Source organism: Acanthopagrus latus, chromosome 24 (assembly GCF_904848185.1).
Source record: "Acanthopagrus latus isolate v.2019 chromosome 24, fAcaLat1.1, whole genome shotgun sequence".
Lineage (NCBI taxonomy): Eukaryota > Metazoa > Chordata > Actinopteri > Spariformes > Sparidae > Acanthopagrus > Acanthopagrus latus.
In genome coordinates, this window is record NC_051062.1 from 1759359 (window position 1) to 1819663 (window position 60305).

A 60305-nucleotide genomic window follows, 5' to 3' on the forward strand; every position below is an offset into this window, starting at 1 on the left:
ACCGCGGTAGTTAATGTGTCATTATGGAGCACACAGCCGACCCATATGCTGCAGACTGTGACCTTGTTGGCCAGTCAGGCAGTATATGAGGTTAGCGTGGAGTTAATTGAATAAGGTTAATGGGTAATGTATATTCAGGCACTTGAGCAGAGCTTGGAGACGTTTCATTCCTGACGACTGCCATGACGTCTGGCCTCTGTCGCAGACATGTAGTGCAGGGAGGAAGGGAGGAATTCCATTTTTCTCCAAAAACTGGATCAAACATTGAAATGAGTTGAAGCAGTTGCCCAGTTTCCGTTAATATTCTTGACCGAATAATCTGTACGGATCCGGTTTTCATAAAGACAATCACAGCTAACCCTGTCCGACAGACATTGTGTTTGTAGGAAATGTGGTGCCTTGATGATCAGAATCTGGTTTGTCGCCATGAGGGTTATTTCAAATAGAAAGGAATTTGCCTTGTTTTTTTAGTGCACAACAAAAAAAAAAAAACATTGAAATAACAAGAACTAAAATAGTAAAGATTCATAACTACGAAATAGGAAAACAATGAGAAAGTTCAAACTTTACTTAAGTGTATCTGGTTCAGTAAGGTTTAGGTTCAAAGTCGTGGGAGGTGTTTCAGAAAAGTGTATGCAGAGGTGGAAGGAGTCAGCTACAGTCTTTCCCGTTGCTCCAGGCTCCTGACGCCAAACAGCTCCTGGAGGATTGATGAAGCAGTTGAGGATGACTCCTTGCCGGCTGTGCAGAGGCGCGCCATCATTGACTTCTGTCGGCTGAACTTACGCTGTCGCAGAATGCGCATCCTCTGCTGTGACATCTTGGGGAGTTGATGTTCATTTCTCAGGAAGCGCAGGAACTCCGCGATGTCGAACGTAACCCGGCGAATGTTCACATCATGGGTTTGATCACGGGGTTATTCGTTTTTAATCGCTTGGATTCATGCTAGCAACAAGATTGAAAATAATTGCGAACGCACGGCACCCAGCCCGGTGAAGTTCAGCGTCTGGATGACTGCAGCTTCCAGCACTACCTGAGGCTGACCGCCCGTCCATCCCTGAGTGGCATTTTCTTAATTGGTGTGTTAAAATCAATGAATAGTATGTGTGACCGGCAAGCAGACGTAGACTGAATGAATCTGTTTGAGTATGAACCCAAAACAAAGAGATTTCGCTGTGATATGATGCAGTAAATGGATCGAAGGGACGCAAATCGCCGTTGCCTTTGCGTGTCATCTAGTCATGGAAATAACTTGCGACGTGTTTGGTCTGAACTTGACATTACTGCTTGGTGTAAATGAGTGTGAAATGGCTGGTAAGAAGAATACGTATCAAGTCATCCATGTGCATGTGCTTTCTAATTCAGACATTGCTTCATACCAGTACAAGTGGTCCAAAACACCTCAGGGTACCTTTAAAGAAAATATCCAGCATCAACTATCTAACTGGGCACTTGACCCCTACAGAAGACAGTCCACTTTAGTGAGCCATCTTTATTTCAATGTAAATCGGAGCTGTTGGATCAAGGCTTCTCATGATCAGCACTGTCTGCAGAGATGATCTAACTTCATCAGAAATGATAAGAGACTCTCCCCACACACACACACACACACACACACCTCGCAAAAGCCTGGGGCTTTTGCCACAGATCGGCAGCTCAGCACTTCAACCGGACCGTCTCAAAGAGATAAGAATCTCAAATTCTCCTCTGCTGTCTGCTTTATCTGCAGTCGCTGTTAATGTGGCTCATTATGCCCGTAGACTGGCTTTTAGCCGGAGGAAGAAAGATGGAGGCCACCTCCACTCTCTCAACAGCTCGCACAAGGATGCAGCTCATACCTCTGCGTTCTCGCTCCAAGAGCGTCAACAGCGGTGTGTGTTTTCAGAGCCAGGTTGATCCAGAGAGAGCTGCTGTTTTCCAGCTATATCCTGCTCTCACCCTGTCCTGTGCATCAACACCTGGGTGCTGGCTCTAAAAGCATCGCTCAGGAGCTCGGGGATGGGAGCCGCTGACAGAAGCAGTAGTATTACTCATCACCTCCTCCACCCACGGTTCTCCAGCCCGCTGCTGTGATGCACAACATCTCCTGTTTCTAATTGGTCCTGTGGTTGGCCTGCATGAAAATACAGGTTAAGAGTGCCGCTGCTCGATAATTAACTGAGTGTACTTCTGCAACTACAAGGTATATTTTAATAATCAAGGTATCATAATAAAGAGAACACTTGAAATATTTGCTCAGATGTGTAAGTATAAGTATATTCTAGGTCACTAGGTCCAAGTAAATTAAGGTAGCACACGGCATAAATGATTGTTGCTTTTTAGAATTAGAATTTTAGAATTGTAAAGTGGAGTATGATGTGGTTGCGGCTCCCAATCTTAAACACCATAGCAAAACATCTGAGCATTACCTCTGCCAACTTTTATGCTAATAAAGTGAATCAGGACAAAATTACAGAGTACAGAGTACTCGGGCAGAACCTCCAAATGTGTCCAAATTTTGGAACACTTTTCCGCACATTTTGGCACCATCTGTGCCATTTAAATCTTCTCCTGTACCAAAGCATATATTTAACTGAGCTTAACAAATAATAGCTCAATTGGGCTCCACTCAGCTATAACAGGTTGATATAAGTTAACAACACGGCTTGCAGACAACAAAGTTTTTATTCACTGATTGTCCACAAATTCCATACAATAGAACATTACATGAAAATGAAATATAAATCAGTTTACAGAGTAGAATATCCATGATGAAAATCTCCTTTTGTCCGCCAGTTGGCAGTTAGAGGATTCTGGGGTGTTATGCTAGCAGAGGGTAATGCTCAATTTGGGTGTAAGGCCATAGGCCAACAAAGAACCCACTGAAGTTCGGAGCAGATCTGAATGAATGGGAGGATACACAACTTTCACTAACCATGCAAGATAGGGCTTTTTCGACTTGGTGGCTTAAATGCCTACATCATAAATAGTGCCAAGACAGCAGGCCATAACCTGAATGCCGTATACTAATTATGATATGAGCGAAAAAGAAAGTTTTGACCTTAAATTGACATAGAAGTAACACAGAAAACAAGTTCCTCTATCATTTCCATCATTGACAAGTTTAATCACATGGTTATTATTGTAACCACGACATTGGAGGTCCCCCAACCTTAGGAACTTAATGTTAACCTTAACTACAAACTCGCCATAGATTATTTAAATCAGTCAAAGTTCACTAAGATTATTCACAGCAACCACTCAGTTTTCAGCATTCTTCATCCCCTCCTTCTCTTTCCAGTTGTTCCCCTCTTTCTGTGGAGTATTACCATGCCGAAAAAGTCTATTTACAACTACGAAAAGCTAGCAGGCCAACCAAGTGACATCTTACCTGTCTATCAACCCATCCCCTGCGCCTCCTCTATTTCTATTGTAAATGTTTCCAAGCATGCAGTTATCTCACTGCAGCATATATTGTGGCACGGTGAAACAGCAAAAGTTAAAGCTGTACTCATAGACTTGACAGGACAGAGGAAACTCTCCAGAGAAGTAAGAGCTCAATTTCTCAAATAAATACTTTTACGCACTGTAGCTCTGATGGTGCTCAGGAATCATTAGGCTGACTACTTCATGAACCTGAACCTTTCTGATGTGCCAAAGAGCAATAATTAATTCTGACCATTTCTGCCAGCTTGTGGATAGGTTTAAATAATCAATGGAGTTACGTTGCTGTGCCTCATGCTGAAATGCACATAGAAGACGCATTTAATGATTCTGCCGCAGGGGGATCGTTACCGGTAATGTCATCAATATTTGTCTCTGCATTTCTAGGTGCTGTATCAAAGTAGTACTATACCACGGTTACTACTGTATTATTATTGCATTGTATTATTATTTCATCAACCTGCACCCCATCCATCATTCATCAGAATGTTGATTTTTTTTTTTTTTTTTTTTTTATGACCTGGCGTCAGATTATCCTGCGGAAAACTGCGATGAACAGTCAAATAAACCAATAGCAGCAATGATTACCATCAATTAATTAGACCCTCCCTGCCCATGTTGATAAGACTCTTAACCTCCAGCTGGTTACGCAGTTACACACCAAGACCAAGGTAGAAGGAGTAATGTGTCTTTCAATAAATATGCATTCAAAGCCACTGCAGCACCAGGACAAATCAGCCTTATCTGATAAGAAAAACATTTTAGAGGGTCAAAGCGAGTGTCCTGAGATTCCTCCTTTCCCTAATAAAATTCCTGGGGGACATTTCAGATGGAGAAGGGCATCACTGCTGAAGGTGTAAAAGCTTGTTTCACACCACAGTGCACAACAAATAGGCACTCTGGCAGTGGTGAGAAGTGCGCCTGAACTGATTGCTAACCAGAATGCTCGCCACTCCAGCCCAGCGGCGAGCGACTGGAATTCACACTATATCATGACATGCAGAACTCCCACCTTTCCACTTTACAGTACATTATGGTTCATAAGTCATAATGGAGACCCCTGGGAATATAAACACCCTAATAAGAGGAAGTGGTTGCTTTGCCCTGGGAGGAAGTGTTATTACTTTTGCTGAGTCATGAATAATGGATCAAGTTGCTGTATAATCTCTGGGTGATAACTACCATGATCGGCATGGAGGGAAAGGCTGAAAATAGAGGCAGAACACACACACACACACACACACAAAAAAAAAAAAAAAAGACAGATGACCTGTTTTTGCAGGATCATGAGAACGATGCAGCAGCAGCCTTCCCCCCGAATAACCTCCAACCTTCCCTCCACCAGCTGTGACACACTCGCCCTTTTACGTTCACATCATCCGTTTTGTTGTTTGCAAATCTATCCACCTTGATAAAGTGTGCTCTGCGAGCGTGCAGGGGTCCGAGTCGAGTTGTCGAGGATCACTATAGCAACAGCGACTATGGGATGTTTTATGTTGGCTGCAAAATCAGCCCCCTATCCACTGCAGAGATGGATATCGGTAACATCTCTTAGGTAAGTGATTGTATTACAGCGGTTGACGGGACTAAAGCACATCTATTTCAGAGCAAGGTTCTTTGGATTGTGTTAGAGAGCTGAATAACAAGCAGATCCAGGAGCAGCACATCCAGCAGTTGTAGAGCAACTGCTCCCCCAAATGACTGCAGGTGGTACTACAAGTCTCCTCCCTTCAAGGCCCCCCCACCCCCCCGGAGAACTGCTCGCTGTCTCAGAGGACACACCTACGCATCAGATGTAATTCAGCATGCTCACACACACTCTGCACCTAGTACCCCCACAGACACACACTGAGAGAAACAGCTAACCTGCACAAACACAAACACTCACCCACACAGGCAAGTGTGTGCACCTTACTCATGTCCACAGCTAATATTAAAAAAAAAAAAAAGAAAGAAAGAAAAAAGAAATAGTCTTTCTCCTTCCCATTCTCAAATTTCAATGGCTGCCTCGTCTGGCCCTTTTTTTAAGGATGAAGTACGAGCCATTGTCAGCAAACTGGCTGGCTCAATAGATGTTGCTGCCATTGCCTGTGTTCAAAAAGCTTCTCCGAATCAGCCGATGTCAGGGAGAGATCTTGCAGAATCAAGTCATTTCCTGGACCAATGACAAATCAAAGTCCTTTTCATTGTACTTCTTAAAATCTCCCTAAACATAAAAAAACATATATAGCTCTGACACACAACATGTTTGCAGTACAGGGTTGATTCATGTACAATTTTATAACACAAGGTCTTATAATGAATGCTACTTATAATCCCCAGAGAGCCATGTTGAAATGGGATTACACTGATAATGAGCATGAGTTATTAAGTAGGCCTAAACATCCTTGCATGGTAAACCTTTAACCTATGTTGGTACTGACATTGGATGTGCTATGCTGGAATGTTCGATACACATTAAACTTGGTAAGCCCGCACTTCACCTATTTCACCAAACTCCGTCCTCTACTGTCAGCCGTTCCATTGCACCATACACACACTACCTGACACGCAGGTTTGTGCGATCCCATCTGTGGTGCACAGTGCACAACGGCCTGCGGAATGTGACGCTGCGACTTCTGTTTGCAGTTCAGTTCAAGGGAAACGTTCTGTCTTTTGGTTCCAGCTGGGAACCGGCCTCTCAGCTTCCTCTCGGCTCGACTTCTGAATCAATTTACTTTAGGGTGAAATGCCCAGGAAAAGCACCCGCGCGCTCACTGTCCACTTCACTTGCAATTAAATTTAATGACAACACCGTTTCGGGACGTCTGTCTGCAGTGTGGTCTGATTGCGTCCACTTGAGTCAACAACCATACTTAAGACAGCCTCTACCCATTGTATTGTAAGATAACCTGATGAAGGTCTAAGTAAGATGTTGTCATTCAACTTAATTGCAAGTGGAGTGGACAGAGCGCGGGAGTCTTTTTGCATATTTTGCTGGCCTTTGGTCTATTCCCACACAGCTGTCAATCTTAAGGTGTGCAAAAGCTGAATTGAAAGGCAGACGCAGGTGTTTTTCTTATGTAAACTAAAAGGGGAGGGTTAGGGTTAGGTGAGGGCTAGGGTTAGGGTTAGGGCAGCTTTCAGTTAGCTGCACTTCTGCTGCGAATATCACCGCAAAAACATCTTCCAAGCCTAAAACATCACAACTACATATGCTTTGTTGGCGAGATTCTTCCATATATATAACATATGACATTTTACTATAATTTCAGAGGAATAAGTTACCTACTGATATGAAGGTCTGCAGAAAAATGCATTGCTAATTACACTACTTTTGTACTACTTTCACCAAATTTACAGCAGAGGTATGACTCGGCACTACAAAATGAGAATAATACATGCACACATATCCATATATAAGTTTCAACTTTTGTCAATATGGATATTCTGTTTATGGTCAGATCGGTTAGATACTTCTCAATTCCTTCGTTCAGTTAATTTGAAGGAGACCTCAAGAACTGAAGAATAATCCCTTCAGATTTGCAGGCATGAGTAAGCAAAAGAGAATCAAAAAGGGTTTTTTCCATCAAATGAATCACAAGTTATGAATATTGTCCTGTGAAGTCCATCGCTCGCTGCCAACTTCATTTATCAGAAACACAATTTCTTTTTGACGGAAGACCCATTTTTCTATTATTCATGCTAAATGTTGTTGGGTGCGCTTGTTTTCATCATGTCGCTGCCTACAACATGAAAGTGGCCCCGTTGTTCTTTATTTAATTTCACAACAGGACAGCCACTGGAGTAGAGCAAGACCTCCCATTTTGGATGGCCAACTGGCTCCGTCATGTATCTTCACTGCCATGACAGATGCAGCTGTTAATGGCTATCAGCATATCAGTCATGACTGTTAGCAGATTATTTTCTCTTTGCCAGAGTGTGTATTGATGTTTTTGGGTTGCAGGGTGGGGGGAGCAAGCTATTTCCGTGGGTTGTGGTGCAAAGTCCCACCATGCAGACGGTTTTGGGCCCAGTCAGACTGAGTACAGTTCTGGAAGTGATGCAGGAGAACAATTTTGATGAATTTTGAATAATAGAAGGTTTTATAGTCAAAAGAGATTAGATTCATCCTATATTGTCCTTCTCCATTTAGATTATAGGTGCATACTGTAGATCCATAGATGAGCTTTTTTAATGCGTGGTTGCACTTCTAATTTTCTAAAGTAACATAAAGGTAGTGTCATTAATAACACATTATTCTACAGAGATTGTGATATTGTAAAGTAACATAACATTCTAGTGATAGTCATCAGGACCATATAATACATTTCCATTTCAAGACCTGTGGCCACCAAATAGGCCCTTTCACCTGCAGGCGTTTTGGCATGTGACAGTACAAGTTTAATTAATAGAGTGAATGAGGGCTGAATTCCTTTTTGCTGCTTCAACTTCAAGGCTCTGGTAACTGTCACACCGTCAGATCTTACTAGGACAATAGAATAGAGCAGAGCCATTGTCGATGTCATTGATAACACCCAGGCTTTCTTTCAAGAGTCAAAATGTCTGCCGCTGCTGCTGCCGCTGCTGCTGCTGCTCTCACAGTAGAGGTCAATGGGATTGTGTTTGTGCTGCAGCATTGAAAAATTCACAACATTTCCAACCAGTATGATGAAATAGATTTTTGTTTCCTTCACCGTCACAAAAAGAAGTCTGAATTTTCACTCATCCTACACAGATAAGGAAGAATCCAACCCAGTGCCAGGAATTTAGAATATACATACTACTGTATGGTACTATATTCTACTGTATATAGAAAAAGTCAGTCTCACTGATAATCTTGTTAGCTTAAGCTCAAATGGGCACCAGTATTAAATGTAGACCTTAACTGGTTTGAATAACCAGTTGAAAGCCACTTTCGGTGTGTTTTAAATCATTTCACTTTGCCGTCTGATTTTGACACTCAATTAAAAATGGGGATTGTCCGTGGAAAACGGAGACATCTGGTCACCCTATTCTGATGACAGTCATCAGAAACTTTAATTAACTTCCCTCACATCGTTCCTCCCTCACATCATCTCGGTTTAAAAAAGCAGAGTCATCAAGCCTCAGCGTAACTGTGGATCTTTGTTCAGATTTAAACAACAGTATTAGGACTAATTAGCATGTATTTGCGCCCACTTGTGTCTCAAGTTTACTTAGTCACTTCTAAGATTTGCTTTGCATTCCTATAATTTGTGTATCATTTTAAAAGCCTTTGGCCATCTTTGAGCCGAGCGCTCACTTTGCTGAGTGCAACGTTCAGAACTGACAGATCTAATAACAGCCCAAGTTGTATCAAACATTAGTTTGCCTTGAATACAGAACTGTTGTTAACAGTTTTCATCTGAAGTACTTTAAATAGAGCAATTAATCCTGGATAAGGCCCTCAAAAAAACAAACACAAATACATCATAACTTTTCACCTTCAGTAAACAGACAATAGTGAAACTAATTATACCTAACTCTGTGGTCTTTTTTTTTGTTTTTCCGCTATGAGTTATTATACGCCATGCAGTCCTTATTACACTAAACAGTTGCTGCTGTTATAACTTGGCTTTAAACACAATGATGTGACAGCTAATTAAAGAGAAAATCTCCCACACACACAAACTGTTCTGCGGTCAACAACAACAAGGTTTCCCGGTTTTTCAGAGTGAAGAGAAAAAAAAGTCAGTTTTACATTTGTATCAACGCCACTGACACGCAGACATAGTGTAGAAAGGCCAGTACTGTATATAAACAGCGAGAGTAAAAAAAAAAAAAAAAAAACTTGTCAAGCCAAATGTCATTTTTTTAAAGAAAACTACAACGCTGAGCGGCGGCTTGACTTTTACGGAATAGTGGCCTAACCTTTTCAGGTCAGATTCACAGGGGAATCGAAATAAGTGAGAGAAAGGGCATCTGCATTCTGCTCAGTGTGCCAGAGAGAGGCTGTTCTGCTCTGACAGAGCAATGTCAAAGCTGTGTGATGACTCTTGAACCACATCTAAAAATATGCTCATTAGATTAGACTTTAGCTGACGAATAAATGCAAGAGACGTGTACCCGAATTTGACTTTTGGTACAAACATCGTCATTGTGAGACGACCAAGCCTTGCTGACTTTCTCACCTCTCTTAATAACACTAGGCTAGGGCAAAAAGTACGGTAAATTCAGGTTTCTACGTGCTGTATGCTCGGCAACTGGATGTGTTTCAGTTTCTTGAAGGCGTTTCACCTCTCATCCAAAAGGCTTCTTCAGTTCTAACTAACTGGAGGGGAGTTGCAGGCTTTCAAACTCTGTGTGGGAGTGTCCTTAAAGAGGCATTAAGGACACCTATGACTGGATTCTATGGCAAACTGGAGCTCAATACTTGGCTATTTTCATTCAAAATGAGCAGTCACAGAAAATGTGAATATTGTCCTACTCTTACCTATCTCATATATCATTGCTGTCTTTGAAGACCTCTGTTTTTAATGGTGGACAGTAAAGGAGAGGAAAAAACACACACTCTTCCTCACCCGTAGGTGTGAATAAGAGTAGTAATGCTTCTCTTATCAATTGGTTAGCATCTGGGGGGAACTTACCCTATTAGTACAAAGTCATTGCATAGCATCTTTCCAATAGAATGGTATGCCCGTACATTGTCCAAAACACTTTTTGTCAATTTTCTGATGAGGCTCTTTATATAACCGGGATGTTGCATACCCTGTAACATAACAGTGGAAAGCTGCCATTAATTATATTTGACCAGACGTCAGCTTAACATCAGAAAGATGTTGGACGGGCATTACATTTTAGTCGTAAATAAATATCTGGTTCATGTCAAAACCAAACGTCGGCTTTACATCAAGACTAACATCGGAAACATGTTGAATTATGCTTTGATGTCAGAGCGCATCACCTGCTTTATATCAGCCGCCAACGTTGAAAACAGGTTGAAATTCTGGTGGGAAATGAAAATGATGTTGATGTGAAATTCCAATGTCCACTTGATGTCAGCCTCCAACACAAATATGTTGCATTTTTAAATTGGGGTTGACATCAAAAACAGAGAATAGAAGAGCAGAAGTGAAAGCATAGAATGCAACCAACCCAACTAAAGGCAACAGGCACCAACCAATCAGAGGCAGAGTAGGGAGGGCAGCTGTGGTGGACGACTTGTTAAAGAGTGTAAAAATTGAAATCTCCATAGGAAAAAAACAAAAATATAAGAATTGGTTGCATGTACAGGGCAACAGGGTCTGGTATTGAAACTTTCAGGGACTGGAGAGAGGAAATGTTTTCAAAAATAAGTCGGAAGGTACTTTTTTCATTTGTGGGGATTTCAATATTGATCTGCTGAATCCAAACAAACAAAAAAAAAAATGACTGCGGAATTCATCAACACATTGTTCAGAGGAATCAATGTACGCGCTAAAACATGATTTAGTGGCACAACATTGGGAAATATTCTCTGAGGAAAAGGATACTGGGCATTCTTCAGAATATTCAGATCATTATATGATTCAGATTGTCCCGTAAAACAATAGAGAAGAAAACATGAATACAGGGATCATCCGTGGATCAACAGGGGATTACCAAACGCCTGCAAGAGGAAAAATACAGCATATAAAGATTTCAAAGGACTTGAAAGGACAGAAAATAAATACAAAAAAATGTACTAATATTATAAAGCGATGTAGGAAGGACTAGTACTGTGACTGATGGACTGTTGGACTGATCTCATAGACACCAGTGAGGAAGGCACAAATACCTGCATTGATTCTGATCCATCATGAACAACATGTAAAAATGCAGGAAACTTTCTGGTCCCTTTTTCACTGACAGTATTTCTTGCATGTTCTCTGGTACAGTCAGAGTAACGACAGAGAGGCCAGCAGGGCAGGGAGAGCAGCTGGCACGGGGGTGATTGAGAAACCGAGCAAATGTCGCTAATGACATCGCGACCTTTCGGTGAAGCTTGGCAGCCCTGCCTTTGTGTTGCATGGCTTTCATGCATTTCAAGCTTAAGCAGATGGGCATGCAGCACAAATGTTATTAGTTATGGGAACAAGGAGCAGATAAAATTAAAAAAAATAATACTTCCCCTAATGGTCCAACGGTGTAAATGTACCTCAACCTTTCATGGCCGCTACTAGCGACCGGGAGGGTGACATGAGAAAGTGGCCAGAAACAACTGACATGTATATCCAATTATTTTGTGCTGTCCCTTGGAGTACATGGTGCCACTATAAAAAATTACAAGAGCACTGAAGCGTACCAGTACCTTCAAAGTGCTAAAGGGGGCTGTAAGTTACTCCACCGAGTGAAAGATACGGCATTTTGGAAGGCTGATGTTCAGCTCCGTCAACCCGGCCTCAGCCGATAATAAGGACAGAGATAAGAAATTCTCAGTTCTGTCCTCATGTGTCATGTCTGGCTTTACATTTTCATTACCTCCCTTTGTCTTCTCACCCTTTTTTCTGTGTCCCATCAGTTAATCACCCCCTGTGTCTTTAAGTCCGCCTTCTCCTTCCATCATGGTTGCTGGCTTTGTGCTTGGATTTTATGGACTTTGGTTTCAATCTTTATTTAACACAGCTCATTTTCATTTATCTTTTTTTTTTATTTTATTTTTTTGTATTTTGTTCCTGTACCTGCCTGCCTGTGTGTCTTGCGTTTGGCTCCCTTTGTGTTTAACCTCGACACTTATTTGTCTTGTCAGCCAGAAAATAGAATATTGCAGGGCGATCATCAACCCATGCGATGCGCTTCTTCACGCCGGATAGCCTCTCACAAAGCTGAAACAATTTACACCATTTGCCTGTTAGAAAAAAAATAAATAAATGAAAAGAAGTTCTTTTTCACCCAGCAGATTTGAAGACATTTTCGGAAGACCTACTAGAAATGAGTTATCGAATCAAACTTCATGAATGATTTTGTGACAAAGCAGTTCCACTCATTCCATCACAGAACAGTGAGAGCTGTCGAAATTAATGGACGCCAAGATTGCCATGATGTTCTTCATGTATGTGTGTGTAAACATTTGACGACTGTATAATTAACAAAAAAAAAACTCAGATCAATATCTACTTATTAGCCGTATCCAGGCCATTCAAAGATGCCATTAGTGTCAACTCTGTGGTTATATGACCACTCTTAATTATGTTCTTCTGTCCGATGTTTAACACCGAGGATAACTGGAATGTGTACATGCTATAACTAAATCCCGAGTGACTTAATGAAATCATTCTGAACTACCTCAGTACTTGAGCAGATTAAAATGTAAACATGATTGGCATAGAGGCATAGGGTTTGTCTAATCTAATCCGGTCGGAGTAACCGTCCACTGCATGCATCTGAATACGTTCTACGAGCTCAAAGGTCAGTAATATGCTCTTCTTTTGTTTAAGGCCACTTCGCCGTTGTTGCTTATTATACAGGCAGCCCTGCTCAGCATTTTCCGGCCGACTGCAATCAATAAAAATATCAGGAGAACGGCCCACTTTGACTACGGGCCTAAACAAAACAGTGGAATGGCTAATGTCAGTCTGTGGATGTCTTTCTTGGTATTGATCATTCTTTGTGCTCTGAGGGGACTTGCTACGTGCTCTCCCGCTGTGATTGAGCATGGAAATTGAAAACAGAGAGAGAGAGAGAGAGGGAATGCCTTGCGGCCGACTGTTTATAATCAGTTTGTATGTTGTTCAAATTAGTCAGGACATGACATCTGTCTCCTTAGAGACTTGCCTGCCCTGCAGCATACAAGCATGAAATGTTGTTCCCTGTGTTATGCGTGAAAAGGATCCCCAATGAACATTCCACGCAACCGGAGGAAAATGTGACAGCCGCAGATTGGAAACAAAGCATTTCTCAATCCCCTGCTTTGTTTTGAGTAAGATTTAGCTCACCCAGGCAGCGGCTTTTTACCGACGGAGAACAAACGACGCCGCCGCAATTGTTGGGAAATCCCACCTGTAGCGAGGCAATCTTCCAAATGACAAGTCTGCGAGTTTTTAAAGATAAACCTCTCACCCCTGAAATGACTATTGGATTTCAGGGATCAACTTGTTTGTTTGAATCAGCGTAGGAGCATATTTGCAGGGCGCATTCTGAATCAGGTAAACATGATATATGGATGCAAAAACAATATTGCGGCTGTTTGTGGCTGAAGCAAAAAATCCCTTTTCAAGTAAAAAAAAAAAACATAAAAAAATCTGCTATCTTCTCTAGGTGTAGCTTCATGATCACACTAAATGTACATGCTGTAAAGTCACCGGGCAGCGTGACATTTTCTTTCTGTTAAAAAAGGTCAATTTGCTCTAGCCAAGCAGAAGCAAATCTAACTGTCCCCTCCGTTTTAACTTTCAGTCGAAACAGAAGCCAACGTAGCCCGAAAAGGAGCAGTCTGTAGAAGAAATGCAGTGATGAGCTCATTTCTGTAAATCAAAGAAAGCTTCAATTATGCTTTTCTTCAAGTTATGTATGCGACATTACAGTACACTTAACTACACTACATGGTATGTTAGAAGAACTGACTTTTGGTCTCATACTGAACACAAACAGTGGTCTCCAGGATAAAAAACCCGACCCTCCACTCCATTCTACTCCTTTTGCTGACAGTCTTCAAACTACTTCACCTGACTTCCTCCTTTGCTGCTGTCATAAATATTACGGCCACTAGAGGTGGCCACCTAACAACGAACATCAATATGGACATCTGGTGTGAACATACAAAGCCCTTTATGGATCTTTTTGGTTATACCAAGGTCTAGGTCCCCAACCACTCCTTCTCTAGGCTACCAACACTTTCCCATCTATGTATTCAGGACATAATAACACTGATCATTTAAATCTACATTTCTATTTTTTTCTGGGCACAACAGGATTCATTCATGGAAGTCCGCACAGCTCATCTGCAAATTCATCTCAACTGTGATTTCGGCCAGGTTAAATGAGCCCCCGTCTCGCACATCACACCAGCCACCTTCATGGTGGGAAAAAAAAAAAAAACTCTTTTAGAGTTGGACTAATTCTCAAGATACTGCTCCCTGTGCTGTTGAAGCTGAGGAAGACTGGAAGGAACGGAGGAAGCGGCAAAAATATGGTCAACATTTTTTTGCGCTGCCGTAGTTCGAAACACTCGACTGAGGTAAGACTATCAGAAGAAGTTCTCTGGTACCATGTTGAGTCTGAGTGAGTGTTTTGCACTGAGAGTTCTGAGAATTGACGAGCCGGCTGCTCGGCTTCAGCTCAGCTAATTTCAGTCAGTGAACTTGATCTCCTGTGGCTCAGCCAATCGGAGGGTCGAAGGGGTTCGATTCCCCTGCATGTCGAAGTGTACTTGGGCAAGTTTCTGAACCCCAAACGGCTCCTGATGTGCTGCTCAGCAGATTGCAAGGCAGTCACTGCCGTCAGTGTATGTATTACTGTAAGTCACTTTGGACAAAAGCTTCTGCTAAATGCAAATCTCGTGGCTTTATTCAACTAGCATGTCAGAATTTTTTTGTATCTTCCGGTGTAGTTTAAAATCTCCTACGACTTGTTCCTTGTTGTTGACCAATAGGGTGACGGAGTGATGTGTAGAAGCAGAGGAATGGTTCATTGAACTGTGGCAGCAATACCCCTGCCTTTCTGATGTTTCCTCGAGGGACGACCATGAGTCAAAAAAGAAACGATGCCGACGACATCGATGACCTGTGAACTCGGTTACCGGTCAGGGTCATACTTGTGGTGTTGCTAGTTGTCCGACCAAGACGCGGCAACAATCCATGCCACCGTGATTGCTTAATCTGACATGGCGACCATCGTGAACTACATAAATAGCAAGTAGTCTGATTCCAGCATAATAGAGAGAGGGCCAGGCAGGTGTTTTGCCAGCAAGCTCTGGAGAAGACAAATGTGGGCAGAGCCCGGAGCTGCTCCAGAATCTCGAGGAAAACACCGGGAGCTGAGGAGAGGATTTATGTATAGTAACTCTCTTAATTGACTGCTTAATGGTGAGGAAATGTTTTATTACGTTAGCTGCTTAATGACAGTAGAGAAGAGATGGGGAGAGGGAAATATTCTTCAGCCATGATTCTATCACAATCGCTGCACATCACCACCGCAGTTAAAAAAAAAGGCACAGAAAAGGAAGGAAACTTAAGAAGGCTCAATTCCAGAGTCAAAACTATTACAGAGGACTGGAAACGTCACAAACTGGCATGGTTCGTGCATGGCCCAGGACAGGAAGGCTCTTAACATCACTGGTAACCACCTGAAAGCATCAGTGATATTAGTGCAAGAAGACGTCTGCATTTGTTTTCATTTTTTCCCGTTGTGTAGCATAAAAGACTAAACTCAGCTTCATTTTACAGCCCTAGTGTTGTAAAAAAAAAAATTTAAAAAAAAAGCCTATAAATTAGCTTTTACATTTTCTCCCTCGAGTCGCCGCAACTTTATGGAAGTGCTCCACTAAAGTGCAGCTCATATGACAGCTCCATGACTAACTGCGGGCACACAGCAACCCAGCTGCACATAATGCAGTAGAGAGAGTCAGCATGTTAATTTTCAAGTTTCAAGAAGGCTTTTCTCACTGAACGCAGGATCTGGGGTTGATTCGATGGGGGCTACGAGGGCGGATCTTAAACAGACGGACTTTACACTGAAAAAGGCGGTTGTAGATCTTGACGTCCACGTGTGAAAGCGAAAAACAGACGCAGCTCATGTGACGTCAGTATCCAACCTTGAACATACTTATTGACGAGAGCTGTAAGGCAAGCCTGGAGACTGTGTTCGAGTGGGAATGTAATGTCGTACGGACATGAAACAAAGGCAAGATGAGAGAGCGTTTCGGAGCTAATAACGATACAAAAGCCCTGGTGTCTGTTCCTCCCGGTTCCGAGATGGATTTTCAGCTTTATTTTTGGAACAAAAGATAAATATTTAATCAGTCTGGAAAAAAAAAAAACCCCACAGTGTGAGGACACAGTGTTGTAACTAGCTTCAAGGTTTTGGCAAGTAGCAATAATTCATAACCGCTGCTATGTGATGTCTGTAATTTTATCGGGGAAAAAAAAAAAAAAAAAAAAAGATGGGGTATTCTGTGCCTGGTAATGTGATGAATATCGGAATTAAACATAAGTGGATCCCTGATGAAAGGAGATCCAAAAAGTCTGGACTCTCAAAGAAACTGTTATTTAATTGAATGGCCTTTATTGTTTGAGCTACCGTCAGAGACCTACTGTCGAGGGAGACTCCTTTTTCTTTGTGGTAATAACATGTGGTCTGGTTCAGTTAAACAGTGCCACTGTGTCGTATCGAGGCGCCAGATCCTAGCGCTCCTCGCTCTTAAAGGGAAAACGGGACGGTCTAAACACACCGTGCGCCAATTAATACTGAGATCCTATCGCAGTGTGGGCAGCATAGGGTCTAATCGATGCCCAGATAACGTGTCGAGATACAGATCGCTGCTTATACTAGGCGGAGATGGGGGCATGGTTTTTAAACAGAGGTTTCTCTCAGGGATGATAACCTTACGGTGAACAGAAGAAGGGATGTGGCTCGCAAACAGACCGCGGGCCTGTGCGCTGGTCATTTGTTGCGACACGTCCAAATGGAAGCGAGGATTCGGGATGCTGCAGTCTTGTTGTCGGTGGTGAAGTTGTCCAATTACACCGAGAGCCCAAAAGTTTCAGCTCTTTTCTTTCAAGCACTTGTCCCGCTGTAGAAAGCGATTGAGTTTCGACTGGGGCCTAAATGCGATACTGTTGGGCTTTTTTTTTTTTTCTTCTTCTTCTTCTTCTTCTTCTTCTTCTTCTTCTTCCTCCCCCGTCTGTGTATCCGTTCGAAGAATCACAATTACTGTTTTTCCTCCTTCCTCCTCCTGAAGGATATCCAATTTTCCCTTTCCCTTACAGTTTGTCCTCCATCTTCCAGAGGAGACACAGGGAGGATTTCAGAAATTGCCAGAGACGAGACGGGGGGGGAGTGCTGCTCGATCCCGCGATCGATGCGTTCGTCCGTCTTTTGCACATGTGCCTCAGAATATTAACATCTCAACACGGGACAAAAGTGTGCTGCCACTTCAGCCTGAACTCAGCCTCTGCTCAGATTTAATTCAATCAAGGCCGCTTGTTGTGTGTTTGTGCAGCACTCTTTGTTGTGCGTCAGTAGCTAATCTTTAATTAGCCTCAAAGGGGCCGGGGCTTTGCAAACACAAATTCTCCTAATACTGCGCCGACATTCTGATGAATCATGTTCCAGTGGTGAGTAATCTCTCTCCTCTCCTCAGCGATATGACAGGTACATGTTTGCGCCGCGTTGATGTGATTGTCCTAATGGCCTTTCAGCGAGCCGTCACCTCTCCCCTCTCATCTGTCACATCCAGTCTGTTTCTGTTTTTCTTTTTCTTTTTTTTTTCTTTTCCTGTCCTCACACCCACATGCTATCCTTCCATCGCTCCCTCAGCCTCTCAGCTCTGCTTTCAATTTCGCTTTGATTTCTCCCCGCTATTGCTTTCGGCTCCGCGTTTCTTTTTTTTTTCCTTTTTTTTTTCGATCTACAGGAACTATTTGATCTTTTAACAGATTTATTTTATCTGTGCGACCTTGTGATGTCTTTCCAGCACCACTTGTGTGGGTATATAGAGGGGAAAGGTGGAAGGGATGGGGGGAGGAGGTTTGCCTTTTCCTCAATCTGCCCATAAAAAAAGCCTTTAAGACTTTATCAGCCGGCCCGAGCCCTGAGAAGTATAATTACCCCCACTGTTTCCAGCTAAACACAGAAACACACAGCCCACTCCTCACTGTGGATGTGACTCTGATAATGTTCCCTCCAGCAAGTGCCTCTTAATTATAACTTTGCTCTGGATAATGAGAATGATATCTGAAATTGGACTTCTTCATTTTCTTTTATCCTTGAATTTCATGGATTCTGGGCTTGCAGTGTGTCCCACACATGCGCTTTCATTGCCACAGGCTTTTCCACTGACTAACCACCAGCTCCTTTATAGAGGGGGAATAATTAAATCACAGCTAAATACTAAAGCACCGCGAGTTTTGACCTCTGCTGGTAGTTGGACAATGTTGAAAGAGTCAGAGTAAAGTTGCTGTGTGTCATCTATTGGCTTGTGATTGAAAAAGGAGGCTCTGAATAACATTTTATTTCAAGTGTGCTTTTGAAAAGCTGCCCTACTCTTGAATTTGTTTCATTTAACTCAAATGTATTACCACGGGTTGCTTCCCTTTAATGACTTAGCGAGTATGGGTGTTCGGTTGATTGGGGATTTGAATGATACTGCAGCAGCACATTCACTCACGGAAAAAAAAAAATAATAAAATCTGCTCTTTCTTCAATTAATTTGAGTATAACTGCGGCTTGGCACACTGACCTCACCTCAGATTCAACTGCTAATGTGAGAAATTAAGTAGAACTTTGCTTCTGGCAGACCACTCAAGTCAAGCCCAGCTCACAATTTCAGCTGATATCAGCTGATGGCTCAGCTGATTCCCCCTATATGCATCCAGGACACATTATTTAAGCTGCTTTAGGCCCCAATCACACAGGGACTCGTTTTTAAAGGTGCAGTCACTTCAAAAGTGATTTGGGAAAAGCCCGCCGGCCAGGTGAGAAGCCGCATACCCATGGGAAAGAATGGTATTGCTTTGTTCATTCCGTTTCCAGCGATGCGTCTCAGCGCGATCGGCCTTTTCTGCCCATTTTTGCTGCTCCCTCTGCTGCTTCCTTCGCAGCCCCCCCCTCCACCACAGGGCCTCCTCTCCACGCTGTGCCCGACTTAAGGCCGGCTACATTTTCTTTTTGTCTGAAATTTCCACATTTTGTGTCAGTCACGTTTACACGCTGACAATGAAACTTTTGTCCATCATTCAATTCTTGTGGGACTGGTGGCTATCAGCGTGTCAAATAAAGGCGCAGTATTTCTTTTTGTGAGAGGACCACAAAAATCATCTTCACTACTCGATGACGCTGTTTTGTCTTGTTTTGTGAACGGCTGATGATGTGAGAACTGACCCTTTAAATATCTGTTTTAGTAAATGTAGCTACTCTAAGCTTTATTTCTCTGCATGCACTTCCTGGATTATGACGTGTATATATTCTAATAGATATTATTTGATATCCAGTTGCCCAGAAGTGATGATCAGAGAGGATCACTCTGAGAACAAGAAAAATAAATGTCTTCAGAACATCATCAACACCTCGTCATCGTGAGAGCTCGTCACGCCGTGACTCATCCCAGGCGGCGAACCGCTTCTGCCGCATCGAAACCATCAGCGGCGTCTTTGTTGACTCGTCACCAAACAAAATGCATTATCCTCCCTCCATTATTTCAGCAGCCCACAAACACCATTACCTCCTCTGATGGAGTTCAGCTCTCTGCTCCTTCTCCACAGTGTGTATCCCACCTAAGCCACTTCGGGCGCTGCATAATCATAAGCAACACTAAAGGAGCAGGAAATTTGTGCTGACGTGCCAGGAAAGCAAGGGAGAGCGAAACGCAGAGAATCCATGGGAAATAAGTGCTGACTGAAGGGTTAGCAGAGGAAGAAGTGCACTCCAGGGACACTGCTTTAGGTGGAAAAACGACTCGGTAGCTAATAATAAAAGTGCACTCTGCTTTATTATTTGGGTTGTTATATGTTATCCTGTGGGAGGAGTTTCATTACAGCTTTTTGGGTTGGGTTAAGTATTTAAGATGGTCAGGATCTTCATGCTGGAGAATGTCTGGCTTATTCCACACAGAGTGGTGTGATTTTTTTTTTTCTTGTGTTTTTCGAAGCGGCTGTGGATGAGCGGCGTGTTTTTGTGTCAGACAGACCTCGAGTCTTACCTGACACATAAGCTGCCACAGCGGCAGACTTTTAATTGGGCTCCCTTGTTTCTGTGAGTCGATCGGGCACTCAGAGCGTATGTGCTGGACAAGTTGTACGATTAAAACTCGTTGGTATGTCGAAGGAGACAGGAGTCAGTCCTCACATGCACAAAATGACACAGAAACATGTCTCTGCTGCAATTGGGCCAATGAAACTGTGACCAAATCTGACACTTATCCATATAACTAAAGTTAAAACCAGAGATTGCTGAGTAAAATATACCGTCATCTTGAAAAGTATGTACATTACGGAAATGTCATGTACATACGTTATGCTAATGTTGAGAATGCAGTGTTGCAAAGTTTCTTAATAGAATGGAAACAGGCTATTCAGGACTCAGAAACTGGTCCATCACAAAATAGATATCAGCAGCATTACGGAGATATAAATAATCTGTAAACATCACATTAACAAAAAAAATAGTCAGCATTGTAATTCTTAGCATGCCATAGAGGGAGATATGGATATGGATGGTTTAAAGGGCCAAAATTTAATACACAAATAATGTCATTATAACCATATGTAATTAAATTGTTATTAGAACATATACAGTTATATAAAAACACGCTTATTTATTAAGGTAAATTTATTGATTGAAGTTAATTATGTATCAATGTATTTAAGATAATTTTCATATAAGTATATGTTATTTGAGCATTCAATTATGCAAACACTTGTGCGTTATATATTTGCCTTTGGCCCTTAAAAGCCTCCATATTCATTACACTGGACAGGCTCAACTAACACAGTGGCTCATTTTCCTGTTTGGCCACTTAACCCTGGAAAAACTCGCCCCACATAACTAAGAGTATGACACTAAACAAATGTGTCGCACAAATTCTGAGACCTGCAGGAACACTGAGTCGGTGTTCCTTCCTATGCGGAAACAATGAACTGAAATAAGGAGTGAAGTAAAGCAGCTCAGGTATTCGGGGGGGGGGGCTTTTATTTTGAAAATCGTGAGCGGAAGCAGTATTGTTTACAGTCTAGCCTCTGTGCCGAGCCCTGAGCGGAGCAGCAGGGAAGCGGGCCGGTTTAGTAACAACCCCTGGCCCATATTTCCTTTTCCTCGACACCAGCTGCCTTACCTCTGTAGCTAACCGCAGACTAAACTCTCCAGAATGAGCTGACGCCGGAGGTTTTCTCTGTTGAGACTGCAAACACGGTATGTCCCTTCTTCTCCTCAGCTTGACCAAAGGTTAAATCAGCCACGGTTGCTAGTCTCTGCTGCCCTCCTTGGTTAAATGCTACCGGCTGCTATAACTGAATAACTACTATCGACCAATGTAATATACACTAGTGCCATAAAAGTCAAGAGAAACGACAGTGGCTTCAGCATTATTGTCAGTACACACACTTTCAGCCACCTGTGAATGTGAGCTGTATGTGCAGAAGGACATACATACAGTGTCTCTGTATGCTTCAGCTGACCTCATATAGAACAGAAATACTCAGTGGTGCAGAGGTAAGATATTTTTCATAGGCTGCTATGAGACACAACCTGAGCAAACCATACAAAGTGACATTTCACATAAACGATATGAAAGTAAAATGATTAATTGTTATCCGGACTTTTCACGATCTGCGTCGTGTCTCGTGTGCCTGTGCAGGTGTTGAGGATGACGGTTGTGAACCTGTCCTTCGCCGCCTGTGGCTTTTTGGGGATCTACCACCTGGGTGCCGTGGAGGCCTTCCTCCGCAATGGGGACAAGCTGCTGGGCTCCCTCAGGGCCTGTGCGGGGGCCTCAGCCGGGGCCCTGGTTGCTGCTGTAATGATCACAGCTCCTGACAAGTTAGAGGTAGGGTGTTCACCTTCTCAGTCAGTCTGCAGAGAGAAAAGAAAAGAGTTTATACAGCAGTGCCGTGGTTAACAAAGTGGGGTCGGGCGAACCTTTAGGGTACTCTGAGGCATTTTACAGAACGAAATAGGGATGAATCCTTTATATAATTTGGGGAAAAAATTCAGAACGCAACAATTGTAGTTGTATTTTTCACTGGTACCATTATTATCTCCTCTTCTGCAGTGCTGACGTTTTTTTGTTTTTTTTTGTGAGAGTGGAATTAAAGAATTTGCCAGGCTGAAGTGCCATTCTCAGATATTCAGCATGAAGGATTTGACATCCCAGCTGGAGGACTGACTATCCTCTTACTGTAAGATTTAACACCCACTAGCATAAAAAAATGTATGAAGCAAGATCATAATATTTGGAGAAGACAGGGATAACTTCAACTGAAGTTAAATTTAAATAGAGATAGAGGATAGAAGAAGATTCTCACCCGTCTTGGTCAAGGATGTCCGTCCAGCTGATACTAGAACATTTTAATTAAAATTGCTCTGGGACCTACTGTTGAATCGCGCTTTTTTCATGTCATATCTCAGCGACTGCGGCGAAAAAGATTTGGAAAACAGGCACATGGGAGAAATAAGTCTTTCAAAGGGTCCTTCAAACCCAAACCATGTTTTCCTAACCCTAACCAAGTATTTCTGTTGCCTGAACTCAAACCAACTGTGACACAAAACTTTAGGAAACTGAAAAGGATTAGTGGCGTTAGTAATGAATAAATATTGAGTCAATAGTGTAAAAATAATAGTGTTCTAAACAGGATGCGTGAACGTCATATATTTAACCCATTTAACTGCATTGTCCTACTGTTAACCAGACTGTCCTGTGCACATCCATCACTGTTGGGCACCAAACAGGACCGAAACAAACTACAGTACACAAACACAGTGCCTAGAATACATGAGGGCGATTTATGTTTCTAAAAAACACAGAAATGTCGAAGTTTCCTTTTATTTCAGTTCAATTAAAAATTTTATGTTATGAAATCAATGCGTTCATAGAGTTGTTAGGGTCGGACACCAAAAGCGCTCCGTTTGAGTCAGGAAAAGATCATGTTTTGGCTTAAATTGGCTTGGAATTGTCTCGACATAGTATTATTATTATGCTATTATTAATATTTATGTAGTCTTATTAACATAATTTCAATAAGCATCTTATAAGGACTTATGACCTCATGCTCCTTGTTTCTCTCAAAAGCTAAAACCGATTTCTGTTGTGACCGCGCTACCAGTCATCCGACAAACGGAACGTAAAACTGTTGTATTCGTGTGATGTGAGAATGTGGGTGTAACTGAGGGAGGTTTGATGTCATCGCAGTGTTTTGCTTTTTGTTTTACCTTCTCTCGCAGCACTGCAAAGAGTTCACCTACGGGTTCGCAAGCAGCGTGAGGCGACAGACGTTTGGAGCCGTCACGCCAGGATACAACTTCATGCTCGCGCTGCGGTAATGACTGAGCAGATATCAGCTAAAACTCTTGTGTGGGTCCGAGCAGTCACGCGTGATGTATCGCAACTGTAGTGAAATACAAGATTTGTATAAGGGGTGTCGAATACTACGGCGCGAGATCGCGTGATGCAAAAACGTGCAACTGCTCACAAATGAAGTGCAATACGAACCAAATATCATGTGGTGAGCTGTGTTTGTTGAGGAAAGTGTGAGGAGCTTCTTCTCTACACATCAGAGCATCAGTCTCATTCCAAGATGATCAGCAGGTTGCATATCTTAACAGTCACTGGATGCACTGCCATCAAATAAAGCACAGACGTCCATGTTGCCCTCAAGATGAATTGCAATAACTTTGGCGGACCTCTGACATTTCAGCAGGTCAGAATCCTCCAGGTGTACAGAGAACACAATGGACTTGGGTGTGCGTCACCTTTCAGTCTTACCCAGTTCGTATATTTGTTTTTTGTCTCCGTCAAGGCATTCTGATGTGGGTGTTGTACAAACCACATTAGTTTCATGGAGATTAGGACTTTGCACTAAAGTCTACAAAAACACTGGTAACACTTGTTGGAAACCATTGTCAGTGTGCAGATTTGCCACGCCTTCATAACAAAACCACATGAAAGCAAATTGCACTTTTGTTTTTTTTAAAGTTTAATCATCTAGACAAGACTAGGACAAAACTATAAAAACAAAATATAACACTGAGCTTCATTAGTATTTTGGTGGTCCGGTCTGTGTTCAACAGATTGAGTAATATAATTATTACATGTTGCTGTGCGAGGCACTGTGTTTATGATGCCTTGTGGAGTTGTTGTTATTAAAATGAGCATCTGTGTGTGGATACTCTCCAGAGAGGGGATTGAAGAGATTCTGCCTAGCGAGGCGCACAGTCTGGCTACTGACCGCCTCTACGTCTCAATAACGCACTCCAAAAGTGGCAAGAACCACATCGTATCCAGGTATACCTCCAGGGAGGAGCTCATAAAGGTACGCACATAGCACATCGCACGTCCTTATTGTCCTTCATTCTGCAAAAACAGTGCATGTTCGGTGTCCAACTGAATCCTGCTGAAGGGTCGAGTGTATTTACTGTTAAGTGATTGATTGTCCCTGTTTGTAACATCTCCAGGCTCTGCTGGCGAGCAGCTATGTGCCCGTCTATGCTGGACTGAAACCAGTGGAATTCAAAGGACAGGTGATGTGATGTGCTTACTCACTGTGTTGGAGATAATGTGCTGTCTAAATCTTTTGTCTGAAGTCAGACAACACGCATGATACAATCTGACATGATACAGTTTAAACTTTATTGTAAGTTTCCACTGGAATTCATCCAGCGTCTTGAGGCAGTTCTGTTCAAGACGTTTACACACACGACCATGAAGAGATACTAGGCAAGTCTAGTATCTTTATTATATATCTGTATCCATGTTTTCTTTTAAGGTCCTCTATGTAAGATTTATGTGGACTTGGTGGCAGAAAGTAATTATGAAATTGGCCAAAAGAGAATATATTATCCAAATGCTCACAGGTTGCCGTATATGTTTCTACAGGAATCCAAGATGGAACCACACACTGGCACTAGAGAGGGCCTTTCAAATGTTTGTGTGTGTGTGTGTGTGTGTGTGTGTGTGTTTTTTTTGTTTTTTTAGTGGCAGTCATAGGGAAGGCTGAGATGAGTGGTAATGTTAGTCTGTCTGTAGTGATGTCTCTTTGGAATCACTCTGTCAAAGGAAATGAAAGAAGCTGATTTCACATCCTCAGCGTTAAACTTTTCACGTCAATGATGAGAACACACTGCTCCCAAGCTCAAACAGAAAAAAAACTTCCACGAAAGTCTAAAACAGCAAATCATTTTCCAGACATTGTAGTAGTGTCACAGCTTGATTTTTTTCTTGTAGTAGTAATCATAGCTTGATTTTGTCTTATTAGAAATGGATTGATGGAGGGTTCACTGACAGCCTGCCCATACTGCCCGTGGGACAAACCATCACCGTGTCTCCCTTTGCTGGAATGCAGGATGTTTGTCCTGTCCACAGAGGGTCCTTCAACACTCAACTCCAACTGGCCAACATGAAAGTAATGGTGGGTTTTGGCACATGATGAATTCTTCCTCCTTCTAAAAGTGCACTGTGTAGTTTTTGGAAAGTCATTTTCATCAGATGAGAAAAAAATCTTGGATCTTGTAACTGGTGAATCTATATTTTTCTTCAACAAATCCCATTTGCAGACCCAAACCAACAGTGAAGGCATCCCACTAACAAGTATTGTGTGTATCAAAGCCTGATAAAGCCTCAATACTCTGCGCAACAGCGCTCCATTGTTGTCCAAAAACTATTCAGAACACATCAGTGAGTCACAGTGTTTACTGCTGTGAACACACACTGAAGTTTATTTGACACATTCACTGTCCTGCTGCTGCAAATACTGTCAATCCACAATACACTTGTAATAATTAGTTCCAAGAAAAACTGTTGTGACAGTGTGTTCTGTGGATTACCCAGAGGAACATGGGAAACTGTTTCTCGAAAAAACAAGTTGCTGTTGAAAAGAGCCCTGCCAGTGTGACTGGTATTGTTTTCACCTTTACCGTGTGTGTGTGTGTGTGTGTGTGTGTGTGTGTCATCACGGTAGAACGAATAGAATACCTATGGGGCTTTTCCACTTGAGTCAAACCACGCAGCAACGATTTGCATTTCGATTACCAGTTCGACCGCGCCAAGTTGAGTTGAGCCAAGCCGCGATGGACCTTTTCCAGAGTAGGTCCACAGTGCACCCGCCCAACATCCAAAGCGGGCCACTGCGGCACCGTGCAAACGCTGGCGTCCCATGACGACTACCTTCCTGCCCTCAAATGAGCCTTTGTTGCTAGTTGTTGTTTTTCTCTCCAGTATCCCTGTCGGCTCTTTCTGATATCCGCTGTATTTTACTGTCTCATCGTGCTTGTTTTTAGATGAATCAGAAGTCATGTCAAGTTACTGCTGGTGAAAACCCAGCGTTTCCTGACTGTGCTGCCTCTACTTACGCTTCTAAATGACTAAATAACTACCTGAAAGAGGGAAGCGTATTGACTACCTGCTTAAAGACCAAATAGCGCCAGGCCGGCAGATGAAATCGGCGGCCACAGAATGAGTGTTGAGTACTTTGCCGTGTGTTTAAATGTCTGTATGTCTGTCTGATTATTGTCAGGTGTGTAGTAAGATCAAAAGGTGAAAACAATACCAGCTGACTGTTGAGGCGACCTCATGAGATACTCTTTGTTTTTTGTTTTCCATGTCTGCTACTCATTTCTTTCGGAGATTAAATACTTTATGTTCCTCTCTGTTGTTGTCACAGTTCATCACAGACTTTCATGAAGTCTTGACTCAAATGTCATATTTCCTTGTGTTTCCTCAGTTCTCCTTGGAGAACATCAAGCGTCTGAACCAGGCTCTGTTCCCTCCATCCACCAGCAGCATGCAGTCTTTATGTGACGAAGGTTTCAATGACGCCATGAGGTTCCTGAAGAGAGAGGCGTGGATGAGCTGACAGTCAGGCTCCCTCATGGAAAAGAACTTTTAAGAACAAGCATGAAGTGCCATTTACAGAAAGCATTTTATTAGTTTTAATGTATTTATTTTCCAGTGTGATTTTAGTTTTTCTTCAATAAATACAAAAAAAAACAATCAAGACCAAGGAGTTATGTTATTGAGAAACCTGGATGGAGCAGCTCTGTGCGCACTGACTTGTCTGTGAACATCACCTGAGTTGGTTTGTGAAGCAAAAAGATGCTTTTTTAAAAAAAATTTTTTCCCAGGATCAGTGTGTATTCATACAGCAGAGCATGGAGGAGAGTGTGTGTATCATTGTGAGCCTCCATCAGATAAGCGTTATCACACACATTCTGGACCTTTTCCCGTGCTCTATGTGACAGCAGCTGGACATGATGAAAAGCCCTCATGTGAACGTGGACCCTTCATCAATTTTCCAGGGAGGCATTTAATTTCCCCCCCTCCCCCCCACTTGAAGCAGTGGGGAAAAAAATATTGGATATCGCAGCACTTCACAGGAAGTCCATGCTGCTGTCACGGATGTTGGAAGCTCCCCCAGGACACGAGGGTAGAGAATCGTCTTTGAAGTGCTGGACGGGTTTCGCTGCTGCTGGGTTACTGTTTGATTTCCTCCAGCGTCAGGAGATGTGAGCAGGTTTTCCATCAGTTTTCAGCCAGTTGAACTGCTATGTGAGAGCTGCTCCTCCCGCAGGACAGACTCATGTGTTCCAGGGAAACATACAGCCTGCTGCCTCAACTGAAAAGAGGCAAATTGATTCAGTAGTACTATCTACACGCAGCCAGGATGTTAATACTTAAAAGGCACCAACTGGAACATTAAATAAGACCTTAGTTTAACAGACAGATTGCAGGTGTTTTGGATTAATGAGAGACTCTGAGCATTAACCCGCAGATTGCTGCTGGAGCTGGTGAGCTCCGAAGGAGATAGAAGTGGGCAGATCCGGGACTTCTGGAGGAATAAACACCCGGAGTCGGGGAGAGCGCAGCATTTGAATGTGTGAAATTACCTTTTCTTAATCCACTAGCTTGGTAGCATCCAGCTAAGTGGGTGTGTTTCAACAACCGCGGTTCATTTGGCTGCAGTCTTCCCCCATTACAGTGTTAAAAAATGACCATGTCACGCGATATTGGGTTCATAGTATTTTAAATCATGCATTTTCACAGTCTTAACAGTTTTATGTCAAACTTTTGAGTTGCAAAATCATCTTTTTAATTGACAAACACTGGGAACTACATCATGATTAGCCTGTTGATCCAAATAATCAAGCAGCACTGTTAATAACCACGTATACCAGGAAAACAAATATCAGCCAGGTTTCTCTAAATTAACTGACAACAAAATGGGACTGTAGTCCAAGTGCAAGAATTAACAGTGTATTTATTAGAAATAAATCATGGTTAATAAATGATAGTGGATGGAATTTTTAAAAAAAGATTTTATTTGCATTATGACTCCATAAATGCATTTTGTGTGTTTTTTACTGTTTGTGCTTTAAAGCCAACACAGCTGGAGAAGTCTTGCATGGAGCTTGCATGGTACAATATTTACTGCCATAACAATTAAGCAGTCCAAGCTTAGTTCAAGTCTAAGTGCAACCACCGAGGTAGACCACAGGGTATGGTTGGGGTATCAAAGTAAAAGTAGCAGGAGTTTGGACCCTATATTTGTTTAAGGTCTTGTACAGTTGCTTGTGTAGACATTTAACAGCTTTGCTTCAGATGTGTTACCAGCACTAAGATCAGAGCATTTCAATAGATACCCAGCCCGTTTTTGCCTCACAACAAATTGTTACAAAGCATTACACTGTAAAAAAAAAAAAAAAAAAAAACATCATTTACAAAGATATATTAACATTTTAACATCCAAAATAGTTCTTTGTATGTAAACCAAATAAACACAGACACACAAACAGATGTACCAAATTGTGATTCCCCTCTGGTATTACATAAACCCACCTGCTGGGTCTGGTAATGACACCCAATTAAGGCACCCCTTAAATTACAGTTTCCACCCACGGTGAAAGATTCTCCAGCTTGTGTTTTTTTTTGTTTTTTTTTTTTGTTTCAGCTCATCTCGTTGGAAAATCCGCCCTCGGTCATGAAACGCTGAAACACTGGCCTGCTGTCTGGAAACAGGCCAGCTAAAAAAAGAGCCCATTTATTAGTGGAATTATGCACGCACCTGCAATGTGTTACTACTGTGATAAGCGTGTTGAACTCCTCCGAATAGCAGAGTGTCAGCTCGTTGACGCAGGAAGACGGTCCAAAGTGTCACCGTGTAAAACGCCGGATTCACGGTTTGAACGCTCCTCTTGAGTACACGCAGTAAAAGGTGGGTCCGTTGTGGTCCACCGAGGAAGTAAAATCCCCTCGGGCCTGTTCTGTGTAAGAGTCAAACGTGGATGAGCACTGCAAAAAAGCAAACCTCCAGGGTTCGGCGAAATTATGTTCAACCCGACAGAATCACAGCTACGTTTTTAATTATTTTCAACACTGTTTTATGTACGTGCTGTGTGGAGCGATGTTCACTGTCCATTAATCTTTAGAGGAAGTTGAAGAGAAAGACGTACTTTCCGTGCTGACTTCATTCAGTCAGGATTTTCCTCTCCTCTTGCCACTTCCAACTGAGACAGCTGTGTAAAACCGGGGAAACCCTTATTCATAATCAGATTTCAGCACATCCTCTGAGCTAATTGTCACGTCGCTATTAAAACTTCATTCCACTGATCTGACTCCGACTCCACCTGCAGTTTTCCTAAGAACCGGCTGTCTAATGGGCCTCATCGGGAATCCCGGGAAGCCTCATTTATAAAAGCAGTGTGCAGGATCCATGTTAAAAGTGAGCGGGGCACGGAAAAAAATCGGATCTATAAAACCTCGAAAGCACGCGCCTGCAGGCAGTGTTGCCTTTATAAAGCACAGTCCACGTGGAAATGTGTGCACATGGACTGAGGGTCATATCCCGTCCATTCAACACCCACGTTTCACATTCAATTGCATTGAGATCAACATTCTCACTCTTACGAGAGAGACCTGGCCAAGGTAGCAGCCATACAAAAAGACAACATGGTGCACTAGGTATTTTCATCAGAAGAGGAAGATCTTCACTGATTCTGCCTTTACAAACTACATTAACAAACTCTCTTAATATTCATGACTGAATAAACAGGCTGCACCCATTTGCCGGTTGTATGAATTTGAAGTCCTACACATTGCATCTTTCACACTGACACATAACATTAAGATCACCGTTGACATGATAGTGAAATCACATGAATTTGTTGCTTGTTCATCAGTCATCACTGTGACCCCTCAAATAACGCCAGAATAATTAAATATAATCATTAAAAATAAAAATAAAAACTTAATTATCTTCCACGTCTGCATCACGAAGCAGCCTGCAATCGAGAAATCTCCACACCCCGGGACACGGGATCATCTTTGATTAATTTAAACACGTTCTTACGCAATAATTACTCAAAGTCCTGGTACAAATGACCTCGCAGGCAGGACCTGGCCCCAGGACATCCAATTAAATAGTCATGTCTTACACTATAAAGACTTGCTGAAAGTCTGAAGGGGATGAAAGCCCCTTTGGGAAGGTCAATGACGATCAAACCGTCGGCCGCGCTTTCAGCAGCGATCCCCTTCGTCTCCACTGCTACATTTCCTGCCTCTGGTGGAATCGACTGCTTTTGCTTTATGACCGCCCCCTCGCCAATAATGACCAGCTGTTAAAGGATTGCCAAAATGCCTCGGAAGATCCAACCTACTATTGAATAACAGCTCAAACTAACATTTTCCCCCTAGGATTGTTAACCGCTGAAACTACCTTGTGTCGTAGCCTAATGGCGCCCTATCCATCCCGCTGCTACTGACAGAGCTGAGTGAGTGTGGAGCGGCAGGGCTGCAGCCAGGGCTTCCACATCACGTTCCACGCAGATAGCTGGCTCTCCACAGGCTTCACCGACCTCTGATGGGTCTCCGCGGCCTCCTCCATCACAGCCAGGATGGCGTTAAAGTCCGGCTCGGTGTCAGGAGTCAGCGGCGTGGTCTCCGATGGGTCCCTCGAGAGATCGAAGAGCAGTGGAGGATGGTGGAAGGTCACATAGTCCGGCGTGCAGAAGCAGACGTGTGTGTGGAAACAGGCCGTCTCGTTCTCTGGGTAGAAGTCTGGCGTGAAGTAAAAGGCTTTCCACACAGAGCTACCTGAAGAAAAACGCATGAATGTCAAGCTGCAGCTTTTGTTTCTACAATTAAAAAACAAATACTGTTCAAAATGTTTTGTAGAAAGATTATCTACAATCTGCTGTTTCTATTTCGGTGCACGGCAGTTTCACCACCAGAACACAAATAACTGCTGTTGCGATGAACCCGGCAGAATCACAATCGCTTTATAAAGTGACTGTTAATATCATTTCTGAAAAAATGATTGGCCCAGTAACATTTTCATTGTTATCTATTAGGCTGATTGTGAGGGCGAAGAGGCGAGGGGTCAGAGTGACAGCGAGCACAGATTCAGAGGAAGACGGCGCGATTACAATTTGTGACGTGTTCCGAGAGCAAGGAGGAAAAAAGTCTGTCTGACACAACAAATCCTGGCAGTGTATTAACGGAAATCAAAGCATCTTCTGTACATAACACACAATGGACTTACTGTTTTGGGGATGCCATCTGACCGCATTCAGGTAGCTGTTGCAGTAGTGGAACAGAAACTCATGGCTCGACCTTTGAACTTTCCCCTGGAGCAAATCCATGAGGTCGCGGCCGTCTATTTCCCTTCGGACAAGAGAGCAGGAATCAACAGTGAATCGCCTCTCTGACACACACAACTGCTCATTACTGTGTCTGATGAAACCCTCGTATTAACTCTGATACCTCCCTCTACGTTAGCACGTGTCCTCTGATCAGATCCTGCATCTTGCTCACCGTGAGCCCAGAGAAACACTCAGGCTTCCCCTGCCTCTCTCTGTGTTTTTAGAATGCGACCTAGATTTCAGGCTCTACTTGTTTTGACTGACGTGTGGAAGGAGCACTGCGTCACTGCTGCGCGGCCTCACCTGTCCACCGGGACGGAGGCGCCGCTCAGGTGGACCACAGTAGGAAACAGGTCCATGTTGCTGGTGGGCTCGTCTACCTCCCTGCCACCGGGGATGTTGCCGGGCCATCGGAGAATTCCTGGGACCCGGATCCCTCCCTCCCAATTTGTGGACTTCCCCGCTGCTCGTGGGGGTGAGACAAAAACACAAGAGTCGAGACATTTTTTCTCATCCAGCAACCGAACCTTGGCACACGTCCGCTCTCGAAGCAGTGCTGCGTCGGTAGCCAAGGGAACAGCTCGCTTCTTAGGACTGGTATCTTGCAGACATGAAAGAGCATAGAACACAGTGGCTGCTTTGCAAAACTCTCGCTGCTCTTTGAGTCCAAACAGAAAGATTACATCAAATCTGAATCCACGCCGCAAGCCTTTGTCTCAAAGAGTCTGCTGCAGACTCTCCGAGGACAAACCTGTTCGCCACTACTCCGAGGTGAACGAGACAAAATAGTCTTATTTCGGTTATTTAATAATTCATTTATTTCACTTCACATTATATTTTACTGGTATGCCATTCCTTATAATTATCCCACTGGGAGCTATGCAATTTGGTAGCAGGCTGAATTTGGTGCAGTTATTTGATTTCCAGAATAATGTCCTTGACAAAAAAGAAAACCTGAATAAACACTCATTCATTTTTCAGTCGATAATTGGAAACTCTGCCTGCAAATAATTTTCAGTTTTTAATTATCAACTGACCTGCCGTGCTCCGACTGAAATTCTCCCAGGGCCCCATTTAAACTTATCTATCATGCATCTAGCTCTAAAGTGCATGACGCAGGAGCACTCAAAGTGTGTCCAACTCTATCCTGCAAGTTAAACGCTGCATAATCTGGACGCAATACGGGAACACTGAGCGAACGGGTTGCATTTACACTTGTAATAAGTCATTGGTGTGTTTTGGCCATAACATACCATAATAAACCAATCCAAGCCTCATCAGTCTTTAGCTTGATCAGTCCTTGTACTGTACCAAACCCTGCAGCAACAGCACTGACCTGTGTCTTTTTCACTGGTTGTTTGGTTAAAGGGGCATCCTGTAGTTTTTGGAGAAGAAATTCAATCTCGGAAATGTATTTTATTCATGATATTTAAGAGCTAATACAAATATGTTTGTGCATCTAGTTTGTTTAGGAATAAAAAGTCAGTCACTGAGCATCCTCCTCTTCTGATGATCTTTATCATCTCCAAGAACTACAGAAGGCGCCTTTAAGATTGATTTTCTTAGAAATATATTTACCCCACTGCAATTCTATTGAGTTGCTCTAGAAAAATACAGCCTCCCACCACTAAATCTATAATGTGGGAAAGTAGCCAAGAGCATCTTTTTAATGAAGGGGGGTGACAGTCAGATCCATATCGAGGCTACTGGCTAAAACATGATAATACAAGTCAATTTGTATGACTTACTAATTCCTTGTTTTAATTCAATAGACAGGTCACACTGCAGACACTCTCAGGCTAAGGGACAATTCAGAGTCTCCTTTTCACCCACTCGTCCTGTGGAACTGTGTGCTTCGGTCACCTGGCTACTGAAACATGCGACAGGACTCCACACAGACGGAACCCAGCCAGCGATCTTGCCGCGAGTTGATAGTGCTAAACCAGTTGCGAGATGACACCGCGAGATTCCCTGACATCTTCATCAAAGCTTGGCTGGACGCCAACCGCTTCCCGGGTGCTCGAAGGAGCCGAGGCTCCACTAATTGGCGCGTGTGAACTACGTCGTGTTGGCTGATGGAGGGCCGCGGCGTGGGCGTCGAGGGTGAAGCGTGGGAGCGGCTGACTGCGTTTCTGCTGCGTAGACGCGGGTTTGCAAGCTCTAGGGACGAAGCTGTTCAGATGTACTGGTTGCTTTATCGTACATGTTTATTTATGTTTCGCGGAGGAGCTGGAGCAGAGTGTCTGTTGGAACCTGAAGACCCGCGTCGCTGCGTTCACGGGCGTGTCTATTGACTTGTAAACTGACTCGCTGTGAAAGATGTAGCGCATGCACTTTAAAATGTGGTGTGAAAACACTCTAGGGCGTTCACATTTGTTGGGCACTACTGACTCTGCACATGTGGATACATATGCAAATACACCTACACCTATACATATAGGAGGATGCTTCAATGTACTAATGTACTTTTCAGCTGTCTTTTAAATCTATTCAGAGAACGGGCAGATTTAATGTTGTCTGGGATTTCATACATACAACAGCACTGAGAGTTTACTGCTACCTCCACTTACTTGTATTTGAATGCTCTTTAAATGTGTTAAATATGTATTGTTGCAATAAATGACACTTGACATACAGTCCTGAAGAATAAATCCGCATTAAATCTCACGCGCTGTACCTTTAAATATTCCATTCCATCCTCTGTGCACCTCCCCACTGGCGGAGATTTCCTCCAGGTGAGCTCCCTGGTCTGAGGTCAGATAAACCAGAGTGTTTTCGCTCAGCTGGAGTCTGTCCAGGGTCGCCAAGATCTGACCTGAGAACAGACGAAAATGCGCAACTCAGTCTGTGAGTTTAAAGGAGCGGTTCACAGGCTTTTTGCATTACATCAGCACTCATCCTCATCCAACTGTGACTCATCCTCCTGATAACACTGTCTGTGAAAAGAGCTTGTTTTGTGTAGAAAATGCATTCTATAATTTCAATACATCCAGCCAATAATTATCTCCACCAAGGAGATTATGTTTTCACATTTGTCAGCTTGTTGGTTGCATGCCAGAGCACTTTTTTTTTTCACACATTATGAACATCATGCTGTCAGAGTGAAGTTGACTTTTTGATTATAAAATGTCATCATCACTTCATCCTGTCGTGTGTTTTGTGAGGTCACAGTGACCGCCACAGTCTCGTCAGTTCACTCTCAGGTTGACATTTTTGCCTAATGTTAAGAATTTTTTAAAAAACACGTTCACACGAATTGGACGTCCGGAAGACCAGACGAATGCCTCGGGCCACGGCTGTGTCTATGAGTGAGTATGAGCAGATTCACATATCTTTTTCATATATATTGGATTAGACTTGATTGTTCCTGAGAGGTGAAACTCCAGGCAGAAAAAAAAATAAAAAAGTCCTCACTGGCCGCCGCTGCTAAAGCATAATTGCTGTGAGCAGGAGGAAGCGGAGGAGACTCGGATGAGCATATTAACATTTTGATCATCTCAAAGCTTCTTACCTCACAGTAGGGGGACACTTACAAGGATTCAGCAGACTAATAAAGCGGTTTTTCGCAATTTAGACTTCAGTCCTGCAATGTCCGCAGAACTAAACATCTCAGCAGGAGTGACTCTGACTCTCACCCTTCAAACTCGGGCCCAGTATCAAGTTTGCATTAAAGAGGAGATTGCAGAAGGGGATCAGCTCTTCTACAGAGCACTTCTACGGAGCCTTGCGGCCAGCTGGAAATAAGAAGCCACACATCCACATTCTATTCTCATTTTCGTCTATATCCAAACCAACAGCGCTGCACTGTGAAGGACAAAATAAATAAAAAACAGCTGTATAAACATATATTTCAAAGGAGTAGTTCTACCTCATTATCAAGGCATGATGGGTTTAGTTGTTTTCCCTGCGGGTTTAAATTTGCACCTCATGAATTAATAAAGGAATGTGATTAAATTCCGACACTTGGGCTCGATTGAATTAAAGGGGATTGTTATTTATTGTGTTGGAAACACAACACCTGGGTGGACCAGCTGATTTGGTCAGGCATGACACTGTTGAAGCTGAAGGCCGCTGAATCTGGCCTCCAAGCAACGGATAAGGAGTCAATTGCTTATTTCTAGTGGGCCTGACACGGCAGCTATCTGGCACTTCAGCTGAAATGCTCAGCCAGTGAGTTCTCTGACCTTAACTACACAGTAAAGTCGCATACCATACAGCCAAAACAATGTGCTAAAGGAAGCTAAAATACCAAGAGAGTTGATAGTAATTCTCTTTGGGTTCATCAATAGAAGCAGCTCCTGCCACAGTGCACGCAGTCATTTCACCCACTGCTAACGTGAAAGTATGCAGCTTTAAAGAGTGACTCCACATTGAGTTTGGGCCGTATCACATAATGTGCATGCAGCATACAGCAACTGCTATCAAACTTAACTATTAGTGCAGCTCAGGATGATGCATCCGGACTGAAAGCTGCTAGGTTAAAAAAAAAAAAAGCCAGGAGGAAAAAGGAATTAACGATTCTTCTCCCATTCAGCGAGAAAACAAAGCAGTTATTGCCCTCTCCCTTTGTGCTGACAACATCCTCCTCAAGCTAAAATAATTGGGGTAATTACACATTCATTAGGAAAACAGCCGCCCACATTCAGACCATTGTGGGTTCTTGTTGCGGGGAAGCCGTCCTTGAGACTGAGCAGCGATTAGACCGGAGAGAAAGTGGCATCTTTCAAACGATTTCCACAAAAAGTGGATAATACTGACGGACGAGCTGCTGCGTTATGTTATTACAGCACAGACCAGGAAACGGTTCACCAACATTACACCTACACAACTACCCGAAACGCCGCTGCGCTCGATCCGTACGGCTGTGTATTATTAGAATCCTCTGGCCAGTCTTCTGCTGTCAATGTTGTTGCATTATGAACACGTATTAATCAGAGCATTCACAATAATCACTCAGAAAACAGCTGTTCATGTTTTGCAGCGCGCTCTCTTTCCCTCTGTCTAGCTGAATGTCCCTTCACCGTCCTGTCATTTCCCTTCTGTCTGTGGATTGCTACAACAGTGGGGCAAACGAGAATTCAGGCTGAAAGCGGAGGAAACGGAAACAGCAATTTCATCTGATTTCAATCACGCATGTACAAAAAAAAAGGATGTGTCAAATATCTCTTTGAAACAGATGGTTTACCTGTTCAGGATAGGATAGGAAGTTCAGTCTCCTCAGCATGATGGTTTGTTTTAAAAATGTATTCATTATCTAAAGCTGCTGTGGAAAAAAGTCCCCCCCCTCTACTCTGCTTTTACCAAACACCAATGTCTTGTTTTAAGATTTCCTCTTTAGTTGAAACGAGCAGGCTTGGAGCTGAAAAAATAAGGAGCAGGGCGACACTTCCAACAGCCCTGGCTCTGCTGACCTACCGACACTCCAGTCCACTTCGTGCACCGCGTCTCCGTAGATGCCGTGGCCGCTCGTGCCTCTGAACGCCGCCGAGGCAAACATGGCTGTGTGCACTTGGAGGAAAGAGAAAAACAGCAGGAAAGGTCTTGCCGAGTTCCTGGAGAAAACAGCAAAAACAATTTTTTTTTTTTTTTTCAGGGCACTGAAATAAATATAGTGGAATAAATGATGTGACATTTCATATCAAAGCCTGACCTTCACTGCAGCTTCATGTTATTATTTAAAGAAGCAACCTTTTTTCTCGTCTCTAAAAGTGCTACGTGTAGGATGGCACAAGAAAAGTCTCAGCATTAAACAAGAACCCTCAACAAGATGAAGAGTTTTCAGATGTAACATGTACCTCTCTATGAAGTCTACAGCCTCATGAGTCATCCTCTGTGTCAGGTTTTCGGATGCGTAAGGCTGCTCCACAACCATGTGGTCCCTCATGAGAACACAGTTGAAGTACGGGACGATCTGGACGAATCCTGCAATCAGACCAGCGACCACGACCGCCAGAGACAGCAGGCTCACAACCCACCCCCTGCGGATGGTGATGATGCCGCTGCGGTGGAGTAAGGCCGCGGTGACCAGGACGACACCAAATGTCCTGTATGGTAAGTATTTGTGGATCCTGAACACAGTGCCGTGTCCGGGCTGGCAGTCTCGAAGGTTGGTCAAGGGGATACCGAAGAAATAGTCAAAGCCGTGGCTGCTGGGGTGGTGACAGTGGTCGTCACTGCTCTCACAGTTTAGTCCGAGGTGCCATTTTCCTGGGAATGACAGGGAGTACACAACAAAGTACTGTACTGAAACTGCTTCACCGAAAAAGAGCTACTCTTATGACAACAGTACACCCCTTGCAGGACACACAATCGCTTCTTGTTTTCCGTTGTTCCGGTAGTTAGCTAGATAGCACGTTAGTGTTACATGGTTGGCACTGATGGCATATGATGCCTGAAATTTAAGTCCGGCAGTGAAGATGCTGCAGAAGGTACCACTTGCCAATGTCAGCCACTAAGCGCCGAAAATGTTACCAGTCAGGTAGTGAAGCAGCTTTTTTTTCTTTTTTCTTTTAAAGTTTCATTGATGGTGTGAAGTTTTGAATGAACTGCGAGTGCCCATGCTTTTCTATCTCCATCAGATAAATGGCAAATGACACGTCCGATTTCACTCACCACCACTTGTATCTCTGCTCTGAGGGGCAAGGTGTTCACTTGATAACGAGTGGTAGGGGTACAACTTTGAAATGGGATTGGGCCCTAATCTATCTTTTTAAACCCTGCTTCTTTACATCACATCAGAATGAAGGATTCTAACAGAGTAATAACTTTGCTCTTGACTTGATTTTACTCATTCGGTTAATAAATGTAGTTAAAAAACCTTAAGGATATATCAGAAACATAAAGAACCCTATAAGGTTGTTATCTGCAATAAGAGTCGCACTCCATAGCTCCATAACTCCACATTAAAGTGTGTTTTTAGTTGCATTATGGGTAATGCTGATGCGAGGTTTTGAAATGGAGGATCAATTTGAGGAGTACAACTAGTGGAGTTAACCTTTAACTTGAGAAATTAGGGATAATTGCAGTGTACCGATGAGAGCTGTCTCGTAGCCCTGTTGTTTGGCAATCTTGGCAAAGGTAACCTCTTGGCTGGGAAGACCTCCAGATGCTGCGTTAAATAGAAAAACGCCGGGCCTGTTTCTGCCAGCTACACCTGTTATAGAGAGAAAGAAGGAAAAGGAAAAAAAAAAAAAATCTTTTAAACCACATGAAACTTTACGACTGTGACATGTGAGCGTGGATGTGTCAGCCCCGCTGTAACTCTTCCATCAGTCTGCACGTCTCCTCTGACTTCCAGGAGCACCAGTGTAAAAGAGGCCAGTCAGAATTGATTGGCTGGCCCCTCCAGAGAGGGCGTGGCCAGGGGATAAATAAAAAGGCCCGCTATCCCTGACATGTTCTCACTGATGCTGAGCAACCTGCCTTCACCTTAGATACTCTGCTTTTGTGTTAGTTTGTTTGCTTCGACCACACACACACACACACACACACACACACAAACACATTATTTATCCAACCACTGGTGCCTAACATTCCCATTAATCACTGTGCCATTGTTATGCTTAGTTTAATAAACTCTTTTCGTCTTTCATTAGGGAAAAAAAAAGAAAAAGATCCATCATAAACATGTGTCCGAATGCAAAACGACATGAATGTCCGCGCCTTAAATCATTAGGTGTGTGAATACAGTGTACTGTGTGTGGACCGGCCCCATCCAAATCCATCCTGTTAAATAATTCAGTCCCTAAATAAATGGGCCTTCTGCCAGAGGTGGAGTAAAAGTCTGTTTAATGTCACAGTGTTTAACTGCTCTATTGGCTGTGGATGTCGCCTGCGGGCCAACATAAAGCATCGCGTCAGTCACTAAAGATTTTTTTTTTTTTTTTTTAAGTGTAGATGTCTTGAACTGGCCTGATCGTATCGGGTACCGTCCCGTGAGGAACGCCGCCCTGCTGGGAGTGCAGAGGCTCGCTGCGGCGATGTGGTGGGTCAGCTTCACCCCCTCCTGAGCCAGCCGGTCAATACTGGGGGTCCTGCAAAACACATTCATCAGCTGTAAACAGGCAGGTGCAACATCCAGAGAGACACATGTGAGACTTTTAATTGCAGCAAATGCAATCATTTGACAGGAATGACATTTGCAAGATCCAATATAAAGACAGTACATATTCCACGTGAATTCACTGTTTTCCTCACCCTGGTGGCCTGACTGATCTTCTAAAAGCTTGTCAAGAATGTAACTTAGTCATGATTGAACATGTGAGTTAATCATCACTGTTAATGATAACACAACAAGGTGGTGATGCCAATTAATTTTAGAAGAAAAGAAGAGTCGAGAATGAATAATTGGAAGGATGAATGACAGCTAGCCACCCTTTAGCTAACACCCAGTCGAAGTAAACACATACACTAATGGCTTGTTTGTCAGTTAAAATGGGCGGAAATCCCAGGGGGCCAGTGGGGGCACGACACGCCCATACTGAGAAAAATATAATCTACCTCCCCAGTATATCACTGGTGTGGCAGAAAAAGCCAGGTTTTATTCATTAGCTGTGACGATCAGATGTGTTTTTGCCCGGAGGGCTGGTCCAGCTGGAGTCAGGACGCCTGCCTGGAGGCAAGAGTATCAGATATGACTGCCTGAACCCTGCCTCAATGATGAGGGTGTATTAAGTGGTGACAACAACCACAGTCAAACCACAGTTGTTACTCCATATTGGAGAGGAAAGGGGGGGGGGGGGGAAGAGTTCAGGTATTCAGCTCGGGAAGCAGCGGCCAGCAGGATTGCAGGTTGCTCTGTGTGAACGGCTGTTCCGTGCGAATCCTCCTCCTAACTCCCCGGCAGTGAAACTCGCCTGCAAGCAATCCAGACTCAGAGAGCGCTTCACTCTTACCTCAGCGTTGTATTGCCGTAGCAGCCCAGGTCTCCAATTCCGAGGTCATCCACCATCATCAGGACAAAATTGGGCTTGCTGCTTTCCCGAGGAGACGCGCAGCACACCTCCAAGAGCAGCAGCAGAGAGGGTGGCAGCCACGTGGACTTCATGTTGTCAGAACAAAAGCACTAGAAGAGAAACCACAGCAAATATCTGTGGAGTGTACAGACGCCGCAGGTTCTCCTATAGCAGCCAAACAGCATCCACACATCCTCTCGTTTCCTCCCACTCACTGTTACTGCTTTAAAGGGTGGATAAGGTTATTGGACGTGCAGGAGAGATACAAATTTTTTTTTATATATTTATAGTATTAACGAGGCAATAATACTAATTCAGAGTGCATTTATTTTTTCCATAAGTGAATAAACAAGCTGCCAGAACATTGTTTGAAGCTGGAAAAGTGGCAGGGTCCGCCACATATGAACTAAGTGAAACCGCATGAATTAGTATTCAGTTTATTTAGTGACAAAAAATGAAAACTGTCAATCAAAATCACGTAAAATCTCTCCGAAATACAGTCTGGATCTTATTCATGTGCTGAATGGCTATTTAGGCTGGAAATGGCTGATTTTTAATATCAACTTTCCTCAGGTTTACTGAGTTCCATTTTCATGAGCCATCACTCCTGTGGTCCAATAGCACACTGTGTTAGCTAATCCAAGCTGGCCGTGTTAAAAGGTTAATTGATCATTAGAAGCCCTTGTAGAACCATGTCAGCGCGGCTGAAAATTGATGTGCTGCTTAAAGAAACAATAAAATTGAACCTCCTCAGGCTGGTGGAGCGTCTGGAGCATCAGCATGTGTGGGCTCGGCTTCAGCATTCTGAAACCCATCAGTTTATTTTCTATCTCTGTGGAACACAGACAGAAGTAGGCAGCTCTGGACTTAATGTCTGCAGTCAAGACAAAAATCCAGGATGCTGCATGAAATGCCCATAATATTTAATGGACTAGCACAAGTACCACATTTTTTTTTTAAATTGCTTTTTCTGATTGTCTGCAGCCTGTGCATTTGAGCGGGTTTATCTGCAAAGCAACTGAGTTCAATCAATGTGCATGTCCTTCTCATACTAATGGTGTGATCACAAGCGGAGATCTGTTTCCTGCTTTCACAGCTCCGCAGCACAGTGTCGACGCACCTGACCCGTTCTGAAAGCAGAAAGTCACGGTCGAAAGGAAATAATGAGACTGAGAACTTGACGCGAGTTTTGCTTCAGTGACGTTTACACTCAATCAGACTAAAAAAAAAATGATCAGTAAGGTCATCTGATAATTGGCCATGTCAATAATCAGTCAATCCATTGTATAAAGTACCTATGTGTGAATGCATGGAAAACTTACTCGCACTTGTCCTGATGACACTGAAGTACATCTGTTGGTGGAAAATGTCTTTTGAAACTTAAGTTCATTTAATATCAGTTCAGTTAACTGAAGTATGACGTTATTGTACTTTTTGCAATAGTGCAGTATAGCATGTTGTTATGTTTCTATTATTATTAGTCACCTATAAATAGAATAATGTGCAGTATGAGCAGGCTTTTTTAACAATAATACAAATAATAAGCATAAACATTTTTTTTTTTAAAAAAAGCATATAGTAAACATTATAATCACCTATCATCAGCCTATAGAACAGGTCTGTCCTGATAGGCTGACAGCTCCAGTTGGACTTTGACTTACAGCAGTCACCTGGTTAACATATATAATATATAAAAGCACGGACACCAGGAAGTCATTGCGCTTCATTAGTCCGCAACAATGTCGTGAGTCGTGTCACCACACTGGTTTGACATGTACCGTCACTTATCTGAATGCAGACGACGCTCAGGTGTCTTCGCTCTTACCTGCACTCCTTCTCATGGCCGGCGCAGGCGACGACACATTCAAACTTTCCGGAACGTCGAGCTCGAGCGCGTGCCACTTGAAAATCTCGCGAGATCCCGTTTGGCGCGTCAGGTTCGCCAGATAGAAAAGGGCACTTCCGGTTAGGAGTTTCAAAACAAAATTTGAGGGAAATCAAATATATGAGTTGACTGAAATGATTATGAGGAATTTGACCACAGGATCCATAAATCAAAATAATATAATGATATGTAATATATATAAAATATAAAATGAAAAATATATTATATAGCAGTTATAAAAAATATGGCCACATCACTGTTGTGAGGTTTACTGGTTGCCTACTATGTTTACTTTTTAAAATTTTGATTTGATATTTCTATGATCTGTCATCATCCCTTCGCAATGATGATCATCATGAACATCTTCATGTTTTTAATCCCTCGAGGCAGTTCCGCAGCATCGCAGATCTATGGATCGTGTACGTGAGACTCTGGGTCTTATGAAATTCACAGTGGAAGAAGCCTCATGCCTCCAGGAATTAAAGGGAAATCTATACACCTGTATAGATTGAAATAAGCCCGCAGATCTAAGACTGCTGCTCTTCTTTTGAAGATGCAGTGTGTTACGGTTGCAAAAGAAAAGTGCTCCAAGCTGAGACACAGAGAGAAATCTAGTCTTGTTTGTAGATAGACTGATAGATAGATCTGTGACGAGTGTGGGCCTGAAGCCCCGAGGTCGAAATGAGAGACACTCCTAAAGGTGGTGGAGAATGACCAAGAGAAGATCCCGTTGGACTTCCAGATACAGACTGACAGATTGGTGATGGCTAACCAGCCAGACGTAGCTGTGGTGGACTAACATCAGGAGAAGACAGTTACACTTCTCACCTGTTGTCTGTGGTCTGCTGTTTAATTCTCCCCTTGGAATTAAAGTTATGCAATCTTTTCCTCTTGTCTTTAAATGTGTTTTTTTTTTTTTTTTTATTTAATTTAATTTCTTTTAAGCACTCAATGTTTCACACACATCAAGAACTTTTAAGTGCTGTAGCTCTTTAATTTCTAATTCATGGTCGTGTCATGCTCAGCCTCACTGTGTTTTCCGTCCACACAAATGTTAGATGTCCTTGCTATTCAATAAGCTTTCTAAAACCATTTGCTTTGGGTTTTTTTGTTGGTTTTTTTTTTTCCCTGCACCTGATATTCTGAAGTGTGGGCAAATACTGGCATCTGTTGTTCGGGTCAAACATTGCAGGAAGATTGAATATCAAACACAAAGCCCCTTTAAGGCACGAGCGTGGTATTTACTGACTTATTTTATAACGTAGAACTAAAAGTGAACATCTCTGCAGCTCGAGTATACAACAGACCCTGTTTTAGGCATCTAACGGAAACCGATTTTAAAAACCAAACCAAAAACAAACACTGTGTGTGTGTGTGTGTGTGTGTGTGTGTGTGTGTGTGTGTGTGTGTGTGTGTGTGTGTGTGTGTGTGTAAAAGCCATAGACCGCGCTGTTGCACTGGCTGACATGCATCTTGTCACTTAAATGTTAATTTTTTTTTTTTAATAATGCAATAACATAAGACACGCACACACATAATGAATCAAACAACGAATAAAACATTTTCACAACCGACATCCGCGCGCTGACCAGTGAGATCACAGCTCCAGCGGCTGGCGCTCAGCTGTTCCTCCTGGGGCCGGGGAGAGGAAGAATTTTTGTAAGACAGCATGAATGATGTGCGGGTGTGTATCCAGATCATATTATGGACTGCTGCCTGTGTGTGTGTGTGTGTGTGTGTGTGTGTGTGTGTGTGTGTGTGTGTGTGTGTGTGTGTGTGTGTGTGCATCTGTTTCTTGAATGAGTGCACTGCGACAAGGCTGACCACTTGATAGCTTGCAGCGCACATAATAGACCATCCGCACTTGACTACACTGCTCTCCATCTGCCATGAATCTAACAGTGGGAAGCGTGTTGAGCGGCCAAGTCACATCCCTGCAGGTTTCTGCGGCTCCTGTTGGGCATGGCTCTTAAAAACACTGCTCTCCTGTCTGTGCTATCTGATGCATTAAAGCCTTTTTCTTCTTTCAAGGCCTCTTCAAAGACCGCTTGGTTGTCAAGCCCTCTCTAACACAAAGACTGGAGGACAGAGCCTCCTGCAGGTTGAGTTGTAAGAACGCCTACCTGAGAGAAGACGGCATGCCGATAAGAGCCATTTGTTGCGAGCCACTTTGAATTAAAACAGCACCGTGGGCAACAGGGCATGGCAAATGGCAACACATCAGTCCGGTCACTGGCTTTACGCTTCAAAGTTTGACCCTGTAGGTACCCATCAAGCATCACTTCTTCAAGCACCTCTCTAGTGCAGGAGAATAAAGATGGAGAAAAGACCAGATCCGGTCCAACCATGGGGTGGCCGGTCCATGCGCTGGATTTTTCTTCTAAAGAGTGTGATTAGCATCCTGTTTGTGACCAACAATCAGTTTGTAAATGTGACATGCTTACATCACTTTCATTACACGACGCGACGTAGTTATGAGAACCAAACATACAGTAGTTATTTTTACCCAAAGTAGGATCTTTTCCTAAACCTAACCAAGTAGTTTATGCATCTGAACCAAACCAAGAACTGTTGCTACCTGGAATTCTCCATCTTACCAACAACCAACAGAGCGGTGTAGCGATGACGTGTTTTTGAAGGCTTACCTGGAAGTTAGCATCGCACTGGATCGCGGCAAAAAGCCTGTTGGATGTTGGATTATCGCTTAAAATCTCTGTGGCCAACACAACATTATCATACTTACAGATAATCCTCTCAGATGAACGCCACTTTTGTGATTTTTGAAGAGAAAATGAAATGGCGAGAAATTAAAAGCTAATTCAAGGCTAGAAACGGAATACATTAGGGTCGCGTCTCTTAAAAGTGAACCCTGTAAGCACCTTAATACACAATTACTATACAGGTTTTTTCTGTAAATTAACCATCTAAAAGTTGTAAAGTCAGTGTTAGAATAATTTGCAACTGAGTTCAAATTGTGAAGTTTATTAGCCTACATCCAATGTCATTACATTTACTGATATATGATGGACAAAGCTGCAAAAATAAGACCACACTGGATCCAGATTCAGAATTTGACGGAAATAGATTATAATAGTTTTCACTGAAGGCATGAGATGAAATAAAAGGGGTAAAGTAGACAGTTATTTGACAGTTTGAGGATATTACGACATGTATAAATGTGCTTCAGCTGCACAGCAGTAATAGGTACTGTACGTGTAGAGGTGAAGTCTGGGAGTTCAGAAAAATGCCTTTTCCTTTCTTTAAGTCAAGAGCGGCTCCCGCAGAAAATCCTGCACCGTTTAGGGCTTCAGCAGTCCACATCTAAGTGAGGTCAGTGTGTTTGGAGGTCAAAGTTCAAGTGTACTTGGTGGATGAGCTGTATAGCAGGTCAAAGCAGAGCATCCCACACAACCCTTCGCGTTTAGGATTCACCTTCACGTCTTCCCCCAGTGTCTCGGTCTCTCTACGCCACGAAACAGAAGCCGAACAGGTGCCCGGATCCCGGCAAATAAGCCGGTACAGAGGGGCAGAAGCTCAACACTGAGCTCTGCAGATTCTCCTTGTCTCTGCTCAGCGACCGTGACAAACTCGCGGTCACAGGTGAGGATTGGAAGAAAATCAGCCGGTAAATGGAGGGCTTCGCCTCGTGTCGCCCGGCTCTGTTTTCACCAGCGCAGACCGCCAAAAGAGTTAAAGATGTAATGCGGGTGAGTCCAGATTTCACTGGATGGGGACCTCGCTGAATGTAGTGTATAGAGACTGCACTTTGTCCCCAGCACCTGTAGGCCATTGCAGTAAAGTGAGCATGAATCAGGAAGCTTCCCTCCCTTCGTTTGTGCAAATGAACTTACATACTGTTCATATTTTACACCTTCACAGTGAGAAGAATTCCTGTATGACACTGAGCCTTGCTGCCATGATGTTAGTCACTGAAATGGCAGCTCTGGTACCTTCAAAATTCAAAATTGTTACTTTTATTGTGTTACCAACAGAACATATGCAAACAGAGACAGAGCTTTTTTTTTTTTCTTTTTTTTTTTACAGTCGCTTATCATTTGTGCTATTTACAGTTCAGCAGTTTTTGAGGAAAATTGTCCTGAGAGGTAAACGTGAGGGTGCTGCAGTGCCGCCAGCAGGGTGCAGTGTTGTTAAGCACTCCCAAAGGGGATTTGGAGCGTCAGTCACAGGGGTCAGCAGGCAGTAATCTGATGCTGAGCAGCACTGCAGGAGTAACAGGCAGCTTTTTATTGTATTCATAGTTTTGGATTAAAACATTTACAATAAGCAAGGTGGCAGGGTCCGCCACATATAAACAAAGTCAGACAGCACAAATTGTGTTAAGAGTTTGTTGATTTAGTGTGATTAATCTATCAATAAAGACTTTTATTTATGACCAAAACTACAAAGTGCGTCTTTTTTTTAGCTATGTGTCAGACAGATTTCAGGTTTTTACATTTGACATTTTAGAGCGTTCAGCAGACACGTTTGTCCAAAGTGACTTAAATAAATTCGTGCAAACATTCATTCATGGCGGTGGCTGTCGTGCAAGGTGCCAACCGGCACATCAGGCGCAGTTTAGCGGTTCGGTATCTTGCCCAAGGAAGCTTCAACATGCAGACCAGGGGAATCGAACCAGCGACCTTTGGATAACAAGAGACAATATGAGCTATTAGAATAAAATGAGCTCTTGGATACAGTGAATATTGAAGTATGTATCCGAGTGAGACTAAATAAGCTGCTGATGTCAGTGACACCAGCCACAGTGTTCACTCTTCTACAGCTGTGTCACATTTGTATTAAAGGGTAACGCCACTCATTTCCTACACGTGCATTGACAGCTCTTGGGGAGTACCACTGCATGTGCATGTGAAAAAATGTAGTATATAGACTTTGAACGGCTCCAGAAGAAGCTGCCTTAAATCTGATCAGCATCTAGGTTGCATTGTGGGTAACGTAGCAGTCCGCTGGTCTAACACTGCACTCCCATACCACTGCAGAAACGGGGTATCACCTGTTGTATTTCCATGCACTCTTATTCCTTTTCGAAACCTGGTGCCAAAAATACCCTTTTTTTCATTCACGCCCAATTCAACCCTTAAGTGCATGTGAAAGAATAATGACACGAAAGCAGGAGACGCTGATGGCTTTGAGGTGGAGAGAGGAGAGAGAGCGCGCATCCTGGAGAGTGAACAGCCTGTTAGATGAAGAGCGTGCTGGCGACTCCGTGCGACTCCTATAATGTTCCGATCTCTTTGAGAGAACAGTGTGTGTCCGGTACACCAGCGGCTTTCCTGCTGTACTTCAGAACATCACTGGCACCCATCAACCGGGCACCAGCGACACCCACCACCGCCACAGTCTGTTTGCCCCGTTGCCATCTGGCAAAATATTCAGAAGTACACACTGCCAGACCACTGCCACTACCTTTAACAATGCACTCAGTTTGGTTCTGCATCCCCTGCGGAGTAAAAAGACTGAAAAATGAACCTTTAAACTTTAACCGCGCAGTAAATATCTGTCTGATATGTAAAACTAATATCCAGGGCGATCATGCACAGACCTAAATCGCGAAAATATTTTGTTCTCAAAGTTTCATCCACCTGAATAGTCAAACACCCACTCAGTAAGAACATCTAACCCCTGCTGGCAGCATTAAATCAGCAGCGGTGCAGAGGGCATTTCGCAGGCGTTAAGATGCAAATTTGAGTCGAATAACACTGAGAACATCTATTCTTCGCGCGCAGCGTTTTATAGCTATCCAACACAGTAGGATCATAAAGATCATAACAGCAGGTTGTCACTTAAAGGAATCAGTACTTTTCAAATGTTCCTGACGCTTCTGGAGCCGACAAACACAAGGCGGAACAGGATAGGAACGTAGCAGACATACACGGAATACTCAAGTTAATGGCTGCAAACACGATGCACGTTGTGTTCTGGTTTTTTTTTTTTTGCTTTGTTGAACCACAGCAGATGGCTGATGGCTTTGATTTCCCTCAGAGCTAAATCAAACACTCTATTAAACCTTAACGGAGTTATGAGACAGCATTCCTGCGTGTATATACATTATAGAGTGTGCGCATGTGTGTGTGTGCTGTATACACACACACACACACACACACACACACACACACACACACACTCCAGGTCAGAGCCATGAAAGGCATCTGCACCCTGAGGCAGTTTGGAAGATCTGTACCCGGCTCTGACGGCAGAATTGGGGCAGAGCGAGCATGTGACAGCGGGGCGATGCAGATGAACGCGCACGTGAGTCAATACAGCACTGCAGTAACATAAAAACGACACACACTAAAACACAAATAAAAGAGACTTAATCAAGACTCCTGAGCCCCGGGTTTTCTGTCGTGCAGAGAGACGCAGTTTGAACGCTGCCGTACAAACAAACTCCACTGAAGAGAACAGATCTAATAGGACTGAAGATGCATTTTCCTTTGACTCGGAAATTAAAGACAGTAAATCTGCACAATGATTGGTTTCCTCTGATCGCGGCGATAGCGTGCTTATTCGAATTTCATTCAGTTTCGTATCTGCGTGTATTTGCTGATTGCAGAGATCACAGGAGGCAGCTGAAATCAAAGTAATTAGCTGGATGTTCTGTACTGGCATTCTGACAGGCTCCACATGTTGATTCCATTTGACTGTCGGAGGGACACGCAAAGGTTGGGAGCATTCATTTGGTGGCTCAGTTCTCTGGCCAGCCCTGATGGATTTGCACGATGTAACCAGTTTTACAGTTATAGTGGTGGTCCTGCAACACATCACTTCCTGTGCAGCCGAAGGCCATCTCAACCGTTAGACATCAGCTGGCATCACAGATGTGTAGCATTTTATTGAGGGAATTAGTGATGCAGTCACAGATTTTCATTGTTTGTTGTAATGTTCAAGAATATTCACGCCTATTTAACGTATTCACCGTTCCCCTTTTATTGTCTTTTTTTTCATGAATAACAGTCAACATACAAAAGATATACAAAACAAAATATATATATATATATATATTACCATTAAAATCTTTAATGTTAAATTGTACAGTGTGCAATTGCGTAAGTATTCACCACCTTTAAGTCGTAGATGCACCCTGAGTCTGGGTGGGTAGGTCTCAATCAGGTTTGCACATCTGGACACTACAACTTCACTCCATTCCTTTCCATTCCATTCCAAAACTGCTCAAGCTCTGTCAGGCTGCAGGGATCGGGCATGAACAGCCCTTTTCACGTCCAGCAACATATTCTCTTTTGGATTTAGGTCTGGGCCTCTGCTGGGCCGCTCCAGAACATTCACCTTGTTGCGTTCAAACTATTTCTGTGGAGCTTTCGCTGTGTGCTTCGGGTCATTGTCTTGCTTGAAAATAAATTTCCTCCCAAGTCGTAGTTCTCTTGCAGCCTGAATCAGGCCCCTACGTTTTGCTGCACTCATTTTACCCTCTACCTTTACAAGCCGTCTGCTGCTGAGAAGCATCCGACAGCATGATGCACCATGCTTCACGTGGGGATGGTGTGTTTGTGGTGATGCGCAGTGTTTGGTGCCCGCCAAACATAGCATCTAGTCTCAAGGCCAAATTGCTCAGTTTTGGTCTCATTAGACCAATGAAACCGTCTTCCAGTTGACCTTGGAGTCTCCCACATGTCTTTGGGTGAACTCTTGCTGAGATTTAATGAGCTTTCCTCAACAGTAGCTTTCTCTTTGCTACTCACTCATAAAGCTCTGACTTTAAATATCATTTATTTTACATGATATTATTTTACATTACTTTGTAGATCTGTGTTCACTTTCACATTAAAGAGTTTTTTTGTTTTTTCTTCATTTTTTTGTATACTGACCATGATTCCATGTGAATACTTTTCAAAGGCACTGTATGTGTGCCGCTGCTTCTGCTGTGCAGTATTCTTAAGGGGGGTGGCATCTATGAAAAGGCATGTGGATCAGTTGATATCAATTTACAAACCTCAAACTTCATTTCACTTCACTCCATTCATTAACCATACCCACTTCTCCTTTGGGGGTTCCCATCGGCGCTGGAGCCAAGTCCAGCTAACATTGGCTGGAAGCGAGATACACTCTCGAGGGTCGCCAGTCAGTCACAGGGCTGACTCATAGACCCACACAGCCATTTAAGGTACAAGGGAAAGTTTCATTTTTAAATCTGTTTATCTACTCATGAATTTATTCACACTCACAGTCACACCTACTGGCAATTAAGAGGTGCAAATTAACTAGCCTGCATGTGTTTGGACAGTCCAAGGAAGCTGGAGAACCCAGTGAAAGCATTTTCAGAGAGTTCCTGGCAAACTGTAATTGCTGTTGGAAAATTAGTGTAAGGAATTTATAGGAGACAGGGTTATATAATAACATTATGTCTTGTTTGTTTGTTACTGTAATCCACTTAGTACCATCTGTGCTTGCTGCTTTGTCTTTTCCCCTCCTTATTCATTTTTCCATTTCTTCCTCTCGCCCATCCTGCCTCCTGCCCCTCTTGTTTTTCCTTCTTCCGTCTTTTTCCTTCCTCCACGCTATGTTATTTCCCACACCTTTTACCACTGATCTGACTCTTGAAAACCAAACTTTCCCCTCACTTTTACGTTGGACACTGCAGAACATTTAAAAATGTAATAAGTAAGTGTTCTGCATTCAAATGTCAACTAGACCTGGGTCATATATGTTGCTGAGTCGTGTAATACCATTAAGTCAAATGTTTCCAACAATAGTTTACAATAGTCAACTCCCTCAAGTGAGAGACTCATGGATTCATACTCGCAATTTAGCTTGAATTTCAATATTGAAATTATACAGTATGAATACAATTGTTTCGAGTTGCCTAGCAGACACTACCCCAGCCATACAAACACAATAATAAAAACGCCAGCCTCCCACTGGTGCCACATCCTTCTAATACAAGTTAAAGTGTGTGAATAAATGCATGGAAGAAGATCCCTAAAAAACTGATGAAACAATGGGATTCATGGCCGATGGGCTGAGTGGTCAATCAGGTCCACAAGAGGGAGGCTGTCATTGTTGTATTTCTTTCCATAATTGTAGCTTTTGTTGGAGAACAGAGACTTTTAATCACTCTGTTTCTCTCTTTTTTTTGCGTTTTGGACTATTGTGCTGCGGTGCCAGTTTGAATTTTGACTTTATTCGACTATACATGCAGTTGCACGTAAAGCTCTATTTGACCCTTAAATGGATAAGGCAAGGCAGGCAAATTTAATAGTACACCCCATTCAGACATAAGCCGATTTAAAGTGCTTTACAGAGACACAAATGCATTTGGATAAGACGTTAAAGCAATAAAAACATTTTCAGATTGCATTTAAAAGACAATAAAAACAAAAAGCAAAAATAATAAGTTAAAGATAAAAATCCATTTTAGTAGGACAGGGTTAGGGTTAGGGTTAGACATGTTAGTAGGAAGACATGGCGTACACTAAAGACCACCATTGCGTTCTCCTGTCAGATCCTGCGGTACACACACTGTGCTGGGATCTCCCCCTCAAATCCCTATGTGGACTGTAAAATAAATCTCACACTTCACAGATGTGTCACTTCTGAAATTAGCTTGCAGCCCTGTTGAGGACAGAGGAAAGACGGCCTGCTGATCTCTGCGGTGACTTGCCCACCGGCCGCCTCGCGTGCTCACGTGTAAATGGCTGCTAAGCGCTCTGAGAAACGTTCCTTCAGCTCTGATTCAGCTGTGCTCTGTGAGACGTGTTGACTCTACACCTCAGAGGGGAGGAAAGTGGGCCATATTAACACCTAATGGTGGAGAAAACCACTTCATCATTCCACTCAGCATGCGAATTGATGGGCTATGCATCTGCTGCTCCGATGTGATCTGTGTCTACGTTCATGTCGTCTGCGTCTAGTCAGAGTGGGCTGTTCTGATTATGCACTAATCCGCTGAATATTGACAGTAGTGTTTCTCCTGCTGGCCCAGCTCACAACTTCCTTCTTGGCCCATTGGCTCTGCGTTGTCACCCATTCAAATCGCTTTCCCTCGCCTTGAGAAGAGATTTGCAAATATTAAACCTCCGTGGATCAAAACTTCAAAATAGAAAAAGCCACAATCAAACTTTTCTGCTGTTTGAAGTGTCCTGCCAACCCTTTAACAGATGTCTCTTCTGTAAGGATGCTCTATAGGCTTTTTGGGATGCAGGGGATTGTTCTGCTGCAATACCACAAGTGGCATAATAATAATAATAATAATAATAATACATCCATAGTACTTATTAGCTACTGTGTTTCCTTATGTGATATGATCATGTAAAGCGTCTTTGAGTATCCTGAGAAATGCTATGCAGTGAACTCAATTCAACTTTATTATATAGCACTTTACACACAAAACACCTGATCCAACCTGAGGACAACAAAATGAAACAATACAAAAAATGAACACAAGAGAGCAAAAGGAAATAAGAGCGACGATGCAGTAATAGCAAAAATAATAACTATATCAACTATAATATATCCCTTCTGCTTTCCTAGCATTAATAATAAGAACTATGGCAGGAATATGTAGCATTTTGCTATCATATTGTAACAGCACCAACAGCAGTGACAACAACAGAATAATAATAGCAGTGAGGACACAGTTAAGATTTGGCACGGAATTAGGCACAGCTAAAGGCTAATGAGTCAAAGTGTGTTCAAAGACGATAGAATAATGGAGTAATCTGCCCCTGTCAGCCTATTAGAGTGCCGGCAGTGCTTAGCTCTACACCGCTCAAAACGCAGCCTCGCAGAGCAGCGAGCATGGCTACAGACACATCATCATTACAGTTAATGATTTACTGTTAAACTGCGAACAGGCCTTTGATGATCACAGTAAATATTGCTTCATTAAGACCGCCATTCGAAATGCTGGAAGTGAATTGAGGTTTTACCGATAATATCTGCGGCTGATCAATAAGCATTGGCGACATGTCACATGTCAATAAAAACTCCCCCTCCCTCAAGCAGAGCTGTGTGGTGTGAGTGGTGTGTCAGAAATATCAATAACCCCCTAATCATCATCCTTCGGCAGCATGTGGAGGAGCCGGGGAGCTTTTCATCAGAGACTGAAAGACAACAATAACGTGGCTTGGCATGTTTGCCTTTTTAGGTTTGATGGAAATTACATTAGTCATGGCGAGAGCGGATGAGACCTGCACAGCCATGATGCGAGCCAGCTCAAAGGCTCTAATCCCACCAACACGGCCCGAGGAAGGCTAAATGAAGCGGACAGCTTGTAATTTAGACCTACAGGAGAACACGGCATTAGCATTTTTCGAAGAGAGAACCTGGGAAATGAGGGCAGCTGTCTCTCCCCTCTTGACAGTGCTGATGCATTCGCAACCAACATGGGGCCTGCCGGTGTTTTATCAGTGAGGAGGCTCATGTGCAAACACATGTAGGCGCCGAATTCAGCTCAGTGTGATGGTATGGCAGGTGGGCTCATCACATTATCGGCACACATCATTGAATCGAAGCATTTCATGACTCCAGTCGGCACTCTGCGCTCCAGTAGGGGTGGACTGTTTCTTTGGATGTTGGAATTCGCTCACCTTCATCAAGAGTCAAGAGTAATTTGTGTTTAATTTATGTAACATGTTTAAGTGAAAGTATGAAAATGACGTCACTTAAGTATGATGTTTACCTAACCCTAACCAAGTTTTCTTTTCTTGCCTAAACCCAACCAAGTACTTGTTTTGCCTAAATACTGTAAAAGTACAGAACATCAATGGTACCATCTACAAAACATTACTGATATCAGTGAAGCGGGATGTCAACACAGAGCCAAAGGATACTAGAAGACAACACCCACCCAAGCCACAGTCACTCTGCTGCCATCTAGCAAAAGATGCAGAAGTAAAGCTGCTGTACCACCAGACTACAAAGCAGCTTCACTCCCCAGGTAGTGAGACTCCTCAATTCAGCATCATGTTGCATTTAACTTCTTAGTGCTAACACGACCACGGAGACTTTCACGTGCAAAACTGACTACAGAGGGGCGTGTAGAGCGACACAGTTTGAAGCTTAAGGCCACTGACCAAGCTCCTGAATTTAACTAGCTGGGGGTGAAAACATGCCGGGATATAGTTTGGATTTTGCCAACTGAAAAACAGTTGGCAAATTTAGAGCTATTTAAGTCAAAGGCGTGACTTTGACACTTCTGTAGATATATTACTGCCATACATTTGAATCTATTCACTCCAATGAGAGCCCTGGGCTTCTGTATCACCGTAGTGCTTCAGAGCATTTTCAAAGGGCAGGGACTGCAGTGCAAATCAGCCTGAGATGGATCTTTTTCAGTGTGAGTCTCCCTTTGTGAGGCCTCTTCGCTCACAGAGCAAATGATTCTGCGGATCCCAGAGGACCTGTAGCCGAGTAGGATAAGCCACGGAACACAAATCAGCATTAGGAGAAACCGCCAGACAGCACTTCTTCAAAGACCCCATCATTTGTATGTTGGGGGGATAACTGCATCACAACTGTGGTGTGTTCTTACATGTGTATGGGCGCACATTATCACACGCATGCGATTGCACTCCTCTTTGTAAGCGCTCCACACACTCCTAGCTGTTTTTTCACGGTCCATCTGCTTAACACTCCAGCCTGTGTGGAGGAAGCAGCTGGTGAGAAGGATGTGAAATGAAGAATTGTGTCACCATTTATTTAAGTTTTTTCTCTTCAGAGCGTCTTTCCCGGTGCAACGGCGGCGAGCCGGAGGGCCGGCGAAGGTGCGAAACCTTTTCTTTTGTTATCGCTGTGAATAAAATGACACGAAAAGTATTTCGAGGGTGACAAAACACTCGACTAGAATATGCTGTCTCCTCAGCTAGGAGATCCAGTAATGCAGTGGAATCAATAGCCATCATCTAATGAATAGGCTACAACAACACTGGCCTGCATTTATATGAGGTACTACGCACAGATCAATGAATCCAAGGTTGTAACCAGCGCTGTGACTCACTCCGCTGACCATGGACTCACACAATGCCTCTGGACGAGGCAAGCACGGCTCTTTGTCCGAGCGCTGAGCAAAAGCCGTTTCCCCCTCTGCGTCACCTGGAGGGCGTGCGAATGGCGAGGAGAGGTCTGTCTCTGCAGCCACACAGCTCACGCAGCAATGTGATATTGACAGCAATACACACTGACAGGGGTCAGGATTCATTCACGGTGTGTTACCTTGAGCCCAACCACTGCGCTGCCAATACCTCTGCTTTCTATTATATATCATCGTGGGCCTTATTAGTAAGCTGGTGCATGCACTGTAGGAGGATGAGTCATTTCTGTATCGAACTTCTGATCTTAGTCTCTTTCCGCCCCCGACAGCTGAGTTAATCATTTTTGACAGTGTATTTCACGCCAACAGGAGAGGAAGGACTAGAAGATATAATTCTATTGTTTTACTCTGATATCTGTCAGGACTTTTGTTTGCACTGGAACACCTGGAAAGTAATACAATTATCATTTTAAACTGCACAGAAAAAATGACACTAAAATATATATATCTGAGTAAACCAACTTCATGTAATTCTAATGTGAAAGGTCTCAACATATTCTCACTCAAAACATTACAAATGTGGCAGTGGCCTTAAGCTTCAAAACTGTTAAATTATTTTTTAAAAATGTACTGATTCAACTCTGCTGTAGCCTCAGAGAGGCTAAATAACGACAACAACATAAGGGTGCAAGTCCATAAAGTGTGTTTGTCAGACAGATGGAGCGCTGGAATCAAAGTGCTTGTGCGGTGAGAGAGAAAAAAAAATGCACATGGTCATCAGCCCAAAGGTTACTGTTTCAAAATGAAAACATACATAACAATCAGATCAGTCATAAGAACGAACGAGCAGACCACCATGGTCGGCGCCAGGATTTTTTTTTTTTCCCAGCCGGTGCGAGCGGGGAACTTGACAATACGTGGGGTGATAAAGCCAATAGTCGATTTTCATGACTTTCTCAAGATTTCAGTGATAAACACGCGTCCTGCTGGGCACTGGTGATAATGTTACAAATGAAATGCCTTCACAACAACAGAAAAGAAAAGAATAATATCCACACTGCAGCCAAGAAATGTTTATCTTGTGCCTGTCCCACTGTGCATACATTGTGTAAAACAAGCAGGCCATCATCACAATCTTTGTTTTTCAAAAATGTGTGCAGGCTAAGACTGGAGGACGGTATGCAGTACATGCATCTCATACATCATCCAGACCCATATCAGCACGACTGGATCACAGAGTGTAGATCCTGGTGATGCCATACTCATGTCATTGACACTTTTAACTTTTTCCATGTTTGCTTTCTTGATAACGTGCCAGAATTCCACAAAACTCTACTCCAGTACAAAAAAAAACAAAAAAACAAAAACATAGTGAGCACAAAAACACTTGAATGGAATGAAATGAACGTTTGAATGAAAATGTTTCTTGAGTTGCAAGAAAAAAAAAATTGAAACTGAAAAAAAAACAAAAAAAAACATCAGCACACTACTGGCTTTAATTAATGCGGATATGGCTGGAACTATATTGTGTCTCTAACGTTGAGCTGTCTGCAGCCTGGCCTCAGATGGCCACACACCGAACAAATGATCAATATACATTCACAATGTAAGGACTGGTCCCGGTCCGACTAGTGGGTTGAGGATATTGTGTTGGAGAGCACTCCACAGGGCAGGGCACATTCCATCAAATTAAATCGGAAAATTCCATTTCCATTACAAGGTCTTCATGCTCATTTGGAGCCAAGAATTCATTATCAAATATCTTTGTCCTGCTTTGTCCTTGTAAACTGCTCATACCACTACTAAATAAGTAAAGACAGACACAGGACATTAGCAGAGGCAGGCTGCGTGTCACATAATCAATAAAATCATGATGTGTAGGGCACTAAAATATTCCTTGGTGCTCCAGCTCTTGTAAAGCCGCGTTTTGGATGTTGTTGTCGTTAATTTCGGTCGTCCACGTGATCACGGAGGGCTCAATGAATGCTTTCGAGAGAAAAGGAGGGATGTGTGAATGTCTCCAACAGATGTGTGCGATTAGATTGAAGTGCAGAGTCATAATCAGAAGAATGCATTTCTAACAAACATATAGACATAAAACATTCCCCCGCTCTGCCCCATGCCGGTCCCAGCGCAGCGGGTCGCCATCTCATTCCCATTCCTTTAAATGCGCGTTTCACACGGTCCATTTCAAGGAAAAAACACACCGCCTTTGATGTTTAACACATCAAATATCAAATTTTTTCTTCTTTTTTTTCATCTAGAATGAGTCCTCTCGACCAAGGCCAACTTCTGTGAGTGTTTCGGGGAGGGAGGGGGGGCACTTCTGAGCACTCCGAGCTCACAGCACGCATGAGATGTCGTGCAATTCTGGAAAACACCAAGTGCGATCTGCACCCTCTGCTGCGCACGATCGTTTTAAGGATGCGGAAAATGAAACGCACATTTTCTAAGTAGGTGACCCGAAAAAGTTACCGCAAACATGCGAAAACACCCAAAAGTCTGGTACTGTTTGTTAATTCATATCTGACTTGGCGACTGAAGTCGTAAAACTGCTATTGTGCTTCATGCAGGGCTTCGGAGAGCCGTTATTTACATACGTTTTTAAAAAAAAACAGATTGGCCTGAACACCACTGGGGCGATGGGAGGGGGGGACTCGAATGGTTTCATCAAAATAGTTCCTCATCCACACTGCCATTATGTGCTCCATGGGTCATAAACGTGCTTTATGCAGAGGACAACGATCCTGTAGTCTCTCTAATAAGGGTTGTTCTTTTTTTTTTTCCCACTGAATCACAGTCAACCACATGACGGGACCAACATGTCCGTTCAAGAAACGCAGAACACACAAGATCACAGTGGCTAGAATTATCGAGTTGCATTCAATTATTTTTGAGCAGTTTCTAGACTCTTGCCCCCACATGTTGATTTATTTAAAAAGAAAATAAGACTGCAGGCATACTTGAGGGCTGAAAAAAGACACAACATTCATCGGACTTTTTTTTGGTTAAAATCATGTTTAACTCTCAGACTTGACAATTGCGCAGCTCTTGAGTTGTGCTCAACATGACTAGTAAACTGATCTTCATTTGTAATATTGGTGAACTGCGCCTTTAAAGGAAAACTATATCATCATTTCACTTCTCTTTACGCTTCACCTATTCTCTCCTCGTGTGGTTTTAACCTAATAAAGAAGGTGAATCTGTTCTTGTCTGCTGTATTCTGCTCTCCTCCTCCTCCCTCCTCAGTGGTAAACATATTTAGTCTTGCCGGGGAAAAACCTTGAAATGGTCATAAATCCTGCGTAAAGATGTGTTTTTATGCTCCAGGCTAATCTATTTCTTATCCAAATAGACTCCCCGCGCTGTGTGCCTGCATGCAGGCTCCTCCTGCAGAACATTCATCCTCTGTCATGTTGCAGGCAAGTGTTTCAGTACTTCAATACTTCATCATGGAGACGCACTACATCTGAGCTTCATTATAATATGCAGCGCATTAGGGAGACTAAACATAGCTGCTGATATGTGGATCTGAGTACAACAGCAGCTATGGACTATTTTCTCTGATGTCTGAGGGAGGCACACAAAAAAAAAAAAAGCTGTTTGTGTGGAAGGTGTGTGAGGCGTATTAACATGTCTGCCAGCACCTGTGACACACGCATGCACCGTGAAAAAGACCATAAGCGCGTGAACATGAGGAACGAGGTGTGATGCAATCATTGCTTAGCCTTGAGAGTTTCTCAGCAGTGTGTATGTGTGTGTGTTTGTGTGCGTCAAAAAAAAAAAAGCACACATCCGCACTGGCACGCACTATACCCCCGGGGGCTTCCTCAAAAGCTTTCGTTTGCGAGACCAACTCAAGAATAATGGAGGTAGAATTACAGCGCGGACCTTTGTTTTCTCGTGGCTTCGCCTCTCCCCACAGGAACACGGCTCGGTTACACCGTCATTATAAATTGTCTCAACAGACACAGGTCACTGCCAGATACTGGAGAAAAATGCTGATGAGGGAGCGGCGAGAGAAAAAAGATCAAATGATAAGAAATTAGCTGGAGGCACCATCTCACGATTGTATGTCTCCACCATGTATGAGTGAAGATTTTAATGAAAGGTATTAAGTGTAATGTTTAGCAAATGGTATTTATCATTACACAGGCATGTATGATCTGAGTGAATGACATGCTATCTTTGGAGATTGGTTTTACAGGATTTCTACAATCGGGAGTTGATATTTCCAAGCATTTCCAATCTGATTGCAGTGCATCTGCTCGGTGCAGTAGTTTTGGAGAAGACATTCAAGGTCAGATTTTAATATTTACAATATTTTTGAGGTAGTAACACATCTCAGAGATACGAGCGGATAAACATGCTGCTCTCAGAGGAAAATAAGGTCCCCCAGAACACTGTTTGAAATTAGAAAAGCGGCAGAGTCTTTGAAAAGCAATGAAGATCATCGTTTTGTTCTGGTTCAAATGTCTTCCCCAAAACCACAAAGCACACCTTTAAATAAGCTCCAAAAGACTTCTATCAGGCACAAATCAACACCCCCCACCCCACCTCACCCTGGGATCAAACCTCACTCCAA

The 60305-nt window shown here is 43.1% G+C and overlaps 2 protein-coding genes across 2 annotated transcripts; one reads left to right on the forward strand and one right to left on the reverse strand.

The window, feature by feature from the left end:
* Window positions 1-21254: 21254 nt before the first annotated feature.
* pnpla4 (patatin-like phospholipase domain containing 4) lies at window positions 21255-27241 on the forward strand. The gene is made up of 7 exons (XM_037091449.1): window positions 21255-21444; window positions 21890-22078; window positions 23473-23567; window positions 24425-24560; window positions 24703-24768; window positions 25503-25655; window positions 26967-27241. Exons 2-7 carry the CDS (start codon window positions 21899-21901, stop codon window positions 27096-27098), a joined length of 762 nt encoding a protein of 253 aa, XP_036947344.1. The 5' UTR covers window positions 21255-21444; window positions 21890-21898; the 3' UTR covers window positions 27099-27241.
* Window positions 27242-28248: 1007 nt separating this feature from the next.
* sts (steroid sulfatase (microsomal), isozyme S) lies at window positions 28249-41834 on the reverse strand. Its single transcript, XM_037091448.1, has 10 exons — window positions 41579-41834; window positions 40773-40942; window positions 39790-39911; window positions 38909-39031; window positions 37674-38085; window positions 37294-37430; window positions 34556-34693; window positions 32182-32341; window positions 31779-31900; window positions 28249-31330 (listed from the first exon to the last, which is right to left on the reverse strand). The coding sequence occupies exons 1-10, from the start codon at window positions 41645-41647 to the stop codon at window positions 30993-30995; spliced, it is 1791 nt and encodes a 596-aa protein (XP_036947343.1). The 5' UTR covers window positions 41648-41834; the 3' UTR covers window positions 28249-30992.
* Window positions 41835-60305: the final 18471 nt, after the last annotated feature.

Coding starts and splice junctions, on each gene's coding strand:
- sts (XM_037091448.1), bottom strand. CDS start 41,647: ATGGGTTTCAGAATGCTGAAGCCGAGCCCACACATGCTGATGCTCCAG. Junction 34,694..37,293: donor CGAAGTGGACTGGAGTGTCG/GTAGGTCAGCAG, acceptor GTCTGTTCTCAG/GTCAGATCTTGGCGACCCTG. Junction 32,342..34,555: donor ATGGAATGGAATATTTAAAG/GTACAGCGCGTG, acceptor CCCCACGAGCAG/CGGGGAAGTCCACAAATTGG.
- pnpla4 (XM_037091449.1), top strand. CDS start 21,899: ATGACGGTTGTGAACCTGTCCTTCGCCGCCTGTGGCTTTTTGGGGATC. Junction 24,561..24,702: donor CCAGGGAGGAGCTCATAAAG/GTACGCACATAG, acceptor TAACATCTCCAG/GCTCTGCTGGCGAGCAGCTA. Junction 25,656..26,966: donor TGGCCAACATGAAAGTAATG/GTGGGTTTTGGC, acceptor GTGTTTCCTCAG/TTCTCCTTGGAGAACATCAA.